The sequence below is a fragment of the Pinus tabuliformis genome, chromosome 4_1 (assembly GCF_031772625.1).
Source record: "Pinus tabuliformis cultivar Carrire ecotype Pingquan chromosome 4_1, CPIR1, whole genome shotgun sequence".
Taxonomy (NCBI): domain Eukaryota; kingdom Viridiplantae; phylum Streptophyta; class Pinopsida; order Pinales; family Pinaceae; genus Pinus; species Pinus tabuliformis.
Window position 1 is genome coordinate 36133786 of NC_142303.1, and position 72089 is coordinate 36205874.

At 38.3% G+C, this 72089-nt stretch overlaps 1 protein-coding gene across 1 annotated transcript; it reads left to right on the top strand.

The window, feature by feature from the left end:
* Positions 1-1521: 1521 nt before the first annotated feature.
* On the top strand, positions 1522-59794 carry LOC149174059 (ankyrin repeat-containing protein ITN1-like). The gene is made up of 4 exons (XM_089419161.1): positions 1522-1766; positions 2162-2563; positions 51831-52243; positions 58857-59794. The coding sequence occupies exons 1-4, from the start codon at positions 1685-1687 to the stop codon at positions 59742-59744; spliced, it is 1785 nt and encodes a 594-aa protein (XP_089275287.1). The 5' UTR covers positions 1522-1684; the 3' UTR covers positions 59745-59794.
* The last annotated feature ends 12295 nt before the right edge of the window (positions 59795-72089 follow it).

A 72089-nucleotide genomic window follows, 5' to 3' on the forward strand; every position in this document is an offset into this window, starting at 1 on the left:
CATCATTCTTCCTACCACTTAAAATAAACTCAATTGACTATTATAATATATAAATATATTATATTAATTAATAACATTAAGATTTTATAAAATGTATATATCTAATTATAAATTAATTAACAAGTAATATTATAATGTGTACTTATGTTTTATATTTTAATATTAGTTAATTAAAATAATATATTAATAATTAATGATGATGATGGTGGTTAACGTTCACTGAGACTAAACTTTGGTCTATCCAACCATTATTTAGTTTGATTTAAGATTTTAGCTATAAATCTTAATATATAGTTATTAAAATTTATTTTAAATATATATTATCAATTAGAAATAATTGAATCTATATTATATTAAATAGTAATTATATATAATCTCTATTATATTAAATAATAATTAATATATAATTACTAAGATTTATTTTAAATATATATTATCAATTAAAAATAATTGAATGTATGTTATATTAAATGCTGTTATAAGAAATGTTTTTTGTTTTATCATTTTTAAAAATTAGTTAATTGAAACACAACAACAAATTAAAGTGTTTTTAGTTTTAAAAATTAACTAATCTATTTTTATAAGGTTATAAAAGTATAAAATCTATAAAATTTAGCAAAAAAATTAACAAAAAAAATTATAAAATTTTAGTAAAAATTTAACAAAAATTCATAAAAACAAGAATTTAATTTACATTGGTGTAAGAAAAAAATAAATTTGATCATAGTGAACCGATAATTTATTAGAATAATTTGGGCAAGACCTAAGATCAAATTTCGTAACTACCACTATAACAAGATCAAATCTCGTAGCCACCACTATAACTACAAAAATATAACCAACCACCCACAAACCAAATATATTAAAAACTCATAATCCAACCTAAAACTGAGAGGTCAAGTATTCTAGACTCTAACCTGGATTCCATTATCAACCTACTTCAATTCTTACTTGACTAAAAATCCAAACCTGCATAGGGTGTATGAATTCTAGCCTCGTCTTTTCATATGTACGTACTGAAATCTATTTTAATGATATACGCATTAAGTATATATATTTCCCCAAAGTTTTTCAATTATATACGCACTGAGTACTTTCCGAGAAGCTTTTTCTTGATGTACGTACTGAACTGTATTTTCCCAGAAGCTGCCTCGGGCGAATAATACATTTCATGGATACGACGCGACGCCCGAGAACCTGTTCAACCTAACAGAATAAAGGCAACATTTCCTGTCTGCCTAATTCGGAAGACGCCCGGAAGTTTCACTGGCCTTGACCAATGTAACCCACTTTTTGACGAAACAGCCCTTCATAGGCCGCCGGCCTTGTACCATTATCCTTTACAGGTTTTCTGTATCAAACATGATAAATAAAATAATCTGACTAGAAAACGATAAGATTTAATATTTTTTATCGACAGAATTCCGACCTAAACAGTTAAAAAATGAGACGATTTTAAGTATTCTGTACCCTCGTAAAGGCTGCGGAGAAGAGTGGGATGTGTCAGATGTCACGACACGGTTAGGCGTTATGGGGAAAAAAGGTATCCCACGAGGCGGGCGGAAAAGAATATGGTCGTCCACATGTATGGTGGGGAATCAAAGAGATTCTTTCTCGGATACATGATATTCCTTTTGCTATCATTGGCATTTACTATCCAGGAGTTTGTGTGGCCTCCAGCAGCATGAGCCCTGAAGATCCGAGCACAGGAACGATTTATCCAGAACACAAATATTCCAGCTTCTCTTCTTCTGCTGCAGCACCAGGTGCAATATCTATGTTTTTCATTTTGTTTTAATCTTAATTTTAAATTACATAAATCATCTAATTCTTGGCCGGAGGGGATCATATGATCTTGGATAGTACTGTTTCAGGTATTTTAGAGTAAAGATTCTACAGAAATGTATGGGAAATTGAATTTGACCTAGGTGCATAAAACTTCCACTGATCTATGACTAAAACTTAAAAAAAAATACAACCCTAAGAAAAAAAAGGGCACGGTATAGATTTTTCCGTACTAAGGAAGCAAGCTTGGGTTTTCTCTTCTTCGAGTAGAGTGATTGTTATTTATGCGTAGTGATTATTATCTGCAGATATTATGACATATCCTTATGGTGTTCTTAGGTTCCACATCAATATTTTACTTCTTTTTGGATGGCAGGGGGAATGGATGCAGGGAAGGATGGCGATCCCAGCCCGCAATCCCCGGGCTGTTCTGTCCGGACCCTGGAACTATCGAATTCTGGGAAACAAATCGGAGAGGGATCGAGGAAACAGTATGTGAAGCAGGTGACGGGCAGGTACAATGATACTGAACTGCACCTCGCTGTCAAGAAGGGGGATTTGGAGCGTGTGAAGGAGATTCTCAGTGGGTTTGATGATCCGCAGAGTCTGGTGAGTGAAGAGAATGATATGGGGGAAACTCCTCTATATGTGGCTGCAGAACAGGGGCACTTGGAGGTGTTGCAGGAGCTTCTGAAATCGGCCCGTCAGGATACAGTGGTCAAGAAAAATCAGTCTGGTCTTGATGCTTTCCATACAGCTGCCAAGCAGGGGCATTTAGGTAAGATTTTAAGGTTTTACTTATGAATCCTCTTCTGGAATCTTCCGCCTTTATTATTTCAGTAATTTAGCTGTTATCTAGTTGGGGCTTATTAAGGGGATCCGTCCCATGTGACGGATACAGCCCTGTGCAGTGTGATTGCTTACTTCATTGATCTACAACTTTTCCGTCCTCCAAATGGGGATGATGATCTCGAGAATGCCCTGGGTCACCTGGACCTCTATGAGTGAATTGTGAATGGATGTACTGTGATGATCGGAAACTCATAAGTGGTGGACTTCCTAAGCCACGATGAGAAGGTGAGTGACTATTAAACACGAAGTTACATCATAAGTGGTGGACTTCCTAAGCCACGATGAGAAGGTGAGTGACTAATAAACACGAAGTTACATTAGAGACATGAGCTAACTTCATCCGTGCAAAATCATATTCAAATTATAGCCTCTGTACTTGCTTAGGTTATTATGACTGAGTAGAACAAGGTAACTGCGGTGAGCATATTGCCTGTGATGATCTGGGGTTCAGGTTTGATAGCATTCCACTGTCAGATGCTGCAGTGTGCTTTAATTGGGATTCAAACTTGTGGCCAATAGCTGATAAATCCTACCCTACACCCATTACAGCAGGCCTCTTTGTAATGATTATTCTAAAAAAATGTACATAATTTTATCACATTATAGCAGCAAAAAGAAATGATACCTATTTGTTAAAATTGGTATCATCTACGAGGTTGACGGTCCATCTACTACCTCTTTGCTTGTAGTGGTTTGGTCACTCGAGGATAATTGTCCAGATTCTTTCATTTCTTCATAGTGGCTTCTAGCCATTGAGTTCAGTCCTTGAGGTTTTACAAAGGGAATACTTCCCGAATGACAGTGCTCTAAAGTAAGATACAAGCATGTGATGGCTTCTTCGTCAATCTGTAGCCTCTGTACCCATAGAAAGATTTTAGAGCATTAGAGTTCAGAAAATAAGGGCTGCGGGTGAGCATATTCTCTAAGATGATCAGGGATTCCTGTTTGGTTTGATAGCAATTGCTAATACTGGGTTCTGCAGTATGTTTGATGATGACCCTGTTGGAGTTCATACTTATAGTACTAGCTGGTAAGTCTTACCCTACACAAATTACAGCAGGCTTCCATTTTATGACTGTTACAAATAGATACACGTAGCATTTTCACATTATAGCAACCATCGCATTTAAAAGAAAGAACACCTATTTGTTGAGATTGTGCTCTATCTCTGAGTTTGAGGCACTTCCTCATGTCCATCTACTGATCTCCCCCACCCCTGTTGTAGTGATTTGATAACTCAAGCATAATTGCCTAGATTCTTCCATTTCATCCTAGTGGCCTCTAGCCATTGCAGTCTCTTTTTTGGGATTTTTACTTAAAGCAAGTGCTTCGTATTTGTTAATTCTTGCCTGTCAAAGAAAGCTGATGTGATATTGTTCTGGAGTCATGTTTGGCTTGAGTTCCAAATGTCTAGTTATCAGGATATTATTAATGAAAGTCAATTTTGTTTTTGGTTCACTATCTATTCTACTTTCTATGTTAGTTGAGATCAAGTTTAGTGAATCTAGAATTTCAAATCCCCCAAGGCCTCATTAACTCCCATTCTTGTCTATGTTTTGATATTGAACTTGCATGTAAACTAGCACTTTCTTTTGGCAATGTTGTTTCCCATCACCATATGTAATAGGTCGGCATTTCCACATTACTATAGCACTTTTTTTTATAACTATAACGGTTATATTAATTATTTAAAACCGGTTGGGCTGAAACCAAAACAACCATCATTACAATATTCAAAATTCCTTTTAGTTGCAGCTCTCCTTTTCCTTACATAGGTGTAGATTTACTCTAGATTACGGGATCGGGTTCCATGTAGGTTCTTCATCATTCTTGCTTAAGGCTCCTTGTGGTAGGAGGCATGCTAGGTTTGCTTTTGCATTTGCTTCCTTATTTGAGCCATGTAGAATATGGAAAAGGAGATAGGAAGAGAAGTCTTGGAGCACGTATCTCCGCCTTTGAAGTGTCTTGTTGAGCGCCAGATTGCTGAAGTGGTCCTCCGAATTTAATATCTTTATCAAAATTTTTGAGTCCCCAAAGACTTGTATTTCCTTAATGCCTTTTTCATGTGCTATCTGACAAGCTTTTAGCAGCCCAAGGATTTCTGCCTGGTTGTTGGTTCTCTGTCCAAGTCCCCAGCTGAAGCTATCTTCACGAATACCCTCCGAGGAGTAGATCACTCCGCCTGCTCCTGCTGTCCTTGGATTGCCTTTGGAGGCACCATCAAAAAAGATTGTTGTTCTACCCTGTTTCCTCCACAAAGCTTGAAAATCTGTGTCCGCTTCTCGTAGTCTCCATACAAGAGTTTTACTAGGGCAAGTGGTGTTGTTTATCCTGTCTCGAAATATATAAGTTCCCATCCATTTTTTTTCTTCTGGGAGAAGCATGTTATCGTTTTTAAGGGGATGATTGGCCACAGTCTCGAGGAGTAATGCTTTTGCTTTTGCTGCCACCTTCAAAGGGGAGTTTGGAATGCTGTTGAAGATCTGGTCATTTCTGGCGAGCCATATTTTCCAGCAGACGTATTTAGGTACTGCTTTCTAGATTCTATTCCATGCTGTCTTTCTTTGGGTCATGTGAGGATAACGCATTCTCCAGGTGCTAAAAAGGTTAGCTACTTTGACTTGCGATGGGGCAGAGACATTGAGGCCTTGAAGGATGCAGTCCCAGACTTCTTGAGCAAAAGAGCAATCCACAAACACATGCTCCATGGTTTCCTGGGCTTTGCAGCAGAGAGAACACCGATGTGGCCCGTGAATACCTCTTTTACTTAGATTGTTGCCAGTTAGCACTTTCCCATGCATTAAAACCCAGGTGAAGAAATTTATTTTGGGGAGACCGAGAGGGTCCCAGGCTTGTTTCCACACAGATGCAGTATGGCTTGAAGCTTGCTGTGGTGAAGAGAGGCAAATCCATGCCTTGTGTTGTAGATTCCAGTCATTCCCCATCCCCATTTGTCTGTCAAACGCATGTGAACCGGTGCCAGTCCCGTTAACGCTTCTTCCAGGAGGGCCTTTTGACTGCGCATTTGATCTGGAACTCGTGAGATTTTCCAATTTCGCCTTTTTCCGGAGTCGTCCCATGTCGAGATATCTGCCAGGGTGAGGAATCCTTGCTGAATGAGCTAGTTCCTGATTTCTTTGATTGCTTCATTTTTGCTCAAAGGCAACTGTCCCATTATGCTGTCTTGCCACAACATCGTGTTTTTTCCATTGCCAGGAATGCAATACAAGTGCTTTTGGAAGAACTCTATCGCACGAAGGCAGAGATACCATATCGACGACCCTTTGATGTTGTTATCTATTTGAATGTTCCTTAACGATGAGCCTTTTAGATATTTTTCTTTATGACCTGACTGACAGGGTGTTTGCTGTTTGAGAAGAGGGTCCAAAGTATTTTTCCTCCAAGAGCTAGATTGGCAAGGCTTGGGTCTCTTATTTGCAGGCCTCCTTCAGAGATGGGGCGTTTAACTGTATCCCAATTCACTAGGTGGAATTTTCTTTGGTTTCCTCTTCCTCCTCTCCACAGAAAATCCCTGATAAGTCTGGAGATCTGTTCTGTGATCTTCTTTGGGGCTAGAAGAAAGGAAGCCTGATAAATAGGCAGGGAGGACAAAACAAATTTTATAAGGATGAGTTTGCCAGTGTTGGTGAGCCATTGACCTCCCCAAGCTATAATCTTGGACTTAATTTTGCTTATTACCTCTTTCCACAATGATAATTTGTTAGGGCCGGGGTTATTGGTAACCCGAGATATTTGATTTTATCCCAAGAACCAAATCCCACAAAGCCTAAGGAGAGGGCTATTCTCTGAATTGCTTGTTGATCCACATTCCACCCATATATTGCACTTTTCCTTTTATTTATAAGAGCTCTTGATATGCTGCAGAATTTTTGAAGAATTCCACTGTAAACTTTGGCTATCTTGATGGAGGCTCTGCCCAAAAGAAGAGTATCATCTGCAAATAGTGCGTGATTGAGAGGCTCTAGCCCTTTCGTCAACTTGACTCCTGGAGCTGTCCCTGCTTTCTTTTCAGCTGTCAGTTTTCTACTTAACGAGTCTGCCATCAGAATGAACAAGAAAGGGGAGAGGGGGCAGCCTTGCCTTATTCCCCTCGAGGCTTGGAAATAGTTTGTTGGTCTGCCATTAACTAAAGGAGCTATCCATGGCTTTTCAGTACAAGCTTTAATCAAATTGACAAAGTTAGAGCTGAAACCAAAGGAAAGGAGGACTTTGTATAGGAAAGAAAGATTTACCCGGTCGAATGCATTTGCCATGTCTAACTTTATGAGCATACCTTGCTCCTGCTGAAGATAACTGGAGTGTATGACTTCTTGCACCTGTATTACATTGTCCAATATGTCTCCCTTTGACAAAGCCGCCTTGGGTGGGAGAAATGAGTCTCCCAAGCAGTGGCTTGATTCTGTTTGCCAACAATTTTTTCAGGGTTTTGTATGATGCATTGCAGAGCGAGATTGGCCTAAACCTGTCAAAAGTGCCCAGATTCACTTCTTTTGGTATTAATGCAAGGAAGGTAGAGTTAGTACTGCCTCCCACTTTGGCTTTTTGATGAAAAGCTTTAATCATCCTCAGAAGATCAATTTTTATTATTTCCCAGCAGATTCTATAAAAATGAATTGAGAAGCTGTCAGGTCCTGGTGCCTTGTCTGGTTCCATGGACCATATTACTTTACAGATTTCTTCCTCGGGGAAAGGTTTCGTAAGACTAATGTTGTCCTCCTTGCTTACCAAAGATGGAATGTGGGAGAGAAATTTAGATGACTTCTTCACTCCCATTCCCATCCTCTTTATACAGATTCTGGAAATGATCTTTTGCTGCCTTTTTTAGCTGTTCTTGACCTTTGGGCACAATCCCATCTGGGCAAGTGATTTCAGAGATATGATTTCGAGATAGCCGGGCTCTATATTGCCTATGGAAGAAAGAGGTATTTTGATCTCCAGCTTTAAGTCATAGGCTACGAGACTTAAGCCTCCAAGTCTCTTCATGGCGGAAAGCGCGAAATGATTTGATTTGGGCAACTTGTTTTTTTTCTAAATCTGAAGCAGAGATCTCCTTACTTTCCAAATCCATCTGCAGATCTGATAAAAATTGAATTGTCTCTTTTCTGTTGCTTGTAGGAGAATTTGAGGGTTCTTTAATCCATTTTTTCAAAGCTCTCTTGGTTATTTTTAGTTTGGACCATGCCTCCAGAACAGTTTCCATGAACCCTTCTTTCCCTAACCAAAGTGGGTTGAATCTAAAGGGGATAGGGCCCAAATTTTCTTCCTCTTCCAGCTATAAGAGAATAGGTTTGTGATCTGAGGCCAACTTTGGGAGAATTTTTGAGGAGATCAATCTTTTTCCTAGCAACAAAGAGCTCTGCGCTAGGAAACGATCTAGGCGAGCAGAGATGTGTTTTTCCCTAGCTCTATTGTTTGTCCAGGTGTAAAGACCTTTCTTCGGTTTGAAGTCAAGAAGATCCCAATGAAGTATTAGCTCCTCTACTAATGGAAGCATTTGGTCCCTGCCACTATTGCCACCTCTCTTTTCTTTTGGATCAATGACGAGGTTGAGATCTCTAGCCACTATTATATTATGAGGGGAGTAAATGTCTAAGAAATCAGACAAGGTCTGCCAACATTCTTTCTTCTCTGTAAGGTGGACTGGAACATAAAGGTTGAAGAGAGAGATGGAGATCTTACTAGAGAGGTGCCGAAGTTTGGTGAATATCCAATGTTGGGTCTCAAAGGAGCTTTCTAGTTGATACTTGTCCTCCGACCACAATGTTGCTAGGCCACCAGAGGAACCTCTTGCACTAATGGCCTTTCCTGCATTTTTTCCCCATTTTAATTTGCTGATCTCAAGAAGGGTTTCCCCTTCAATCTTAGTCTCTTGGAGCATGAGGATCTCAGGAGTTTCTATTTTCAGAATATCTTTGACTGTTTTAGCTTTCGAAGGGTTCCCCAAGCCTTTGCAATTCCAAGAGACTAGTTTCATTATTTAACGGGGTTGGAGTGAGTTGATCCCCCCTTAGAGGGCCTTGTTCTGGTGTTTCTCTCGATAGACATTTCAATGGTGGATTGGTTGCCTTGCATTTTTTGCCTCTCTGCCTCTTCTTCCTTGGCTTCCTTATGAGATTTCCTTCCAATTCTTTTAGAGGGTCTCTTGAATGTCTAGTCTTCCGATGATCCAGAGGTTTCTGGGGTTTTTTCCTTGTCATTTCTGCATATGTAGGTGAGGAGGAGGTTCCTGCTGGGGAGTCAAGTTGGGTTACTTCTATGTTCTTCTTTTCTGCTTCGAGTGAGGGAACTTGGCGTTCAATCTCCTCTATCTTTGTTTCTGGAATTTCGATTGAAGTATTGAGGGTTTCGAATGGGTTTATTGAGGTTGTTGTCTTTGGCTGTTCTCCTCTTTCTTTTGAACCATTCCTGTTAAGGGAGTTCCAGACTCCATCGGTACCTCTTTCCCTTTATTCCTGTTACTCTCCTTGGCTTGGATTGCTTTTTGCACCTGGATCCATTTTTCTCCTTTCGACTTCTCTAGATCTTCCTCCTTTTTTTTGCAGTATCTTGCAAAATGCCCATATTCATGGAAATTTTTGCATTTGAATGGTAGTTGCTCGTAGTCTAACTCTTGGATATAAGACTAGTTTGCTATTGTTAACTTTATGGCTTCAGGTAACCCTATTTCCAAGTCGACTTTGACGCATATTCTTGCACATGAGTACTGATCCCTTCTCTCTGCTCTGTCTATGTATTTTCACAGGGTGTTACCAATCGTTTCTTGTGACTTCGAGTTCCAGCAGTGCAGTGGAAGATGAGGGAGGCGCACCCACACTGGAACTGTTGACAGCACATCTTGTGTCGGATCGAAATCTGGTGACCATGAGTTTAGATACAGACCTTGAGGTCCCATGAAATATGGTCCATTCCTAAAGATGAGATTTCTGTCTTCTACTGAATCAAAACAAAGACAAAAAAGCCCTAACTAACCATAAAACTTTTGATGCCTTCCTTTACTAGTGGTCACTAGTTCCTCTGAACCCACGCCTCGACAGCCTTGGGGGAAGGCCATAGCCCTGTAAATTGACTGATGAGCCCTCTTTCAGCTAAGTTCATAGCAAATCTGCAAGAATCTTCAACGGACAGGGCGACTGTGGGGATGTTGTCAAGTTTCTTTACAAACTTGCGCTGAGTTTCCCTTGCTGGTTGTTTACTACTATTGCCGATCAGCTTCCTGAACGCAAGGATCTTTGGTGGAGGAGGTGAAGGAGGAGGGGCCTCAGGGCCCCCTCCGGGGCCATGGCGATGAAGGGAGTACTCAGATCGCACTAGGGGCTGCTGCGCGTGCGAAGCGGAGGTTTTCCCTCCAAGCTTATCTCAATTTCTGTTTATTTATTATTTTTAAGGAGTGAGGTGCAGTTTTCACTTCAGGTTACCCCAACAATTCAAGGCACTCATTACTTTAACACTTTTAACTTCAGTAATGATTATCTATATTTTTTTCCCAAATGGTCGATTAAAATTTAGTCTATTCAATGAATTCTTATTATGCTGATGAAATCAATCTGCGATTCCATTTCCTTTTTTGTCACTAAACCATGAGGAATTACTGATGTTGCAAGAACAACATTCATTGGTTTTAAATTCCTTCAAGTCGTTTTTGGTAGTCTCACTAATCTATCTTGGACCAACAAGTTGTACAACTGACAACTAGAAGTGATCAACATCAACAACTGTCATTATCTTTGATGATCAGCCATTGGCTTGGAGTCCTAATTTGACTAGAAGACAAACAATCAACGCAATATATGTTAAATAAGGAATTGACATAGTTTATTATTAAAATGTTTTCTTGTATAAATAGATATCAGAACACTAAGTAGTTTAGATGCAAAGGTAGCCAATATTGTTGTAGGGGTTTAGAAGCAGTATGTAGAGGTGGGAGACGCGGGTGCGGGGAGACACACAAGGGGGATGTGTGGGAGTACCCTCAAATTTTAGGGAAATTTAGGGGGGATGGAGGGACGTCGGGGTATATAATTGTTTCTTTTTTCTTTTTTAATATATATATATATTTCAAATTCATATTCAATAATGAAAGCATAAATACAACAATACATACATAATTGAATTAAATAATGAAATACGTTGATCCATACTCATCATCCTTATTAATACATACATGATTCATCCATAGAACACAAGATTCAATAATGAAATACTCTGATCCATATTCATCATTCATTATTCACCATTCTAGAATCTACATTGATTTAAAAATTAAATTCATCATTCATCATTCTAGATTCTAAATTGATTTAAAATTAAAATTCATTATTCATCATTCTAGAATCTAATTAGTACTAAGCAAAATAGAGTCTAGGCAATAATAGATACTGAAATTTGAAGACTGGAATAGTAAATTGATATAACTAAAACTCAAAAACAGTGGAGTGATGAGTCTAAAAGTCACTCTAAAGTACACAGAGGGCTTGGTGCTCTTGACTAAATACTAATTCCATACCCTTGTACATAACAAAATGCAATGGAAACATTTCTATCCATCGAATCCTAAATTCCTGGAAAACTGTAAGTCTGTTGGATTTTGAGTGAGATCTAAAATTCTACTTTCTCCATATGAAATCCAATGAGGTTGGAACCACTGTCAAACATCCTGAGTCCTTTATCTTTCATTTTCATCCTTTTACTTTAAGAATTTAACATTACCATGAATTGCATAGCATTAGTAGGGCAATATGGTCAAATACTAGGTTTCCCCTGTCATAAATCATTGTTTACAAGCAAATTTAAGGGGGGCGTGCATAACCCATTTTGAGGGGGACGCCCAGGCATCCCCCTTTTGGGGAGTTGCGTCCCCCACATTGGGGAAATGTCCCCCCCCCCGTGTCTTGCCACATCTCCCCAAAAGGGGGACGTGGGGAAACGTTTCCCTAGACGTCCCCCCGTCTGGGTGTGTGGGTGCGAGGGGTGCGCGCACCCAACCCTGGGGGAAGTGTCCAGTTGAACACTGGGAAAAACTATCTTACGTGTTAGAAATAGAATAAGAGGAGGAAGAAACATTAATTTATCACTTTCTAAGTTTGATATTGCCTTTTAGAGACCATTGCCCATGGCTAAGGGTATAGAAGCTTTGTACTCTGTAACCCATTATGTATCAATATAAGCTGGTAGTTGCTGTTCTATAAATGTATCTGTTAAGCATGTTTTGTAAACGCTATCTTTTAAGCTTTTTTGGAACTTGAAAGTTGTGGTTGGTGGATAGGTATTGGAATGTATGCACATGGAGTCCCTGTGATCCAAAATGGATTACTATATAATTTCTCATCCCTTTTGGTACTTTCTGGGTGAATAACAATAACCGTGGATTTGTAGGGGCCATTTTTAGCACCAATCCTGAATTCCACTGAACAGGGCCAAAAAAATTGCTTGTATGGGGCCTGAAAATGGACTCATTGGGGTTGAAAATGTTAGATAGTACATAAATAGTCTATTACTGGGTTGCAACACATATGGCAGTTCTGGCCCTTTGATGCTTTGTGTTATGGAAGCATTATACAAATCCAAACTGTATTGAATTCTGTACAGCTTAATGATCTGTAGATGAGGATGCAACAATAAATAGACAATGAGGATGCAATGACATGTCATTGATTTTCAGATTCCAGCATTGAGGACGCATGCATGCATGGGCCAGCTATGATACAATAAGATAAGTTTATCCATAGTCTTCAGTTTACAGATAAGTCACTAAAGTTAGATGAGGTACTGCTTTTATTAGCAGTCTTTTTAAATTCGTTTTTTAATCTGTTAGATAGGGCTCAGATCCTCCTCGGAATGTGTTATCACAAAATCTAGCACCCTCATATTATGTAAGGTTGCAAGCATCAAGGGGCTAGTTTTGTTCAACTTAGGGAGGCTACCCACTGTCACAACTCTTTTCCAACTAAGGGGGGGCTTCCATAAATTAGGACTGCTAATGTATTGAAACGTGCAACTAGGGCCAAATTTCACTTTGGGCAGCTCATTTGAAGAAGATGATTATTGCATTGAATTCCTCTTTCCGAGAGGACCAAAATTGACCTAAGACTCACTGAATTTGGACAAGGAGAAATATGTTTTTGAAGTGAAGCCCACAAGATCATATTTGTCAAGGTCGGCTTGGGGTCTCATTAGACAAATTGACCCTCCTCCATCACATATAAATAGAAGTGACCTTCAACCTCATTTGGCACATTCACAACAACATATCATTCCTTCTCTCTCCTACACTGATTGGTTCGTACAAATCACAGGGCAGCCTATTCTTCTTCACACATGCGAGGGTTTTGGAGGCATCTTTGACTTTTGGTGTTGACTTTTTGCAGCAGGACAGTTTGACTTTGTTTGACTGAGGTTCTCTCCTTGGTTTGACTCACTTTGACCAACAAAAGTTTGATTTTGGAAGGCCGAGTTGTTTGGCACAGAAATCGAGGAAACCTGGGCACTTTGACAAGCATTGACTTCAGGATTGACCGCTCTTTTGACCGCAGAAAATTACAACGGACTTTCTCTCTCTTTTGACTGGACTTTGGAGGACTGTTTTGGGCTGACTTTGACGAGCAAGGAAGGCTGAGTTTGACTAAAGTTGACGAAGCTCAAGAAGGCAAGTTTGACTGTTGCACTGATTGTTGACTGGTTAGGGTAAGTTGACTGCTGTTGACTTTTCAAAATTGCAGTTCATCAAGCTGATCAGATTGGTTTGGGTAATTTGCAAAAGTCAAGTCACTTTGACTTTAACTCTCATCATTGTACTCTATTGGATATTCTCTCTGTAGGAATTTACAGGGTAAGTTCCTCAGAAAGAATACCAAAAGGACACCGCTCACAACCAGATCACAGATCAATACACCAGTATTTTTGACGTGGTTAAAACCCTCAAAGAGGGAAACAGTCCACGGCCTGTCCCAACGTGGGTACTACAGGCAATTTATTAATCAAAGAATGAAAATTTACATAAGCTTCTCTCATGCACGGATTACCCGAACAATGACCCTCCATGCGCTTTAAATAGAACTCATGGACCAATCGGGTGTCAAGCCACGGATCAAGTGTCGGTAATACCGAGGAGAGAGTGAACCGTCGGATCACTACATATCGTGACCGTCGGATTGTAAGTTACAAAATGTACAACGGTAAAGAAACACACTTTACCTAACTCTATACCTAACTCTATACTAGACCAAGTTGAACTTAACTATATCCTATGTGTCGGAATATCCTAACATCCCCCCTTAAGAACAACTTGGGATAGGATTGAAGGATTTACAAATATGACACAATAGGAGAAGGAAGGAGGCACTAGAGCCTATCCCCCTTAGTGACAACTTCCTGAACTCCAAGCATATATCGAAGTTTAGTGAACTTCGCCTCTGTGAGAGCCTTTGTGAAGATGTCTGCAACCTGATCATCTGTTGGACAATATTGCACTTCAAGAACATGGTCATGAATGAGCTTTCTGATGAAGTGCATGTGTAGTTCAATGTGTTTGCTGCGCTGATGCTGGACTGGATCTTTGCATAGCTGAATGGCACTTTGATTATCACACCAAAGTGTGGTTGGATGCTGCTGCTCAAAGCCAAACTCTGATAGGATCTGACGAAGCCACAAGGCTTCCTTACTAGCTTCCACGGCACCACGATACTCTGCTTCTGCTGACGAAAGAGAAATGGCAGCCTGTTTCTTACAAGCCCATGTAATAGGTCCTGAACCAAGAGTGAAGACATAACCGGCAGTAGACTTCCGATCATCAGGGTCACCAGCCCAATCAGAATCAGTGAAACCAACTAACAGAGGAGCTGCTTTGGCACTGTAATGAATCCCAAACTGTACTGTACCTCGAACATAACGAAGTATTCTTTTAGCTGCTTTCCAATGACTTTCACGGGGGTTTTGCATAAAACGAGCAACAAGGCCAACAACAAAGGAAAGATCAGGACGAGTATGGGTTAAATACAAGAGTTTTCCTACAAGTTGACGGTATAAGGTAGCATCAACTTCAGGAGAAGTACAAGAGACTGAAAGTTTGACTCCAGACTGAAAGGGAGAAGGGGCTGGCTTACAGTCTTCCATGTGAAAATGACGAAGAATATCACAAGCATACTTGGACTGGGAAAGGAAAATACCCTCCTTGGATTGCAAGACTTGAAGACCGAGAAAATAGTGTAAGTGTCCTAAGTCTGTCATTTCAAATTTCTTTTTAAGGCTGGACTTCACATGGTTTATAAGGTTGGGATCACTACCAGTAAGAATAAGATCATCAACATAAAGAACAAGGATGATAAGAGAGTTGCCCACTTTCTTGGTGTAGACAGTATTGTCAGAATGACACCTAGAAAAGCCAGATTCTAAAAGAAAGCTATCCATTTTGGCATACCAAGCCCGAGGAGCTTGCTTGAGGCCATAAAGGGATTTCTTAAGTCGACAAACAAGGCTGGAGTCTGTTTGTATGAAGCCAATGGGTTGTTCCATATAGATTTCTTCCTGCAAGTCCCCATGCAAGAAGGCAGATTTAACATCCATCTGATGGACTTCCCATTTTAAAGAGGCAGCAAGGGAAAGAACAAGGCGGATAGAGTTCATTTTGGCAACAGGGGAGAAGGTTTCAGTGTAGTCAATGCCTTCAACCTGTGAAAAGCCCTTAGCAACGAGACGAGCTTTATGTTTATCAACTTTCCCATCTGGTCCATACTTGGTTCTGTAAACCCATTTACATCTAACAAGTTTGCGTCCCTTTGGTAGAGGAACAAGATCCCATGTATCATTTGTCATCAATGAATGATATTCTTCATTCATAGCTGCTTCCCAATGTGGATGGCCTGAAGCTTCTGCAAAAGTGTCAGGATCATGATTTACTGGAGCTTGAGCCAGTAAAGAAGAGGCTCTTTCAAACTGAGAACGTGTACGTCGCTGATCTGTAGGATCACCGGCAAGATCACCTGCTGCATCCCGAGTAGCACGGACCCATCTTGGAAGTTGAGGATCCTGAGAAGGTGGGGGAGGATTATCATCCTCGCTTTCATCATCTGAAGAAGAAATGTTTTCAAAAGTAGAAGAGATAGGAAGAGGTGGCACATCCGCCGGACTAGGCTCGCAGGCCGATTTATTTTCATCAAATTTTACATCTCTTCTAATGATAACATTTTTGGACTTAAATGGAATAAGTCTATAACCTTTTACATCTTCAGAATATCCAACAAAAGTACATTTCTCACTCTTAGGTTCTAAAGCTTTATGCTTTTCATCTGGAATATGGGCCCATGCTTCACTTCCAAACACACGAAAGTGACTTACATCTGGTTTAATGGAACTCCAAGCTTCTTCTGGAGTGATATTCTCTAGAACCTTAGTAGGAGTGCGATTGATTATATAATTTGCACAATTAATTGCTTCGGCCCAAAAACTAAGACTGAGTCCTTTAGATTGCAGCATACAATTAGCCATTTCCTTTAAGGTGCGATTTTTCCTTTCAGCTACACCATTTTGTTGTGGAGTGTATGGAACAGTATGTTGCATTTGAATTCCATTTTCGGTGCAAAAGTTGATGAATGTGTTTTTAACATATTCTCCACCATTATCAGTTCTTAGCTTAAGAATTTGATGTCCAGATTGTTTTTCAACAAAGGCTTTGAAGGCCAAAAATGTGTTAAATACTTCGCTCTTGAGTTTTAAGAAGTATACCCAAGTGCGTCTGGAGAAATCATCAATGAAAGTTAAGAAGTACTTGCAGCCAGAGAATGAAGCAACAGGAAGAGGACCACATAAATCACTGTGCACAAGCTGTAAAGGGGCTGAGGCGTGCCAAGAGGCACGTTTGTCAAAACTGTCCCGATGATGTTTTCCGAGTACACATCCGGAACAAACACCATCTCTGCAAGATACCATAGGAAGACCTGTCACCATATTTTCTTTACATAGATGCTGAAGGGAGCGATAGTTTAAGTGACCAAATCGCTCATGCCAAAGTTTGCTCACTTCATCATTATGAGCAACAAATACTGAGGGAAGATTTGATGACCCAAAGTTGTGAAACTTATACAACCTTGTGGAATCATCAGCAAGACCAGTAGCTAGAATCTGTTTAGGATCTTTTAGATCCTTGATTACAACATCATGAGGTGAAAATTCAACAATTTTACCTTCACCTGAATGAGTTATCTGATAGACAGATAGAAGGTTGCAGGATAAGGTTGGAACACATAATACATCATTAAACTGACCATTGTCTAGATGAACAGTTCCAGTCCCTACAACATTAAGAGATCTATCATCACCAACATATATATTTTTGGTGTTACAATCATTTAAAGAAGAAAACATGGCTTGGTTTTTGGCCATGTGATAAGAGGCTCCAGAATCAATGAGCCACTCATGAGAATGAGAAGAAGAAGAAGATACATTTAATGCATAACCAGACTGAGATGATTGACAACGACATGCAGAAAGTGCCATTCCGGAAGTTGAAGTTGAAGTAGGCTCCACATGGATGTTATGTTTCTTCATTGCGGCTTCCAAGGCTTCCATCTTCTTAAAGCATTTAGATTCTAAGTGGCCATCTCGATTACAAAAGTTACAATGTCTATCAGTCTTCTTCCATTTGTTTTTATTGGTCTTATCATTTTGCTGAAATGATCTTTCATTTTGAGGCTGAGTTGGTTTAGGACCATTCTTTTGAGGATATGACTTCTTAGGATTCTTTGAATTTGGTTGCTGCTGGGCGGCTAACGCTTTCGTGGAAGAGTTTCCAAGATTAAGAAGACCAAGGTGTAAGAGTTTTTCTTGTTCTCTTATTAAGGAATCACAAAAGGAGTCAAAGGAAGGGGCCTTGTAGTCTTTTCCTTGACAAATGAAAGCTTCCCTTGTAGAATGGAAAGTGGAAACAAATACAGAGTAGGCTGGTCCCAACTTAGTAAGGATGGAATAAATAAGGTTACCATCTTCTTTCTTAACTTTAACACCTTCCAAGAGATATCTAAGGGTCTTGAATTTGGACAAGAAATCTTCAATGCAAGAAAAATTATTAGGATCCAAAGTAAGCAACTCATTTTCAAGTTGATGGGCTCTAATTTCATTTTTAATCCCAAAAACTTTAGCGAGTTTTTCTAATGCTTCATGAGGAGTCTCAAGTTCTGCAATGTGGAATCTAAGATCAGGAGAAATAGACATCCCTATCAAACCACGTGCTTGATCTTGTCTATTTTCCCATTTTGCAGCCTTGTCTTCATCTTTTGGTTTCTTCTCTTGGTCTGTGGCTATTCTGAAGAGACCTTTACTTCTAAGTAAATCTTCCATGTAGGCTACCCATTGGAAGTAGTTAGTGCTGTCAAGAATGACTTGGCATGGACTTTCCATTTTAAAAAAAAAAACTGAAGCTGAAGATGCTGAAAGTAAGTGTTCCAATGGATAGATCTCGAAAAAATAGGCGGTTTTAAAAAAAACGGCTCTGAAAAAGGCTTCCGGATGAAGAAGTTATGGCTTTTTGAAAAAAAATTGTTGACGTTGCCGGCAAAGTGCGCGAATGTGCGGGAATGAAAAAATCCGCCCCCACAAAATGGAGACTTGAACCCAAGACCTCTACTCTCTTAAAATAGCTTTGAACCAATTGATCTATACAAAAAATTTGAGAGAGAGAGAGAGAGAGAGAGAGAGAGGGGGGGGTGGGGGCCTTGGTTTGCGTGCTTGCCTTGAGAAATCTTTTTTTCTCTACAAAACACAAAACACAAAACCCAACACTAATATGCAAAGAAAAACGAACCTTGCGGCTCGAAGTTAGCTTTAGCCAAAAAACTAGAAATTTAAAAAAAAAATCTCAAAGTTAGCTTTAGCCGAAAAACTAAATATTTTTCTCAATGTTTCTGATTTTCCGAGATCACACTAAGGTGCAGGGAAAAGAGCATACGCATGAGAAAAATCCTTCGTTTCTGTTTCTGATTTGCCCAGATCGCACAGAGTCGCACGGCAAAGAGCATACACAGAAATGAAAGGTATAGATCCGGTTTAAAAAAGGCTAAATAAACCGAAACCGAAATAAGCAGAGAGAAAATAACAGTAAACTGCAAAAAACACTGTATACCTCCCGATCTGAAAAATGACGCAGCTAGGGCTACCGGAAACCTTTTCGCGTGAAACGAAAGGGGTTCCTCACTGGAACAGATGCTCCGAACGCAACAGAGCAGTCCTCTCGGCCCGAAAGCAGTCAGAAACAGCAGATCTAGGAAACGACAGCCGCATGCAGTTCTACCGGCTTCAGATTTGGATCACCAACGGACGCGGCCCTCAAATAGCTCTGATACCATGTAGGAATTTACAGGGTAAGTTCCTCAAAAAGAATACCAAAAGGACACCGCTCACAACCAGATCACAGATCAATACACCAGTATTTTTGACGTGGTTAAAACCCTCAAAGAGGGAAACAGTCCACGGCCTGTCTCAACGTGGGTACTACAGGCAATTTATTAATCAAAGAATGAAAATTTACATAAGCTTCTCTCATGCACGGATTACCCGAACAATGACCCTCCATGCGCTTTAAATAGAACTCATGGACCAATCGGGTGTCAAGCCACGGATCAAGTGTCGGTAATACCGAGGAGAGAATGAACCGTCGGATCACTACATATCGTGACCGTCGGATTGTAAGTTACAAAATGTACAACGGTAAAGAAACACACTTTACCTAACTCTATACCTAACTCTACACTAGACCAAGTTGAACTTAACTATATCCTATGTGTCGGAATATCCTAACACTCTCTCTAATGAACATTTGATATTTGATAATAAGAAGGATTGATTAAGGGTTTTCCCCATCTAGGGGTTTTTCCCTGGCTTGAGCCAATTTCTTGTGTTCTCTTGTCTTGGCTTGTCTTCTGCACTTTATTGTTCATGTTCGATCTACAGTTACTATCAATGTGAATTAATGGTTAATGTGATTACTATTGGAAATTAAAGTGGAAATTATCATTGGGCTAATAAAAGGACATTGATGTAATTGTTGCGAGCAATAGAACATACCATTGCTATCTAAAATTATCATGGTTTCAGAGCGCAGGCGAGGACAAGACCAAGCAAGAGAGAAAATAATCACTAAGATATTTGTTGGACAAAGATTATTGGACAAGTCTCCATGGTCTCTACATCTTACTTCAAGACTGAGGACAAGCTCAATGATAAATTTGACTATCATGCGTGGAATATGACTTTGGATCTGAGTTTGGAAGAGCATGAAGTATTGGACTATGTGCAAGGAAAAGTGGCAGAGCTTCCTTGAAATGCACTTGCTGTTGCTAAAACGTGTTAGAAAATCAGAAAGGCAAAAATATTTTCTTATGATGATAATTACTTGTGATATTCTTATGTTCTTATTAACTTTTTTATGTTCTTCTTTTATCTTGATTCATCAAGCAATTACCAAAACCATAACACAAAGATCAAAGACACCAGAGGTAGGCACACAACCAGGGCAAAACCCCTATCTAGGGGAAAACCCAGTCAAACCTCTTCCATCAGTAGTTTCACAAGACAAGTCGAGATAATCCAAGACTCTTTGACCTAGACCCAAACTTCCTCCAATCATCAAGTCGGCCTTTCCTTCCCCTTCAGATGATAACCTTCCAACAACAACTTTGACCTAGAACTGTTATTTTGTAGCAACAACTTTGACCTAGAACTTCGATCTTGTAGCAACAAAATTTCAACCTCCCAACAACAGAGCTTCAACCCAACAGCTGAACTTCGACCTGCAGTAGAATCCAGAATTTCGACCCCAGCAGTAGCCCAGTAACTTCACACGTGTGAGATAGAGAGATAGCCCAAAACTTCGATCTTGTCCTTCTCCCTTTTCTGCAACTTCACACTTTTTTGGTTCTTCTTCTTGTGTATCGAACTTGAGTGAGTGATGCTCCAAATGAATCGAACTGCACTTCTATATATAGCCTCTTCTGAGGATCAAATTGCCCTAATGTAGGCCAACTTCATCAGGTAAGGGCTGACTTAGTGTGGAGGTGACAAATGAATTATTTGACTCAATAATAATTCTTTTTACATGATACAAAATCCCAAGAAGGATATAATAAAACGGACAATGACTCTAATGGCTCTAGATAAAACCTAGAAAGCTTCAATGGGGACTTTGACCTAGAAAATGATGACCCAAGCATGAAACCCACGCTCTAATAAGTAATTTTAATAATAATAAAAAATTCTTTTTCTTTATTTTGATAAATACATTTCATTATGACTCAAATATAATTATGAACACTGAACCTAGTTACATTCTTCAACACTCCCTCTTAACTAGGGAGGTATTCATAATTACCTATATATACAAGTACATGGAAGATCTCAAAACACATGGACCATGAAGAGTTTAGGCACACACGATGCCACATACTAGATTCTTGACCAGGGAAATCTATCTGGGTGGGACTAAAATGGACTAAAGCTTTCAACCTCTATAGGTACCATCAGGCTTACTTACTAACCATCAACCCAGGGATCTAATGCAAGGTCAGAGCTCTATGACCAACACCACTCTCCTTACTTCAGGAACTAAACATCAACACACAGGCTGGCTAGATGTCCTCCTAGGCATTTTGTATTACACACAATGCCTCAACACACCCGATTATTCAAATCGGTAACATCAAATCTCTCTTGATCAAACAGATCGATAACATCAAATAAATCAACCATGCAAAACATGCTTCCAAAACTTCTACCTTTTTAAGGAGAAATTTCTCTGTACAGACACAACCCCAATCAGTAACAAACTTTCAAATACACATAAGTAAACACAAACCTTTCAAGGTCTTCAATCATCTTGATGCCACTTATATCAAGTTATTCATATGTAACTAGTCGGAAGCTTTTCTTCTTTAATTTCTTCAGCAACTCTAAGACATCCTCAATATACATTCTCCAATTTCTTCTTCAAGGTATCCATCATGACTATCATAATATGCCCTCCCTCTCAACTGGGGAGATATATTCTTTCTTTTATCAACTATTTTCTATAACAATGGAGAGTCTTTCATGGCTACATTCCTCCTTAGCAAAATCATCTTGATCATCATCATTCATAATACATATAACTTCCTTCATCATGCTTATCAATCAAATTAACTTTATTTACGAATATCTTTCAACATCTTGAAGATTATGTACCTGCACAACTTAAACAACAAGTACAACCAAATACATATATAGAAGCATGTAGTTAATTATATCAGAATCATACATTGACTTTAGACATCAAATTTTTAAACTTAGTTAGGTTCAACAAGAGACACATACTTCTATACTTCAACTTCTTGTTCGGGTTTTGTTACAAACCCTAGATCACATCATTTAAAGTAACTCAATCAAGATATTGGTCTCATTATATCTAGGGCCTCAATATTACTTTCAGAGATATGACAAACTTTACTATGATATATTGCAAACCCTAAAATCCAACTTTGAGACACTATGCTTTAGATATCAATCGACAAAACCAATTATAACACAATCTAAGGTTTCAACAATATGACCAACTTCTACTAGGGTTTGTTGCAAACCCTAGATTCATCATCAAGGCTAAACACTATTATTATATCCTAGAATATCAAACTTCTACTAGGGCTTAGTTACAAACCCTAGAATTTACACACTATGAGCATCAATAATTAGGTTAGCACATATAGATATCTAGGATTTCATAATCATGCATGTTGTATCTCTGAGATGATAATGGTCAGCTATCATGTTAGGGGATCTAAGATAATTGTTTTGGGGGTTTTGTTTTAATTTGGAGGACCAATGTAGGAAACAGATTTAAAACAGTGATGCCTAACCTTTTGAATAATATTAATATCTAAACAGAGGGCTGCTATTAAAATTCACACAGTGATATAGCTTGCATGGTGGTGAGCAGAAATAAAGAGGTGGTATGACTATCACAATTTTCAAATTGACGATTAAATAATCATAAGTAAGAAAACCTTTAAATTATGTTCAGAAGGTTTAACAAAATATGCTTAAGCTTACAACAAATGTTGATGATATTATGATTTAGAGGGAATTAATAAAACAAACAGTTTATATAATTCATTCTCTTTATAGATGATCACTTCAGAAGCTTATAAGAATAATTGAAACACAATTACTCCTACCTGGTTATCTTTGTAAAACATAAGAACATGAAGAAAACACTGTGAAATAAAACTGGAAAAAACTTATAGAAAAACAAAACTGTATGAATCAGAATTCAGAATCCATTTGCTTTTGTATTAATGATTCAGAAAAGTCAAGTACATTCAATGCTTAGAAATGCTTCTTCAAGGGTGCAACCCTTAATAACTCGTGAAAGAGAGTTATTTATACAATTTGAGAACTGAGAAAATATCTTAAACTATTTTACAAAAATAGATAATTACAAAATCAGGAATATAAACTGCTAGCCGATCTGGCACTATTTTGGTGCTAAGCTGTTTGATGACTGTTGCTGAAAAAATTGAAAACTGTTGAACTTGTGATGACTGTTCCTGTAAAAGCTGAATGTTGTTTGATCATCCTCTAGTCAAGTAAATCAGTTAATTCTTCCCAGCGTTTCTTATCTGGGATAGATATCTTTGTTACCCTTCTGTAAACTTCATCCATCTCTGTATACTTAGTGAAAGTGGGTTTTACCGGGAATATGTGCCTAATTTCATCTAAAATGAAGAAGGTGTCCCTGAGTGCATTTAGCACCACTCTTGGTGTTGTTGCACCTCTTATGTTTGAAACTGAAGCTGCATTGGTGCCTACCTCTGTAAGCTTTCGAACATAATCCTCAATAGGCATTAATTTGTCATTAATCACAAGCATAGAGGGCAAACCCTTGCTAGTCAAGGGTTCAATCCTACTGAAAAATCGCTGAACTATTGTATTCACACTGCTGCACTTTTCTTCCAACTGAAGGATGAGGTTCTTCTTGGTGATGATCTTCTTAACTTCCAGTATAGTTGCTGTCCTATCATTTATCCCTAATTCTTCAAGCTCATAACTGTCTTTAGAATTAAGGAACTTGATTATATTAGAAGCAATTTCTGGCTTGTCCTCAAGCTCTTTAGAAATAGTTTCAACAGTTTGCTGAGCTTTCTCCAAGAGGTCTTTTTGATCAAATACTATCTTGATATAGGGCCATATATCATCTTACTGAAAAATCGGTGAACTATTGTATTCACACTGTTGCACTTTTCTTCCAACTAAAGGATGAGGTTCTTCTTGGTGATGATCTTCTTAACTTCCAGTGTAGTTGCTGTCTTGTTATTTATCCCTAATTCTTCAAGCTCATAGCTATCTTTAGATTTAAGGAACTTGATTATATCAAAAGCAATTTTTGGCTTATCCTCAAGCTCTTTAGAAATAGTTTCAACAGTTTGCTGAGCTTTCTCCAAGAGGTCTTTTTGATCAAATACTATCTTGATATAGGGCCAGATATCCTTAATTGCTTTAGTAATTTCTTCCCACAAAATTTCCCTTGCCAAACCCAATTTGTTTCCAAGGTAAGATTCTTTGAGTTCCCTCTGCAATGTTTCAATCTGACCTTTTGCTCTCTGCAACTCAGCTGCATGTGAAGTGTCTGCAACTATTTTCATATGTTGTAACTCCTTGAGTTCATTCTGCAACTTCTTGATTTCTCCTTCTGAATAGTCAGGTTCTGAACAGTTTCAACAAGTTCTTCAACTCTTTCTACTGCACTTGTAGTCGATGTTGTGGCTAAAGTAGAAACCCTGGTTACAGGGATTGTTGCAAGGGGTACTTTATCCATTAGAGTTTGAGCTCTTTTGACAACTTCCTCTTTCTCCTTGACTAGTTTCTCCATCTGCTCTTCCATCTATTTTATTTGCAAATTCTGTTCCATGATGAGCTTCATCATGTCAAACTTTTGAGTTTTAGTTTCTTCAATCTCTTTAGCCATTGGGTCCTCAGAAGCTGGCAATTTGAGCTGTTTCCTTAATGTTGAGAGCTCAACATTTTTCTTCTTAACAAGTTCTTCTGCAGCATTTATGTTGGAGGGATCATATCCCATCTTCAGCACCAGATCTTCTAAAGATTTGATCTTTGTGTCCTTTGCCAATGAGGAGACTTTCTCCAACTTGAGCTGTGACTGTGTGTTTGCTAAGGTAACCTGCAATTTTGACAAACTCATGGCAAGTATGAGTTAAAGTAGAAGAAATCATCTGTCCAGTTTGTTTGTGCATCTCAATTTGATCAATTGGATGCACATCCTTTACATTAAATTCAAAAGAGGTCTGCTTCTGATAATGTGCAGCAGTCCTAGGATGTGGAATTTGGGCTTGTAAGAAAGCCATCTGCATCTTTCCCTTCTCAGAGTCAAAGACTGAAAGAAGTCTAGCCTGAGAGCTGGAGGAATGTTTCCAGAACTGGGTGTAGGTGTTCAATTTCAACTCTTCATTCTTCTTTTTAATCTCACTGAAAACATGAAAGATGTCCTCCTCCTTGTCCTTCTGAATGCTTCCACTGGTCTGAATTACCTGTTGTTCTTGAGAAGTAGTGGAATGAGTTGGGGATTGGGTAGACTGTCCACCAGACTGTGTATAGAGCATAGTCTCTCCAAGTCCATCAAATGTGGTTTTCTGAGACTCATGTGTTGCACCAACAATCACAGAGATCCTAGGTCTCTTCTTTCTATGCACAATCCTAAAGCCCTGGCTTGATGCTTCAGTTGTAGGGGATGATTGTTCTTCCCTTGCTCTTTTAGTTGTCTTTTCCTGTGCAAGTGGAGTTTGCACATTTGAAGTGGAAACTGCCTGCTCTTCAGCTTCTTGGAGGGTGTTCTCTGTCCATTCCAACTGATTTTTGTATTGTTCTATTTCAGGCCTGGCTGTATGGTGATATGCAGTAAACTTGTTTTCCACCCTGAGTTTAGAAATCACTCCCATTGGGTCATAAGACCAAGTGAAACTGAGACCAAACTTCATTTCCTTTAATAACCTGTTCGCCTCTTCTCTTGTTTCTCTAGTGTTGCAGATGAATGGACCAACCTGAGCTTTTAGCTTGAATTGAGATTTCTTCTTTGCTGCCACAAAGTGTAGTTCATCTGCATTTAACCTTTGCCTAATATATTCCAGTGCAAAGATTCTGATGGGGAGGTACTTGGGAAGTTTTTAGGGTGGAAGCTCACAACCATAAACCCTGATTTCTGTGTAGTTTTGGCAAAGATACCAATCTTCTGTTGTGGCTTGGTCGACCAACTGCAATACTCTGACAATCTCATCACTGATTCTTGGTACTGGAGTGCTGCTCATAAGACTGATAGCTGGATGAATAAACAATTCTATGAACTATTTATAGGTAAACTCTTCTTTCTCCTTCATTCCCATTGTAGTCCAAAAGATCACTGATTGTTGGTTGCCTTCCTCATCTAGCTTCTGTAAGGTAAATGGAAATTTGTCTCCCTGAAAATATATGAAAAGGTATACAAGTACTGAAGCATACTTGAATGCTTCTTCAGTGTTAAACTGGACAAATTGCTCATGTATGGCTTCAGCTAGGAATTGGCTGAAATTATAAATAACAGTGGGTTTGGAATCAACAGAAAAGATAGATAAGAAACCTAGGATGGCATCATTAACATATTGATCAGAGTTATAACCAAGCAGATAGGACAAAATAGTGGTGATTTGCTTGGTTCTATCAGGGAACATGGATGAGTCATAAGGAGGGTTTCTTTTAGGCAGAGGACTATCAATAGCTAGGAAAAGTTCAAGAGTCTGGGATCTTTTAGTAAAATCTAGTTTTTGATAGGCTTCTATCAGGATTTCATGGGAAAAAGGATGGGTTGGTGTAGTAGTAGGGGCCTGCAACATCTTTTCAATGGACTTAGCATTGATTAAACAGAGGATTTCTCTTGTGGGTGAAATGATTGCTCTTTGGTTGGGATCATAGGATTCATGGCATTTCCAGACAAAATCGAGTGCTCTGTGTATCCGAGGGAAAATGTAGCGGGGAAGGAGGGAGTCCCACAGTCCTATTTCATCTGTTTGATTAATTAATTGATCTTCCATCCAGCAGTAAATTTCATATAGATCAAATTGAGAAGAAGTCTCAATGATTTTACAATCTCTGTCGACCAGGGGGGTATGATGGAAGTCAACCTGTGGATGTACAAGAGGATTTGGGATTTCTGCAACTTCTTTTCCCTTAGGAGGCATTTTATCAAATGAATTTGCAGACTGAAAATGATAGAAATGGAAAAATCGGTCTGAAACAGAGTGATCATAGTAAAAACAATATGACTAAAAAAGACAAGTGGACCTGGATGTCGGCTTTCTTCTGAACAGGACAAAATAACTGCTTAATTGTCGAACTGTCGTTCAGATGTAAGGAGGCAATCTTGAATGATCAATTTGGTTATATAAATGCACTGTGTAACCGTTTTCATGGAGGAACAAGGCTTTTAATGGAAAATTTGGAGCGGAGCTGTTGAATGAACGGTTAAATCTGCATTAATTATCCAACGAGATTAATTAACGGGTCTTTGGGACATAAATTCGCGGGAGTTATGAATTGAATGAATAATGGATAGGCGACAATTGATTGGATGGAAGAAGTGACGTGGAGCAGACGTGGATGGTGACATGGAGCGGTGGTAAACGGTCACATGTAAACCGCGTTCAGGGGCAACTTGAGGCAGTAAGTCGTATCGGGATTTTAAGTCCCAAAAGACTAAAATGAGGATAAGGTGGTTTAAGGTGGTGGTTTCGAAAACTGCCAACTTTGAACCCCCCCCCCTCCCCCCCCCCCCCCCCGGCCGATAAAGTTCAGACGACAAATGAGGGTTGAGGAGGGATGTGGGCCATAGGATCTCGGGGGAGCATGCGAGATGAAAGGTAAGGTGGAAGGGATTTAACATGTGAGGCGGAAGTGATGGTGGGGTCACGATTTTATGGCAGATGTGACAATTTTGTGTAATGGGGGAATAAATGAATGAAGTTAGGGTGTTTAACAAATAACATTGGTGCTTAAAATTCATAATTAATATAAAATGCAACATCGTATGCACGCATTATCCAATGTTACAACTTAGGATAAAATCCTTTCATGTTGCAATTATTTCTCATATGTTTACCTACCCTTTATACTCCTAACATTTCCATTTATTCATCCGAGTGCATTTAGGCTAGCAACTCAATATTTCCTTTTAATGACTAATCTACCTCTATCCCTTATTTCCTCCATTGGCTCAGATTAAACTGTTGAGCCAATTTTATTTGCTACCTATTGACAAACAATTTAAATCAAATCCAATCATGATTAAACTGTACAATTGGATTAGATGAACTAGTGTGGCATTTAAACAATCTGCACACAATTTTATTTGCAAAACTAAACTATACTAAGAGTAGTGGCATTTGGATTTGCAACACTTTCAGAGTTTATTATTTTTTGCTTTTCTTTCTAACCTAACATTTTATTTTTGCCTCCATTTTTTAGGGCATCTATTATATCATTTTATTTGATATGGACTCATTCATAAAAATATCCCTAACATTTTCTATTTAATATTCTTTTTGTCCATATCCTAACTTAACATTTTTTGAAATATATTTTCATTTTTTGGCTAATTGATACTAACTTACCAAAACCAAAAAATGCTACAACAATGCACAAGCATGTCACAACAACATATATTAGGCAAACCCAAGACCCAAATACCAATATATTAAAGTTAGACATATAACAATTTTGATCACGCTAGGGTTTTGATTAGACAGACAAACATACACCTAGGGTTTCATTATAGGAGTTTAATCTAGATATTATAAGGGTTTTGCTCATAAACCCTAATTTACCAAAAACTCTAAAGATCCGGGATTTCAATACACAACAAACCCTAAAGGACTAGGGCTTCTATAATAGTACCAAAACTCTAAACATCAAAAGAATAATATTTTCTAGATTTCATCAATAACTCTAAGAAGACTAGGGTTTCATAACCAATATTGACACACCCTTAGGTGAGGGTTTTTACAGTGAACCTTTTAGGGTTCCATAATGACGATTTAATGAGGTAGATTTAATCTATTGATTAATCACCCTAACAAGAATCTTTGTGATTCAAAGTCCTAGACATAACGATGTTAGTAATGTAAAGTAGATTTTAAAAAGAATGAATATACCTTTTTCATGAAGAGAACAAAGCTTATGATCTTAAGACAGACCTTTGAGTTGTTTCTTTAACAAACCTTGTAGGACATCAATTATTGAAGAGCTTCCTTTGCAACAAAACTTCTTTCATGCTTCAAGCTTGTTCTTTGAGGTCTCCTTCATAACCCTTGAGTATATCAACAAACTTTCCTAAACAAGGAAAATATGAAAAGAAATGTTATTAACATCTAATACAAACACATCTAGATAAGAGAGGGAAACCAAATATAAAAAGATAATGCAAGGAGTAAGATACTTATCTATGGTAAAATGGTGAGAGCTTCCTGTTAATCCAATCTTGACGGATACCTAACAACTCAAAAATGTTCTTCCAAAGCATGTTATACCTATAAGTACTACAAATGAAAACATAAAGGAAAACAATTCAAAACTTGATGTGTAAGGGATAGAGTCCCTAAGAGTACCTAGCAAATAGGTATTTGACTTCGGATCCTTCCATCTTGTTCTTCTTTGGTGAACCTTCGTTGGCAATGTTTGCTTGATCCCTATCTTTTCTTTTATTCCTTGGATTCTCAGGACAATTACTTCTATAATGACCCATTTTGTGACAGTTGTAACATTCAATCTTGGATAGGTTTATCTTCCTCCTTGGCCTTTTGAACTTCTTGAAGGCTCCTTTATTTCTGTGATGAGCGGAGTAGGCATTTGAGATGTTTTCCTCTTCATTCTCTTTGGTGCTTACTAATGAAATTTTGACTTCTTCTTGACTACATGCATTCCATAATTGTTCGAATGATCCAAATTGGATCCACGAAAATTATCAGAGTTCTATGACTGTATCAAATCATGACAGACTTCAAAAACTTGTGAACAATGAGCTATCAGGAAAGACCTCTGGATAGTGGCAGTTTGTAGCCAGCACAGAACGACGAGGACTTCAGTTAAAGCGCGCTGACCGAGGCCCATGGAAACCACGCAGTGGCGCAAACTGGAAATTGGGAAATCCAGATCAGAAAACAGAGGTCGTTTCTGATCGCGCATCGCTAGGCAAAACCCCTCGAGAAGGAAAAGCCCCCAGTGCATGGTCGCAAGGAAGCCAAGAAATCGTAGGAAAAGCGCTAAAACGACAGGCAGGTCCCACGCTCCAAAAACCGGCGAAATATCAGAGGCGTTTTAGGCGGTAAGCGGGTTTGGCCGAAGACCCAGCGATTCCATACGTTGGATGATGCGTGTCCGACGGATGAGAGAGAAAACCGCTCTCATTGCGGGCTAACATTCGAGCAAGTCAATCGCGCGATAAGAGCGATAACCGTAGGATCTGGAGGCCCCAGATCTAACGGCAGAGATTGCACCTGATGGGAAACCGGATTTGGAGGGGAGAATAAGCTAAGGCATATAAAGATTTGAAGTCCGATTTGACCGCTGACCTGGCGGATGAATCATTTCACAAGGTAACCGAAAAACCGAACCGTTTGAGGAAGAGTTGGCGCTCAGTTCGTGAGGGGACAAGTGGCTACCTCCCTGTTAGACATTACATAGTGGCGATGACGCAGAGGTAGGGAATTCCAAGCGGACAACAGCAGGCGATCCGAAGAGGCGGAAGAGGAAGTGAATAGTCAAGGGATGGACAGAGAACAGAGGACAGTGAAAGGAGACAGTGAAACAGAGAAAACAGAAAGCGAAGTAGAGAACAGAGAGCCGAGCTGACCTGCAAAGCTAAGGCAGCATCGAACGGACAGAACCAGGCTTGAGAGATTCAAGCAGTTCCTGTGAGGATATCTGTCGGGAACTGAGTACCAAATTGGACTCATCCCATTAAGACCAGTCGAGGTCGAGACTTGGTAAGGCAAAGTTTGTGCACTCTAGTGGCTTGGGGAATCCAAGAACCACCCTACTAAGCATCATCTGTTTCAGGAGACTCAATTTGAGCTCCTCATTGTAAAACTCTGCTTAAAGACACAATAAAAGAAGACCACCATTGAAAGCTGGACCAGAGACGTAGCCTTGGAGGATAGTGTGAACTCTTTATTAAATTGTTGTGTTTTGCATTTTGCTTGCTGTGTTTCTCTTACTGTTTTCCAGTGTCTGTGTATTTTGCAATCTTAGCGATCCATTGCCTAAGATAACATAGACACATACCAGCACGAGTTTGTAATACCTTCATTAATTAATTAACTGAGATCACTCACGAGTGATTTTCAAATCAAGTGGTATCAGAGCTATAGGTTGCTAAAGTTAGACAAGCTTGTGTTGGATTTAGCTGTTGAATGTTAACTAGATCAAAGCTCAAATTAAGAGAAGGAGAGTTGGTCGAAACTAACCCTGAGATTAGAAGAGTCTATCCTTAGAAGACAATGTCAGAGGAAGGTTCTGTGGGGCCAATTCGTAGATAGTTTCCTAGCCATAAGGTCCATGGTAGAGGAAATGTATAAGGATTTTAGAAAACATAAAGATGAAGACTCATCAGGCTCTAAACAAGATAAAAGAGAAGAAGAGTCTTTCCTCCATGACCACTCAAAAGGAAAGGGGAAAGAAGAAAGCTTTCTCACACCTCCTAATAGCCCTGAACATAAAAAGAAGACATCTTTGATTAAACTAGATGTTAAATTTGATTTACCAATATATGATGGAGAGTTGAATGCAGAAAAGCTGGACAACTGGATTAGACAAATTGATGTTTATTGCAGAGTATTGATTCAGACAAGAGCAAGGTTCAGCTGGCAAGCCTACGCCTTGGAGGCACTGCCTTGGTTTGGTGGGAAGACAGGACCCAAGCTGACATGAAGAGACATGGTAAGACTATTTCTGTCTGGAATGAATTTGTTTCTGCAATCAAAAAGTAGTTCTATCCATTGGCCTACATGCAGCAAGCCATGATGAGCTGACAAACTCTTCGACAGTTGAAAGGGCAAAGTGTACAAGGATACACCCAAGAATTTAGAAAGAGAGCATTGATTCTAGGAATCTTATTAGACTCACCTGAGACTCTGTTGAAGTACATTGGTGGTCTACACAACTACATGAGGCACACTATCCTCATGTTTAATTCCACTAGTATTGTTGAGGTATCTGTTCAAGCTACACATCTAGAAGCTAGAGGAAAGAATGGAAACCTGGAAGTAGGGGGATCATCCCAACCCACTGCAAGCAAGAATAAGGAGAAAAGAAAACAGAAATGGAAAGCAAGGAAGGCCAATACTGCATAGAAGAGCAAGTCTTCATGCACTCACTGTAAGAAGGATGGGCATGATGATGAGCACTGTTGGATTCTGCATTCGGAGCTGAGACCTAAGAAGTTTGAGGGCAAGAAGAAGAAGACTGCTGCAGCTATTCAGAAAGATTTGGGGTCGGACTCGGGAGATGAAACAACCATTGCAGCCACAGGTATAAAAGGTAAGAATTCTGAAGCATCTACTAGTAATTATGCACAATCTACTATTGATGAAGAAAATGAGAGAAAAAGACATGAGCTTTTCCATATTCGAGTTATTTCCAAAAATCAAAAGATTGATACTTTGTTTGATAGTGGCTCACAAGTAAATTTAATTTATGAAGCAATTGTAAAGAAGTTGGGATTACTGACTACACCTAACAAGAAACCATACCCATTAGGATGGTTAAATGATAAAACACAACTACAAGTGACTAGACAATGCAAACTCAAGTTTTCTTTTGGGTCAGCGTTTGTAGATGAGGTTGAGTTAGACATAATTCCTTTGGATATATGTGGAATTGTTTTAGGAAGTCCTTACTTGTATGACAAAAAAGCTATTTTCTATAGAGCTGAGAACAAGTATCTACTCGTTAAAGATGGAATCGAATACTTTGTAAGAGCTCATAAGCTCAAGAATAATTATACTCTCATAAACTCAGGGCAGATGAAACAAATGATAAATTCATGCAAACAATTTTTACTGATGGTTGTAAAGGAAAAGAAACCTGATAAAACTAATGTATTTGAGGGCTGTGATGCTAAACAACAAGCTGATTTAGAAAAAGTTGTTTTAGAGTATGATATCTTGTTTCAAGAACCTAAAGGTCTGCCACCCAAAAAGGAAATAGTGCATGAAATTAATTTGCAGCAAGATGCTCCATTCCCTAACATTGGAATGTACAGGTTGTCCGCTTTAGAGAATGCTGAAATCAAGAAGCAGGTGCAGGAGTTGCTCGAGAAGGGGTTCATCAGACCTAGCACATCACCATGTGGGTCTCCAATTGTTTTGGTGAGAAAGAAAGATGGCTCGTGGAGAATGTGCATTGATTACCGAGCACTGAATAAGATAACAATAAAAAATCGTTATCCTCTTCCTCACATAGATGATCTTTTAGATCAATTGAAAGAAGCTGTTTATTTTTCCAAGTTAGACTTGCATAGTGGATATCATCAGGTCGGAGTTGCAAAACAAGATGCATGGAAGACTGCTTTCAAAACAAAGCAGGGATTGTATGAGTGGCTGGTAATGCCTTTTGGCTTAACTAATGCTCCGGCTATTTTCATGAGAATAATGAATGATGTTCTAAGACCTTTTCTTGATGATTTTGTTATTATATATCTAGATGACATTCTGATATTTAGCAAAATATGGGAAGAACATTTAAAGCCTGTTAAGCAGACACTAGATGTTTTGAAAAGAGAAAAACTTTATGTTAAACTCTCAAAATATGAATTTGGCAAAACATCTTTGAATTATTTGGGACATATAGTAGGGGGTGGTGAATTGAAGATAGATCCCTCTAAGGTGGCAGTGATTGTAAACTGGCCTAAACCCAAATCTGCTACAGAAGTTGGGATCTTCTTAGGAGCAGCACAATATTGGAGAAAGTTCATTTCTAACTTTTCCTTAATTGCAGCTCCTTTACATGCTTTAACAGGATTGAACAAAGTGTTTTAGTGGGGAGGCAAACAGCAAAAAGCCTTCGACACCTTGAAAGAAAAGATTATTACAACACCAGTACTAGCACTGCCTGATCTTCAAAGACCATTTGAGATCCAAACGGATGCCAGTGACTATGCCATGGGAGCAGTGTTGATACAGCACGATAAACCCATATGTTATCATTCTGAGACTTTTAATTCTGCAGTAGTTAACTATCCTACATATGATAAGGAATTGTATGCATTAGTATAGAGTGTGAAAAAGTGGAAACATTACTTAATGGGCAAAGAGACAGTAATACATACTGATCATCAACCACTTCAATATCTACACTCCCAAACTAAGTTGCAGCAATCAAGACACTATAGATGGATGGGTTTTCTACAACAGTTTCATTTGGTCATCAGATATAAAAAGGGCATACATAATAAAGTTGCAGATATGTTATCTAAACGCATTATAAATGCATCTACTATACTTAAGCATAATTCTGTGTTACATGAGAGCTACATTGAACAATATGCTCAAGATATAGACTTATGCAACTTTAAGTCAAGGCAAACGGGTAGAAGAATTGGATTATCATATTAAGGACCGACTCCTATATCATTGTGGGAAGCTATGCATTCCACAAATTGAAAGAGTAAAGATAATTCGAGAAGCACACACTTCTCTAATATCAGGTCACTTTGGGGTAAGTAAAACAGTTGCACAACTGCAAAGATTTTGTTATTGGCCAAAAATGAACGAGACAGTTTCTAGATATGTAAGAGGGTATACTATGTGTGCTAAAAGAAAACCCAACAATAGAAAACTAGGCTTGTACACTCCATTACCAGTTCCTTCTCGTCCTTGGGAAAGTGTTTCTATGGATTTTGTTGGAGGATTGCCTAAATCTAGGAAAGGTTCAGCAAAATGTGTATTTTGATACCTTGTAATAAACAGATTACAGCTGAACAAATTGCAAAACTGTTCTTTCAACATGTATGGGTTCATTTTGGGTTACCCACTTCCATTGTATCTGATCGAGACACCCGATTTGTGGGAAAGTTTTGGTCGAGTCTTTGGGAACTGATGGACACCAAACTGAAGAAAAGCACAACTGTCCATCCACAAACCGATGGCCAGACAGAAGTAGTCAACAGGACAATGATCCAGTTACTTAGAGGATATTACAACAAGCGTCCTAAGCTTTGGGATGAACATTTGTGTTATGTGCAGCATGCTTACAAGAGAGCCAAACATTCTTCTACACAAAGATCTCCTTTTGAGACCTGTTTTGGTTTTACACCCAGGTCACCCTTGGATTTTGTCTTTGGTAAGGACACAATAGTTGAGGGACACAACGATGTGGACAGGGCAACTAGGTTCATTGAACAAATCCAAGAGATCCACCAGGCAGTACAGGAACAGCTGGAAAAGAGCCAGGCCAAATACAAGGCAAGGCATGACAAGCATCGGATGGAGCATAGTTTCCAAGTTGGTGATCAAGTCTGGCTGTATATCAGCAAGGACAGAATGCAAGGTGAAGGTAAAAAGCTAAAACCTATCAGGTATGGACCCTTCAAGATACTTTAGCAAATTGGTGTGAATGCTTTTCGCCTTGATCTACCAGCTTACACGCACATCTATTCAGTCGTAAATGCGGATAGCTTGAGATTATTTGAACCTTCACTAATTGAGGATCTCGAAGAGCAGAGTCAATTGCCTTCTATTGATGACTTGTTACCTGAATATCTTAATGAATTGCAGGAAGACACAGTTCTGGACAGGAAGGTGAGGACGACGCGTAGGGGAGATGTTGAGTACCTCAGAGTTGGGCTCGAGGGTTCAAAGTCGAGCGGTGCAAAATGGATAGAGATTGGACAAGTGAGACAATGGTATCCTCACTTAGTCGATGCTTGAAAACCAACTTTTGGTGGTCCAAAAGCTTTTCCAGTGGGAAGGTCGTGATCTGAATTGGATCCATGAAAATTATCAGAGTTCTATGACTATATCAAATCATGACAGACTTCAAAAACTTGTGAACAATGAGCTATCAGGAAAGACCTCTGGATAGTGGCAGTTTGTAGCCAGCACGGAATGACAAGGACCTCGGTCAAAGCGCGCTGACCGAGGCCCATGGAGACCGCGCAGTGGCACAAATTGGCAATTGGGAAATCCAGATTAGAAAACAGAGGCCGTTTCTGATTGCGCATCGCTGGGCAAAACCCCTCGAGAAGGAAAAGCCCCGAGCGCATGGTCGCAAGGAAGCCAAGAAATCGTGGGAAAAGTGCTAAAACGACAAGCAGGTCGCACGCTCCAAAAACTGGTGGAATATTAGAGGCGTTTTAGGCGGTAAGCGGGTTTGGCTGAAGACCCAGCGATTCCATACATTGGATGACGCGTGTCCGGCGGATGAGAGAGAAAACCGCTCTCATCGCGGGCTAACGTTCGAGCAAGTCAACCGCGCGATAAGAGCGATAACCGTAGGATCTGGAGGCCCCAGATCTAATGGTGGAGATTGCACCCGATGGGAAACCGGATTTGGAGGGGAGAATAAGCTAAGGCATATAAAGATTTGAAGTCTGATTTGACCACTGACCTGGCAGATGAATCATTTCACAAGGTAACCGAAATACCGAACCGTTTGAGGAAGAGTTGGTGCTCAGTTCGTGAGGGGACAAGTGGCCACCTCCCTGTGAGACGTTACACAGTGGCGATGACGCAGAGGCAGGGAATTCCAAGCAGACAGCAGCAGGCGATCCGAAGAGGTGGAAGAGGAAGCGAACAATCAAGGGATGGACTGGCTTTAAGCCATGAACAGACAGAGAATAGAGGACAGTGAAAGGAGACAGAGAAAACAGAAAGCGAAGCAGAGAACAGAGAGCCGAGTTGACCTGCAGAGCTAAGGCAGCGTCGAATAGACAGAACTAGGCTTGAGAGGTTCAAGCAATCCTTGTGAGGATATCTGTCGAGAACTGAGTACCAAATTGGACTCATCCCATTAAGACCAGTCGAGGTCGAGACTTGGTAAGGAAGAGTCTGTGCACTCTAGTGGCTTGGGGAATCCAAGAACCACCCTACTAAGCATCATCTGTTCCAACTGTTGATCCCTGATGCAAAGGCACTCCAAGATGTTGGTAATCCTAGAAGAGTAGTAATCACGAGCTCCTTTTCAAGTACTATTTCATCTATTCTCTGGAGTTCATCACTCATTCTAGCTATCCTTACAAGGAAGGATGCCACTGTATTAGTGTCGATAATATCGACAATGTTCGAAGATATCGTGATATTTTCGGCAAAACGATATATCACCGAGAAAATATCGCTATATTACTCTTTTGAAAATATCGGCAAAATATCGCGATATTGTTTAAAAATTTTAAAAAATTGATTTTTTATGCTTGCCGATATTTGTCGATATTTTGCTGATATTTTCGCCGATATTGCCGATAAGATGTTTTCTGGACCCTCGCCGATATTTTGCCAATACCGATATTATCAACACTGCCACTGTATGATCTTTTGTTATCTTCATACTTCTTAGTTCATTCTTGAGGCTTGCAATTTGACCAAGGTTCTTGATTGTGAATAATTTGGATAGGGACTCATACATTTCTTGAGCGAAATCTATGTTGGGTATATATGGAATGAGATTGTCCTTTATTCCATCCACTATTAGACTCATGGCCAATATTTCTGTTTCTCTAAACTTTTCTTTCTCTGCTTCACTTGATTCATTTGTAGGCTTCTTTACTTTTCCTTTGATTAGATCCAACACTTTATTCTTCTCGAGGATGAGATTTATCCTCTTTTTCCATGCGCTGTAGTTGGAGGCTCCTTCTAGTTTGTTTTCTCCGTTCAATGAGTTAGACATGGATCTTGAAGATAGTAGGCTTCTCCCCTTATATGATCCCTTTTCTTGATGACCCTTATTCAACTTCTTAAGACTCTTTATTCTCCTTACAGTGGATCTTCAAGCCACCTTTTTCTTTCTTATTTCCCTTAGCTCCGATACCATGCTAGAAAATTAGAAAGGCAAAAAGATTTTCTTATGATGATAATTACTTGTGATATTCTTATGTTCTTATTAACTTTCTTATGTTCTTTTATCTTGATTCATCAAGCAATTACCTAAACCATAACACGAAGACCAAAGACACCAGATATAGGCACATAGCCAGGGCAAAACCCCTATCTAGGGGAAAACCCAGTCGAACCTCTTCCTTCAGTAGTTTCACAAGACAAGACGAAATAATCCAAAACTCTTTGACCTAGACACAAACTTCCTCCAGTCACCAAGTCAACCCTTCCTTCCTCTTCATATGATAACCTTCTAGCAGCAACTTTGACCTAGAACTTCGATCTTGTAGCAACAACTTCGACCTAGAACTTCGATCTTGTAGTAGCAACTTCGACCTAGAACACTGATCTTGTACAAGCAATTTCAATCTTGCAACAACAGAATTTCGACCTCCCAGCAATAGAACTTCGACCCAAGACCAGAACTTCAACCCAACAACAGAACTTCGACCTGCAGTAGAATTCAAAATTTCGACCCCAACAGCAGCTCGGTAACTTCGCACGTGTGAGAGAGAGATAGCCCAAAACTTCGATCTTGTCCTTCTCTGCAATCCTTCTCCCTTTTTTGCAACTTCACACTTTTTTGCTCCTTCTTCCTGTGTATTGAACTTAAGTGAGTGATGCTCCAAATGAATCAAACTGCACTTCTATATGTAGCCTCTTCTGAGGGTCGAAGTGCCCTAATGTAGGATGACTTCATCAGGTAAGGGCCGACTTGGTGTGGAGGTGACAAATGACTTATTTGACTCAATAATAATTCTTTTTACATGATACAAAAGCCCAAGAAGGGTCCAATAGAAAGGACAATGACTCAAATGACTCTAGATAAAACCTAGAAGTCCTCAGTAGAGACTTTGACCTAGAAAATGATGACCCAAGCATGAAACCCATGCTCTATTAAGTCATTTTAATAATAATAAATGTTCCTTTTTCTTTCTTTTGATAAATACATTTCATTATGACTCAAATATAATTATGAAGACCGAACCTAATTACATTCTTCAAGAAAACGAAGTGTAGAAAAGGTGAGGTCAAAGCCAAGAAAATTATAATTGACTCCATTCAAAAGCATTTGGTTGCCTATATTTCTGATCTGGGAACTTCTAAGAAAATGTATGATAAGCTGGTTGGGATGTTCAAAATGAACAATGCAAGTCAAATTCTCTTTCTGAAGAACAAGCTGAAGGATATCAAGATGGATAAAGGGGAGTCTATCCAATCCCACTACATGAGAATAACTCAAATCAAGAATGACCTGATATCTATTGGAGTAGTTATTGCTGATAGGGAGCTCAATCTCATTTCTTTTGGAGGTCTTTCAAGACCATGGGATATATTTGTCATCACCATTATCAACAATGACATGATACTTGGTTTTGATGAGTTATTGGCTAGATGCACTCAAGAGGAAACAAGGATGATGGATAGAAACCAATGGAAATGAACCTACTGCTTTCTCTGCACATGCGAAGAGGAAGAATGATGGTCCAAGGAGACAGGGTCAAGGATCTAATAAGGGATTCAAAGGAAGAGGCAAAGGAAGATGCTACAATTGCAACAGGTTTGACCACTATGCTAGAGAGTGTCCTCACAAAAAAAATCCTCCAAGGGATGACAATAACAACAACAACAACAGTTATTAATGTAATGGTAATCAAAGGAACAACATGTATAACAAGAAAGGAAAGAGGAATGCTCCTGTTGCCAGAGAAGGAAATAATCGACCCTCTAAGAGGACAAGAAATGCCATGTATGATGAAAGTAATGTTGTAGAAAAACAAGCTAAGTTCTATCTTATTTTTGCTCTATCTACTGCCTCTCCTTTGGATACTTTGGATCACTGGTTAATTGATAGTGGAGCCACAAAGCATTTCACTAGATACAAGGAGGCCCTCTTAAATTTAGTTGAGAAGAAAACTAATCTAAAAATTATACTTGGAGATAATGCCACCTACCCCATAAAAGGGATAGGAACTGTCACTCTTCACTTGAATTATGGTCAAACCATACATTTTCAGTAAGTGTTATGGTGCCCAATTTGAAGAAGAATTTGGTGTCTATTTCCGCAATGGAAGACAAAGGCTTGAAGTTAGCATTCATTGATGGAAAGGTATGTATTTGGCATAGAAACCCTAAAGATTCTTTTACGATTGGATTTAGGGTTGATGGTCTTTATCAAGTTGGTCGAATTCCTTTGGGAGCATTATCAAGTGATACTTCTCTTTAATGTGAGCTATGGCACCGAAGATTTGCCCACTTACATTACAAAGCCTTATTTGGGGTAAGGAAGATGGTCACAGGGATGTTCGAGTTTCATATGAACCATGAAGGAGTCTGTCAAGGTTGTGCAGCTAGGAAACATACAAAGGGATCATTCCCTTCTGGTGAAAACAATACAACTGGTATTCTTCAATTAGTCCATTTTGAACTGTCCTGTGCCTTGCCTGTAACCTCTTTAGGAGGATACACATATTATGCAATCTTTGTGGATGACTTCTCACATAAAACATGGATTTTTTTTTTTGAAGAAGGATGAAGTGCTCAAATGGTTTTGTTCTTTCAAAGCATTGGTGGAAAATCAAACAGGGAAGAAGATCAAGGCGTTAAGAATTGACAATGGAACCGAATATGAATCCAATGACTTTTGCAGAGAGGTTGGCATTAAGAGGGAGACAACTGTTCCATACACTCTAGAGCAAAATAGTGTTGCTGAAAAGAAGAATCGAACTATCATGGAAGCCACCCGTGCCATGATCTATGATCAAGGTCTACTGAAATTCTTGTGGGGAGAAGCTGCCAACACTGTTGTATATGTTCAAAATAGGAGCCCTCATCAAGCCTTGGATTTCAAGACACCTGAGGAAGTCTTCACTAGTAAGAAACTTGATGTTTCTCATTTTAGAATCTTTGGTTGTCCTGTGTATTTTCATGTGCCTAAAGAGAAAAGGAATAAGTTGGAAGCTTCTGGGAAGAAAGGTATATTTGTTGGATACAGTGAAAATTCAAAGGCATATAGAATATATGTACTTGGTCAAAGAGATGTAGAAGTAAGTAGAGATGTTACCTTTGATGAAGACTCTGCCCTCGAGAAAGCCAAAGATCTCCCCATCTCAAGGAAGGACGATGATGATGACGCCGAAAAACAAGAAGAACCTCAGATGGATGAGCTTATGCTTGATGTTGATGGCCCTATGGATCCTCTTGATCCATGTCCTGGTGATCCCTCTGCCTCAAGGAAAAGATCACTATGGCTCAAGGATACACTTCAAGATGCTAAAAAGCATGTTGCTCCAAGAGGGACATTTCGGGAAAGTAAGAAGCCTAACAGGTATCAAGGGTACTTGGCTACCATGAGTACTATTATTCAAGCTGAACCTTGCATGTTTGAAGAAGCTGTAAAGCACCAAGTATGAAAAGATGTGATGAGTGAGGAGTATGAGTCAATCATGAAGAATGATGTCTGGGAAGTGGTGCCTAGACCCAAGGACAAGTCTGTGGTCACTTCTAAATGGTTTTACAAGATAAAACGTGGAGTTGATGGAAGTGTTGTAAAGTATAAGGCAAGTTTTGTGGCTTGTGGTTTATCTTAAAAGGAAGGAGTGGACTATGACAAAATATTTGCACCAGTGGCTTGATACACCACTATCTGATCTATAATTTCTCTTGCTGCCAATCAAGGATGGAGCCTACATCAAATGGACGTCAAGACTTCCTTCTTGCATGGCTCACTTAAGGAGGAAGTCTACTTGGAACAACCTCAGGGGTTTGAAGTACAAGATTGAAGGTCTCATGTATGCAGGTTGAAGAAAACCCTCTATGGGTTAAAGCAAGCCTCTAGGGCTTGGTATGAAAGGATTGATAGCTATCTTATGAAGCTGGGATTTAAAAGGAGCTATGTTGATCCAAACCTATACTATAAGGTTGAAAAGGACATGCCGCTTATTTTGGTCCTTTATCTTGATGGTCTTTTTCTGGCTGGTGCAGACCCTCTCATCTATCAATGTAAGAGGGAGTTGACTTCCGAATTTGAGATGAAGGACCTAGGACTGATGCATTACTTCCTAGGCTTGGAGGTTTGGTAAAAACTAGGCGAAATTTTCATTTCTCAAGGGAAATACATTGTGAAGTTGTTAGAAAGATGTGGGATGGTGGAATACAAGTGTGTGTCTACTTCAATGGAACTAAACTTCAATAAGCTATGTGGAAGTGCTGCTGGTTTCGAATTGGCAAATCCTTTTGAATATAATCAACTTGTGGGGGGCCCTGATGTTCTTGGTAAATTCCTGACCGAACATGTGCTTTGTTGTAAATACTTTGATTCCATTGATGGTTGAGCCTCATCACATACATTGGGTTGTTGCAAAGAATCTCTTAAGATATCTCTGTGGAACTATCAACTATGGACTGAGATACACTACTGGGAATTTGAGGCTACATAGATATTCTGACGCTGACTGGGCTGGTAGTGTGGTGGATAGAAAAAACATGTCTAGATGTTGCTTTTCTTTGGGATTTGCTTCAATTTCTTGGATGAGTAGGAAGCATAAATCGATTGCTCTAAGCACTGCCGAGGCCAAATATATTGCAACTAGTATGGCCTGTTGTGAAGCTATTTGGTTGAGGAAGCTCTTCAGTGAGCTATTTGAGCATGTGTTGGATACCATCGTTATCTACTGCGACATTCAAAGTGGGATTCACCTTTCAGAGAATCCCGTGTTCCATGACCATTCTAAGCATATTGATATCAAGTACCACTTTATCTAGGATATGGTACAACGGGGAGCAATAAGGCTCCAACACATCAGGATAGATGAACAGGTTGTAGACATCCTCATGAAGCCCTTGGGGAAGGTCAAGTTCTTAGCCTTCCGAGAGAGACTTGGAGTCGTGGAAGGACCCTCCCATGAGGGTCTCGCTTGAGTTGGACATTGAGCTCTGGGGGCCTGGGGTACTTCTTTGAGCTATGTGCGACCATAGGATGAGTGGTTCACCTTTCCCTATAGGTACACTGTGTACAGGGTGAGTGGTTCACCTTCCCCTGTGATACCCCATGGTGATATATGTGAGCATAGGGTGAGTGGTTCACTTTCCCCTATCGTTGATGATATATGCATAGGATGAGTGGTTCACCTTCTCCTATGGCATATGAGTAGAATGAGTGGTCCACCTTATCCTACAGATGCCCTAGCATAGCATACCTCTTACCCTTGCAGTCTGGGACTCTTGGGAAGTACCTCCCATTTGGCCAATGAGTTCGGAAAAGTGGTCAGAGACCATAGCACTATAGATGGACACATCATATATTGCCGTACTCCTTACATCTAGGATGCATGATGTTCAACAACTTGATCACTCAGGATCAAGTCCGATTGGGGTTCTACCCCTGGTTATGTAGACTGAATTTTGTCAGTGGAGAGTGGTAATGACTTGTGTCTCACTCTCGATCGATCCTTCTTATTATCTCTATCAATCTTTAGCAAAGACAAGTCGAGATGCAGAGATAGTACATGATGATGGATGGATATTGAGAGGGAGTAATAAAATGTGCAACTAGGGCCAAAATTCCACTTTGGGCAGCTAATTTGAAGAAGATGATTATTGGATTGAATTCCTCTTTCTGAGAGGACCAAAATTGACCTAAGGCTCACTGAATTTGGACAAGGAGAAACATGTTTTTGAAGTCAAGCCCACAAGAGCATATTTGGTCAAGGTTGGCTTGGGGTCTCATTAGACAAATTGACCCTCCTCCATCACATATAAATAGAGGTGACCTTCAACCTCTTTTGGCACATTCACAACACATCATTCCTTCCATCTCCTACATTGATTGGTTCTTACGGATCACAGGGAAGCCTATTCTGCTTCACATGTGCGAGGCTTTTGGAAGCAACTTTGACTTTCTGCATTTAATTTCTGCAGCAGGACAGTTTGACTGAGTTTCTCTCCTTGGTTTGACTCACTTTGACCAGCAAAAGTTCGATCTTGGAAGGCCATGTTGTTTGGGACAGAAATCAAGGAAATCTGGGCACTTCAACCAGCGTTGACTTCAGGATTGACTGTTGTTTTGACCGCAGAAAATTACAGCAGACTTTCTCTCTTTTGACCAAGGTTGACTGGACTTTGGAGGACTGTTTTGGGCTGACTCTGACCAGCAAGGAAGGCCAAGTTTGACTAAGGTTGACCGAGCTCAAGAAGGCAAGTTTGACTGCTGACTTGTTAGGGCAAGTTGAGTGCTGTTGACTTTTCAGAATTGCAGTCCATCAAGCTGACCAGATTGGTTTGGGTAATTTGCAATTGTCAAGTCACTTGGACTTTGACTCTCATCATTGTACTCTATTGGATATTCTCTTTTTGCTGAACATTTGATATTTGATAATAAGAAGGATTGATTAAGGGTTTTCCCCATCTTGGGGTTTTTCCTTGGCTTGAGCCAAATTCTTGTGTTCTCTTGTCTTGGCTTGTCTTTTGCATTTTATTGTTCATGTTCTATCTACAGTTACCGTCAATGTGAATTAATGGTTAATGTGATTGCTATTGGAAATTAAAGTGGAAATTATCATTGGGCTAATAAAAAGACATTGAAGTAATTGTTGCAAGCATATAACATACCATTGTTATCTAAAATTAACATAATGCTATAGAGTGGAGGCACAAAATAATTTATTGAAGAGTAAGCCCAAGCAAAATGGATGGTTTTAGTATAAGTGGAATAATGAATGGTGTGAGAAGGAAAGATGAAGGTAGAACCCCAATATCAAATGCCTAAGCACATCTTGGCAAATGGAGTCAAGGAAGCATAGATCAAAGAGGGCGAGTGCATGAAAAATGGAACAATAAGGGCTGCTAGGCATGCCATAGATCATTCCTAGCTTATAGATTTTTATGGCAGAAAAGTACCACAAAAGTCTAAAGGGGCCTTACTGAAACACAGTTATGAGAGTGAGGTTATGTTAAACTAGCAAAGATTAGGTTTATTAGATGAAAGGTTAACAGAACCATGGTAGCAATAAATGGATAAAATTCTCATATTACTCTATTCAAATGACCCAAGTTACCAGGATTCAGATACGGATTTGGGTACGGATACGGATCCGGATCTGGATCCACTTGATTTTTGAAAAGCCAGGATTCGGATACGACAAGGAAACGACAAGTACGATTAATTTAAATATATTTTATTATTAAAACTTTTGATATTAATGTCCAAATTTATTGTGATCACTACCCATCAACAACAATAGAGTTTATACTATTATTATTATTATTATCCAATTTTAAAGTCACAGCCAAGCCAGACACCAAATTGGTGTATGAGACCCCCTTGTTTGTGGGACAAGGGATTTGACTGCTAAGTCTACAAAGGTGTACATACTCTACCCCCCTCTAGTTTTGAACCTATGACCTCATGGGAGTAAACACATGCTCTTAACCATCAAGCCCACTCAAGTTGTATTGTGTCGATGAATTTCATGAAAAAACATACAATACTTCATAATTAAAGTAGCATTAATTATTTTATAAAAATTTAATTATAAACTATAATATATTACAAAACTATTTAAATGATAAATAATAATAATTTAATACACATATTACTTTATATAAATTAAATAATAAGCTTATAATATATAAAAGTTTAATATAAAATATAATCTACAAATTTTAAAACTTGTACATAACAAATTTGATATATTTTAAATAATTTTAATTTATAATATATATGGACAATAAAATAACAATTTTTTTATATTTTGAATAATTGATTTATAATAGATATACACAAGAAAATTACTTTATAAAATTATAACATTTCTAAACTAATATAAATAAAGTATAATATATTTAAAAAGTTTTAATTGAATTAATGTAAATAAAATATAGCATGGCTATAAAAGTATAATTAAATTAATATAAATAAAATATAGCATATTTATTATTAAATTATAATATTATATCATATCTAAAATATAAACACCATGTACCTATACGAGTTATTTTATAACAAGGAATGCCAATAAAATATAACAGATTTATAAAGTTATAATTAAATTAATGTAAATAAAATATAACATATTTATAATTAAATTAATATTATAACATATCCAAAATATAAACACGATGTAACTATACGAGTTCAAATGTGCGAAACTGTATATGCCCCGCGGATAAATAAATAAATAACCCAGTATCGGCTTCATACTACCAAGTCTGTAGATCCCAAAACCAATGATATTAATACCAACCACATCATCTTGGCCATCTCATTCGCTGCACGTGCACGTACTGTCTGAGCTTCCAACTATCTGGGTTAGAGTGCAATGCGTTGTTGACTTCTAGCAAACTGCCAGGTCAAAGCATTACCAAGATATTTTCACTTGTTAAAACACTGTTTTCTAGCGTATCCAAGTGAATCCGGATCCGAATCCATTTATGATCCGGGGATCTGCGAATCCATTTCCCAGGGTGGACGGATCCTGTAACATAGCAAATGACGCATAGTTCATTATATGACAATTTGCAACATGCTACAAAGATTTCATGATACAAATATCAGCATATGAAAAATAAGTGCATAATGAAAGCCTCACATAAAATGATATTATACTCCCAATCCTCCTTCCAAACTCCAATCATATGTTGTACAAATGAAGTTCAAGGGGAGTGCTCAGAAGCCTATCTGCAAAATTCTCAACAACCATTACAATGGTGAGAAAGTCGTTCTTTACAGAGGTAGCCTCTTCTCTCATACAATTAACAAGTATTGCTAATTAACTTCATGATAAGTCAAAGAAATAATATAAACTTGGAGTAGTTAGATCCCTTCTCAATCTATCGTTGACCATATCATAATATGTGGATACAAACCTCTCAAGGAGAACTTGCCCTCATCCCAGAATAGGAAAATATCACATCAAAAGTCTCCTAGAGGGGGTGTACAATTAAAATAAGGCTTGATCACTAGGTCAACATGCAAGAGATCCACATGTGGATACAACCCTCTTAAGGAGAACTTGTCGTTATCCCAAAATAGGAAAATATCATGTCAAAAGTCTCTAAGAGGGTGTACGTTTGATAATTAAGTCAGCATACAAGATGTCCACAAGAATTTGTCCTCCAAGAATGGATACATGCAAAATATAATTAAGTAATATTTAACCTAGGAGGATGTGCTCAAGGGTCCACCTAGGAAAGTTCACAAAGTATGCCCTCCAAGGAGCATGAAAGATAAAACAATGAAATATTCCACCAAGGAGAATATGCCAACTAATCATGAAGCCCTTGGAAAATGTGCCCAAGAGATGAGTGCTCCATAATAAATCCTCAAATATATTCCATATAACCCCAGCTAGTGTGAACACAGAACAACTATTAAATGAAGTAGGGTGCTCAAGCAATTAACCTCCAAGGTAATAAAATGGATTAGTTTAACCTTTAAATGGTCAAATCAACCTTAGCATGTGTGCACAAAGGTTAATGCTCAAATAAAACCATAGTCCAACCTCCCAAATAGTCACCATCTTATTAGATCAACATGAACAAGTGTGCCAAGGAACGAGCACATACACGAGTCTACACTACGGTACCACAGTTCACGGTTCAAGTTTTTGCTTAGTTTTTTCTAGATTGGTTTAGAGACATCACTTTTAGTTCTATTTTATTAGGTATCCCATGCAACTCTTGGGTATTGTCTGGGAGGAAGATTGTTTGAAAGGGGTAGTTTCTGATTTCAAGGTTTGTTATTTTGGGTATTTTTCATGTTCATAAACTTCCTATTTTTAGCAATTGATTACAGTTTTGAATCCCATTTCATGGTATTCCAAAAGGGTATTTCTCAATTTCTGAATCTGATGTGTTCAGAATTTTTCATTTTTTGGAAACTAATCACATTTATGGATACCGTTTTCAGTGAAGACCATGTGTGTGAATTATGGTGTTGATCAGGGAAATTCTATTCTTCAACTTTCCATTTTTAGAAGGTACCATGCATAGATGGGTTTGTATAATGATGGAGAAGAAACCTGGAAATATCAAATGATGTGGAGAAAATGTAAAGTTAGGTCAATAATGGGGCTTTATATTTTCAAAATAGTAGCACCAAGCCATCAGTGTTGTTTGACTCGTCAAGTCTGACCAAGTCATATCTGAAACGAGTACTCAGTTAAGACTTGTTGAGTAGACACGAGATCAGTAAGACTTGCCAGACATGGTTCAGATTTAGATTGCACAAATTTTACTAACTTCCATTTTGAGTTTTTTTTTTCTAGAGTTTTGCTGAGCCCTAGGTCAGTCAAGTCTTTGCTGAGCTATCTTAGGAAAGAACAAAATATTGTTGGGCTTTCCATAAATGGTAAGAGAATAGGTGGTTGAGCTTTTATAGTTTTACCAAGATTTAGGTTGAAAATAGAGCAAGATGATTTCCAACTTGCATAAGTTGTAGAGCTTGAAGGGCTATTATATCTGCATTTAATATACTTTCTTGGGGGCAAATGTTAGGTTCAACATGAAATTTTACTAATTTTGACCCCTAGTCCAAGATGCAAGATGTATATCTAGGGAGGGAATGAGTCCATGGTTTTCATCATTTACTGGAGTAAACTGTAAAAGATCTACTTAATGTTGCTCAAGGGAGTGATGGGTGACAATCTTCCTTGTTGCAAGGAGTATGAACTATGACTGTATGCATCATTTTTTTCTTTTCTTTTTGTTGTCTTTGCTTGCTTCAATAATGCTGGCCTCAATGTTTGACTTTGAATTGGTTAGGCTAAATGTCAATCTATTGAATCGTTTTGTGTTAGGTTGTCCATCTTTCCAGTCTAGGACAAACTCACTTATTGTTTTATATCACTGTACCTTCATCACGGTTTTATACTTATATGTAGGTTTCTTTCTTTGTATTATTTTTGACATTTTCTTGGAGTTGCATTGGCACTCCCACATTGTATTCATACCATAGTTTTTAAAACCGGAACCGGTGACCGGACCGGTCCACCTAATGAACCGGTTTACCGACCGGAACCGGTCTAACCGGGACTGGTTTGGTCTAAACGAACCGGTTTTAAAAAAAACATTAAATAATTAATTTTTAATGAAACAAAACTATTTTTAAGATGTAAAACCATGATTCCAAGCCAATAGAGACAAAATATGCAAAGTTTGCTCATTTATATACCATGTAAAGGTGAATATATCAAAATGGCACCGAGTGCAATACATATCATCGACAAAATAGCAAAATACATAAGAAATGAGGCTCTAAATGGCCTATAAAGTCCAAAAACAATGGTGCAAGCTATGAGGCCATTGGCCTACAGTCCTTCCAATTTCACAAGTTCCTTTTTCACACCCAAATGTCAAAACCCTAGAGCCTTTGCTCATGTGATGAAGTCCATCACTGCTTCCAAATCACTGTAGCAACATTTTGTGCAAATAATGATCTTCATTATTCAGGCCTTAGCATTAGATTTCGGAACCTAAGTGTTCATAGTAGTAAATGCATATGGCATCAATCTTCAATCCAACATGTCCTTTATGTCTTTGAAGTTTGGCCTGCTACAAAAGATTTGACCTTTTCAAGGGAGGACCTTTGATTTCTCAAGTTTCAACTGAAGAAGTACTTGGTCTCATTTCCACTGTGATAGATCATAGAACTCCCTTTACCACAATGTGCTTTCTCCAAAGGCATGCTAGTGAAAGTGGTCCATTTTCTATTTCAAGGGTGAGCATCACAGATACAGTTCTTCAAATACCCATCAGTAATCATATGCAATGCAAGATTCAGTCTTTCAGTATATGAGTAAAGATCTCACATTTCTTATATGTGGCTATGACTTTCTTTGAGCCACAATCCATATTGTACTTCTTGTCATTTCTTCTTGCTTTAGCACTATTTCATTTGGCATGATTGAAGACTGTTCATCGTTGTCCTTAAGGATTTAAGGATACCTTACAGTCCCTGATTAATCTATAATGAGTCTTCAAGTTCAAACTTCAAGATATACTGAGACCAATAGTTCTGATTTTCTGCAGACCTATACCGGTCCACGGACAGTCTACAAGAATGAAAAATCACTGATAGCAAATTCAGTGATTGCTTCATATGTTTTACTTTGCAGACACATACTGTTGATGTAGATCAGGCCTCATATTCATCATAGAACTGTAGAACTGCATGTACATCTTGTAAACCTTGACAGCCTTCTAACTAGTCATCAGTAAACTGTTTCGTTTGAAGAGCATGCCTAAAACCGGCCGGTTTGATACAAACCGGCCGGTTCCGTCCTAAACCGGCCGGTTTTCCACCGGTTAGGGCAAAAACTGGGCGAAGGGGGCCTTCCAACCGGGTTTTTTGGCCGGTCTAGACCGGCGGCCTTGCTAACCGGCCGGTTAGACCGGTAACCGGTTTTGAAAACTATGATTCATACTGGTTGTACTTTTCAGTCCCATTGACTTATTTTTGTGGTCATTGGTCAGACATTAATAAAATTATCTCATCTTATGATTTTTTGGGACTGTAGATAATTTTCTGCAACCTACTCTATTAGGAATGCTATAATGCAGAAATATGAGACTACTTTATTATTCTGTGGCACCTAGGTTGTATGAATTGTTACCACCCTTTCTCCTCATTTTTTTGTGTAACATCACATAAGGTGTATAATTATCCATTTGTAAAATTTAAGGGGCATTGTAACAACATATCTTAAGTTTTGTTTGTTAAATTTCCATGAATCTCTGCAACTACTTAGATAAATAACTGAAAACTGAAACTAGTTAACTTTCACCAAGATACAGAGTTTCTTAACAATTCATATGCAGTGGAATAAAAAAAAACACATCACGCAAATTGACACACTTTTCTTAGGAAACCCAACAGGGAAAACCTGCTTGCTTGATATGGCTATTTATTGATTATCTTGAGCACTAGGATCTATTACAAGGCAATCTGTCTATTTGAGAAAACGTTCTGCTTCTCACACAAATATCAGCTTATACAATTGATCTTGGCTGGCCTATGTCCTGCTTGATCTTGGCCTTCTAGCACACAATTCTTTCTCTGCTGCCTCCTTGACTTGCTTGCAAAACCTGCTCACTTCTGCGCCCTAGAAGCCTCCTCAATTCTTGCGCAAATACTATTTCCTAGTGCACTTAAGCTCCTATTTTATAGGACCACAGCTCCACACAGCCTGCGTACAACCAATCCTCCAAAAGCCTAGTGGACCTGTGCCCCTATTCTTTAGGACACAGTTCCGTCTCTCCACAATCAAGGCTCTCTCACACTAACTCGTGAACTCTGTCCTGTCGCAAGCCTTTGTGCACAAAACAATTGTAATTTACTTGTGCTTTTGTTTTCTCTATAGATTCAATCCATGCTAAATTAGGCTAATTCAAATTTAGAACTTGAGTTGTTGATTGACAAATTAACTGAAAGTGAACTCTTTCTCTCTCCAATCATCACTGAATTCATAAATTGCCCTTCCTTCAATCAAGCACTGAAGTCCGAACTTGTTCTAACTAAATTTGTAACTGCCACCCAATCCTGTAGTTAAATTGTTGAAGACGCCAGTAAACTGGACCTCCAGCACTAGGCATGAACTCTTGATGATTATTCCCGTAAACTGGAAAACTCACCCTAACTGAAGTCTAACATATGAGGGCAATTCGAGGTCTTCACTGGCTAAGGCACAAGCCAAAAGACCTTGCTCGCTACATGTTCAACATGTTTGTATTGAATCGTTGATGTTTAGTCATTTATCCTATGAGTATGTTTATTATCAGACATCACTTTTGTAAGTTCAAGTCTGAATAGAACTGAATGAACCTCACACACCATTTGTCTAATCCCTTAACATGCATATTTTTATAGGTTGTCTGGTAACAGCTTCTGCATTTTCTTCTCTCTATTTTTAGGTGCATGAAGAAGAAGGTTGAATCAAATAGAACTCAATTATTAGTCTTAAATTGAATTGTCATCTGGGGTGAAATAACAAAGGGCAGCATATGCAATTGCTATGTAACAGGCACACATTTTTTCTTTGGCAGGCATTGTGAAGGAGTTACTGAAATATCAGCCGGATCTATATAAAACTAATGATTTCGCATATTGCACCCCTCTTATTTCTGCTGCAACTAAGGGGCATGTTGAGGTGGTTAAAGAACTTTTAGCTACTGATCGCCAATTGATAGATAGTTCCAAAAATAACGGAAAGAATGCTCTTCATCTGGCTGCAAGAGCTGGTTATGTAGATATAGTAAAAGCCTTTCTGGATATGGATCAACAAATGGCCCGAAGAACAGACAAAAAAGGGCAGACAGCTCTACACATGGCTGCAAAAGGGGCATTTTGCTTGGAAGTAGTGAAATTGCTCCTAAAGGTGGATCCAGCAATGGTTATGTTGCCTGATAAGAATGGAAATACAGCTTTGCATGTTGCTACAAGGAAAAAGAGGGCACAGGTAATATTTCTTGATGCATATCATTAATAATCATAATTTCTGGAAGTCTTATGCATATGTTTTTTTCTCCATCTTTATAACTTCTGCAGAAGCGTGGGTTAGAAAAGATCACTTATTAGTTTTTAGCCAGATATCCTCTTAAAGATATGATGAAGAAACAGATATAAAGTGTGAGTTGGAACAGGCTATGTTGTTTTCTGTAAAATTATTGAGGGGATCTTGAATACCATGCTAACTGCCATAGGTTCAATGATAGTTTGAAAGAAGAAAGATTTAATTGAATGAAACATTTCTGATTGTCCAGGAACAGAGTCAATGCCACTAGTTTTATAAATGAAAATGTCTTCATTTGATAACTATACAATACGTAGAAGCCAAGTTGTTGGACAAGGCTGCCTGATGTGTATGATAAATGTTGGTTTTATGACGAATTAACCAAAACAGCATAATAAACACTGAATATGCTGTATATAGAGGGGGATCACAGTTCCCAAGAATAATAATGATGATAAATTACATTGTAACTCCTAAGATATTAGGAGGATAGCTCCCAATAACCCGAGACAATCATATACAACTACGTGTAAATTACTATACTAATTCTCATTCGTTACTCATCTAGGCCCAATTCTAGGCTGAGCTATTATCTACCTATACAAGGGGCCCTTTATCTTGGCTAGATGAATGGTAACATTTCCTCCCTTGTTGGAATGCTTCATCCGTGAAACCTAAGATGAAATTATAAGAGAGTTTCTTCGGCGTAAATCACAAGAAATTTCATTTGTCGACGCGTTTCGAACCAACAAGTGTGGTTCATCGTCAGGCCAAGTTGAATGAGCAGATCAGGCTTTGTATGATAAAATAGATAGAGCAAAAACTCCAACGGATGTATTCCAAGACCAGGTAACGACTATATTGACAACGGCTAGATTTCACTGGATTAGGGGAATAACCAATATTTAATTCAAAAATTGACTTTGGTTAGTTAAATTCTTAAAAGTGAACAGACCCTATTTAACCACTTATATCTATTAAAAATAAATTATAACCTAAATTAATTTACATTAATAGTTAGTTATCAAAGATGTTGTATCTAAAAAGTTAGAGTAATTAATACTTAATTATAAAAATTATTAAATATACAAAAATACATAAATATCTGGATATATAAGTCAAAGGGGCTGTTCCATATACTAATAAATAAAAAATTAATTATAGATTAAATTAATTTTAAATAATAGTTATAAATAGAAGTTTAACAAATATGTAAATAATCGAGTAATAGAGTAATTTAATTATGATATTATAAAAAAATAAATAAATAGTAAGTCAACCAAGTTATTAAATCTAAATATTGGATTAGTTAGTTATAAAAGTTATAAAAATTGGGGTAATACATAAATAGTAAGCTGTAATATTATTTACATTTATAATATTAAAAATAAAAATAAAATAATTAAAAATAAATTAATTTTCATTCAATGGTTATGAATAAAGGTTAGTTCAATATTAGAGTAATTTAAGGGTTAGAAAGAATTTTTTTCAATATTTAAAATTAAAGGTTAAAATAATCAAAGATTAATTTCAATCTTATTTTCTCTAAGTTATTAGTAAAAAAAAAAAGAAAAGGCTACTACAATCCCTCAGACTATAAGAACCTCAAGGAAGGAAGGCCCCAAGAAACAAGAAACCAGGGGAAAAAATCTTAAAAGACAACAGGAAAAACCAAACAAAGGGAAGGGAAGGCAAGAAGACCATGACTAGGAGGAGAGGGCTAGGACCCAGCAACTACTGATCTTCCAACCATCCTCCCTATTGAGATTGTTTGGCATTTTTTCAATCTCAAGCGCTTCCCTAGATTTCCGGTGATGGAAATGGGACACTCTAGCAATCACACTAGCCTCCTCGATGCAGACATGATGATTGGTTTTCTCCACATGCTTTGCTAAAACAGAAGACTTGGCTCTTCTATTCTTAAGGTCAGCTGCGTGCTCACTAATCCTTTGTTTTGTGCACAGGGTTGTGAACAAAGCAAGTTCACAGGTTTTGTGAGAGAGTTAGAGATATTCGCTATGAGAGCGTACCTTGGAGGAGCCAATACGCAGAGCATAGAGAGACTTTCTTGCAACCAGATTGTGCTAGGATTTAGGAGGTTCGTCCTAAATAATAGGGGCCAAACTGTGCCAAGAAGACCATGACTAGGAGGAGAGGGCTAGGACCCAGCAACTACTGATCTTCCAACCATCCTCCCTATTGAGATTGTTTGGCATTTTTTCAATCTCAAGCGCTTCCCTAGATTTCCGGTGATGGAAATGGGACACTCTAGCAATCACACTAGCCTCCTCGATGCAGACATGATGATTGGTTTTCTCCACATGCTTTGCTAAAACAGAAGACTTGGCTCTTCTATTCTTAAGGTCAGCTGCGTGCTCACTAATCCTTTGTTTTGTGCACAGGGTTGTGAACAAAGCAAGTTCACAGGTTTTGTGAGAGAGTTAGAGATATTCGCTATGAGAGCGTACCTTGGAGGAGCCAATACGCAGAGCATAGAGAGACTTTCTTGCAACCAGATTGTGCTAGGATTTAGGAGGTTCGTCCTAAATAATAGGGGCCAAACTGTGCTAGGAAATAGGAGTTCTCCTGCGCAAGGAAAGAGGGCCATGCAGGACGCAAGGAAGTAGGAGCTGGGTCAAGAGTTTGCAAGGTGTTTTCAAACTAGTTTAGCAATGAGAACGAGATGGTTTTCAAAGTGAAACATATTGCCTTGTAAGAGATCTAATTGCTCTAACTCTAATAATAAAGTCTACAACAAAGAAGAGGGTTTTCCTAGTTGGGTTTCCCAAGAAAAAATATTGTGTTAATTGTGTGGCTGTGTTTTTATCTCCGTGTTTTTATTTTGCTGCATATGAATTGTTAAGGAAAATTGTATCTTGGTGAAAGTCAACTAGATTTCAGTCTTTAGTCATTCATTTAAGTAGTTGTAGAGTTTCATGGAAATTTAATACCAATCGATGAGTGAGAAATTGACTTATCAAAAGGGGTAAAATAAATGTTATATCATAAAGAGTAATCATTGATCCTTGAGCTATGTACCGTTAAAAGCATTATCTAAAAGAAGTAAAAGGTACACCAGAGAGGTGGGAAAAGTAGGCTAAAGAAAGGGGTAACTCATGCCTCTGTGATTGCTCCCTCCATTACATCTATACACTCAAAATGTGGACTCTCATTAGCTGGTCCCTTGACCACGGTGTTGAGAAATCAAGGGGGATGTAGATTAAGGTTGATTCCTTTTTACTTGTGAGTTTTTGTTGGCCTTTTATTTACTTTATTATATCTTCTTCATCAAGCAATTACCAAAATATAAAAGACATGAAGATCACAAGAACAAAGAACACAATGTTGATCTTTAATGTACCTTGGACAAGTGGTTTCCCATGGGTTAGTCTCTACCTAGGGAAAAGTGTCCAAAATAATTCTTTTCCTAAGTGTGACTTTATAAAGTGAAAGTGACTTTGTAACTGGTAAAGTCAATGTTAAATTATGAAGTGAAAAGTGACTTTAGACATAAAGTATAATGTGGGTGAGTTGAAAAATAGAAAGTGAGAATTAAATGCATATTTATTCTCATCCCTTGATCTAAATGAATCTGAGCCATTAGATCTTAGGGTTGCCCAAAATTCATTTAGGGAAACAAAGGGGGGAAAGAAAAGAGAGACTGCATTCATTCTTCATGAGCAGATTGGAGAAAGGAGGCTGAGAGCTGGAGAAAAGTTATGAAGGAGAAATTTATTGCAGCAAGCTGAAGGAGTGATTTTGGGCAAAGCTGGGCATGGAAGTCAAGGCATAGAAGACAACAGAAGGTCCAATACGAACAACATTGAATGTTGTGAGTTGCACGCCGTTCGAAAAAAGTTCTTGATTTTTTTTTGAAAAAAAATCTGTACAGTCCATACAGTGGTATCCATACAGTACATATTTTCAGCTTCAAGTGGGCGTAGAAATCGAGGCAAAGTGGGCACGGTTTTCAAAGAGTTTTGGGTTGAAGAGATAAGTTGTATTTTGCTGTTTTGTTTTGTCTGCAAATGTATTTTTCCTGAACTTGAAAGATAAATAAATTTGAAGAGCTCTCTAACAGGTTTTCCCCGGAGAAGATTGAAGGGGTTTTGCCTAGGTCTAAGTTGACCAAAAATCTGTGTATTTTTATGTGTGTCGCTGGTCTGGTTATGTCCATATTTATTTTCAGCATGTGTTGATAGTCCCATGTGTTTTAATCTGAAAATTTCATTTCCAGAATTCTATATGTTGAATTTATGTTTATGGGAAAGGGCATTTAACTAAATGGGAGTGATAAGGTGAAATTAAAATCGGGTTGGGATTGTAGGAAACTTTTTTTTTAGTCATCAAATTTCAACACACAAGATTTAGGCTCCAAGCCAAGGCAAAACCCCTCCAAGGGAAAAATCCAGTAAAATTCTTCCCTTCTTATAGAATCAGAGCAAATATGAGACACCCAAGACCAAAGACCAAGGCCAAGACCTCCTCAAGCACCGAGTCAACCCTCCAATAAAATCTTCCTTAAACAAGTCAAAGTCCACAAAAGAACCACTTGTCAAACTTGCCTAGTTCAAAACTTTGGCCCTGCAACTCAAAATTTTCGACCTTGCAATTCAGATCTGAAATTCGACCTTGCAATTTTCGGACCTGCAGTTTGTACAGTTGCCCCAGAATCTCGCACGTGAGCAGAAATAGTAAAAAATTCAAGATTTTCCTCCTCCTCTTTACTTTCTCTCTCTTTCTCGACCATCACACCTATTTTCTTCTTCTCTTTTCTAAGAGATCAAACTTGTGAGTGAAGTGTGTCCAAATGGGGATGGAATCTCTTCCTTTTATAACCTTTCATGAGGTCAAATTAGCCCTCCTCTTGGCCAACTTCTCCTTGGTAGGGTTGACTTGGTCTTGGTGGTCAAAAATACTTTTCTAGACTGAAAAATATTAATTTTTCTTTGTTACAAATTGTCCAATGGGACTTTCACTCATGACAAAATTTCTTCTTGACTTAAATAAACCCGAGAAGCATGAAGAACATGCTTGTCTAGAAAAATAATAATAATAATAAATTTTCTTTTTCTTTCTTTTGCTTTTGCGAATATACATTGATACAAGTACAAATACAATTATAAAAACCAAACCTAGTTACATTTTCTGACACATGGCACTTGGCCATGAAGTCTTTCCCCTCCATTGCCACCTATTCTCAGTAACCCCTATGGATTGAAGCGCTGACTTTGGAAATGCGACCTTCCCTTAGCAGCCAATAGGGTTGATTACTTACACACCCTTACAAAGGTAGGGAACACTTATGAGACTTGGTCTAGTTAGATATTTGAAGGTGCTCTTAACACATATGCATCTATGATTTTGGTCTCTAATGAACAGTTGCTTTCACTTGAGTGTGATGGTTTTTCTAGGTGGTTTTGAACAGTTGAGGCCTTGAGGGCACCCTATTCTACACCTCCACATGATGCCTATACCATACTGCACTTTCAGAGAGCAAGATTATCTTGCAGATGTAGTGTTGCCATTATTCAACAAAATGTTGGGCATGTAGATGCGCTTGGCAATTGGACACCTCATAACACCTTTGATGCCACAATGCTAAGCTTCTCTTGCCAAGCATTGACGATTTTTGATGATGTACCAGTGGACCAACATACCTCCAAGCTTGCCTTGACACTACTTGATGAGCATGCCTTGATCTAGAGCCTAGATGAGGATGATTATCTCCCAAGATGATTGAGAAGGGCTTGTTGCCCTAGATGGGGCCTCGACGCTGGAGAGAGAGAGTAAACCACGTTGTCTACATGGCACCCACAGAGATGACACAAGGCAACTACAACTGGGTTTTGGACACATGGAGATGCTTTGAGGCTTGATTGGAGGTCCCTTTCTCAAATTGATGGTCGATCAATGATCATGATGCTTGGAGACTCCTTTAGCCGTTTGAATGCACTTTGGGAACATTTTGATCTCTAAAAGGGCATGATGTCATGCTTATGAGGGCTTACGGCTCACATATGTAGGCATATATTGGCATATTTTATTGTTTGAGCTAGTGGGTTGGCTTGTAACCCATTTTACTTTGTGTAAACTTGTTAGGGGCTTATAGTGGATTATTAGAGGTGATAGACCTCATATAAAAAGAGGATCACCTCTTTCATTTATTATCATCACACTTGTGGATTTTGGCCTCTCTAGAAGAGCACAACTTAGCCTATTTGTACTCGCTGCTTGAGATGTGATTTTATGTGGATTTTTGCTATTGGAGACTAGTTTTTGCATTGGAGACATCTTTTGGGGATTGGAATTTTGGGATTGGAAGAAGGCATGCTCTTGGAAATTTCGCAAGTATTTTGCTGCGTATCTTTTATGATTTTACATGTGATAAAATATTGCTAGGGTTTCTATTTGTTCCTTTTCTAAATGGAAATTTTTATTGGATTTTCGTTGCAAATTACTGCATATACAACAAAAGGTTTGAACAATACTTATTTAGTAGATTAACCATTCTATATAATATTTCTCTCTGAGATTTCAATTCTCTTTCTGTGCACAGATTGTGCATGAGTTACTATCATTGCCAGACATCAATGTTAATGCACTGAATAGGTTACACAAGACAGCTTTGGATCTCGCAGAAGAGCTACCAAGCTCAGGAGAGGCATCTGAAATCAAGGAAGCTTTGATTGAGGCTAATGCAGTTAAGGCAAAGGATTTGAATCAACCAAGAGGGGATGAGTTAAAGCAAACAGTGACTGCAATAAGACATGATGTATCCAATCAATTGAAACAGACTCGAAGGACGAATAAAAAGGTGAGTGGTATTGCAAAAGAGTTGAGGAAGCTGCACCGAGAAGGTATCAACAATGCTACAAATTCTGTGACTGTTGTTGCTGTTCTGTTTGCTACTGTTGCTTTTGCTGCAATTTTCACTGTTCCAGGAGGTTTTGTAGGAGATAATAATAATAATCCTTCCCCAGGTGCTCCTACACCTCCTAGTGAAGATAATGGAACTTCTGTTGTAGCCAATCGTCTTCCTTTCAGAATATTTTTCATATTCAATGCAATCGCACTGTTCACATCTCTAGCAGTTGTGGTTGTTCAGATAACACTAGTACCATGGGAAACCAAATCTCAAAGAAGAGTGGTATCATTCATCAATAAGCTAATGTGGTTAGCTTCTGTATGTACGTCTGTAGCATTTCTTGCATCCACATATATAATTGTTGGTCGTCATGGTCGATGGATGGCAATTCTAGTATCAGCAATAGGTGGTGTGATCATGGTTGGTGTGTTGGGAACCATGACATTTTGTGTAGTAAAATTTCGAAGGAGCAGGTCACTGAGGAAAAGAAGATCTTCTATAAGCCGTGGATCAACATCCTCCCATATATATTCGGAATTTTCAGAATCCGAATATGATAATAAGATGTATGCAATCTAAATTTTATCTACTTTCTTAATGCATATGGGAGTCGGTTCTCTTTGCTTTCATGTTCATTTTTTCATTTCCTCCGATCATGGTCTATATGATTATGATGCAATATCTCAGTAAGGCACCATAGTTTGGTTAAGTTGATTGGATAGGATATCCAGGAAATTTTCATGAACATTTTGTTGTATGTTTTATATTGTGTCTCAATGCATATGTTGGAACTTGCAGATTTTTATGCAATATAACATGTGCTTTATCATTGTTTGGGCACGGGAGTCATAATGGGTCCGCCACTTTTATTTAGGTCACCCATTAGCTATGACCACAGTGCAGTGCAACATTAAATTAATAGAATTTGTCCTCGCCTTCTGATGATGGAGACGTAGATGTAAATTATATTGGCATGTGGATGTTAAACTATAGCCTGCATATAAATAGAATGTTCACTGAAGTTTTGTCTGCCATCTAACAACTAAATATCAACCCTTTCTGAGGTTTCTCTTGGCATGAAAAAATGTCAAGGATTGAGCATGCAATGGTTTAAATTTTAAAACAATTGAATTGCATATGCTGTAAGAATGGCCTTTCATTGGATATATATGTCTACTTGTCTGTCTGGAATCATTCTGCTGTCGGTGTTATGATATCTGCTTAGGAGAGCTGTGTGGAAATTATTTAATCAAAAGTTGGAGATTCATTAGATGCTTGAGTCTTTGTTAATGGTCTTATCTTAGTTCTATTAAAAGTATTTTTATGTGTGATGCTTGTGAATGTTTGCGTAAGGAAATGAATTTGCAGGCAGACTAAAGGGTAATTGTGAAGAACATTAATACTGTAGTAGATCTGGGTGGTCCCAACATTTAAAACCAAGTTAGCATGTTTAAAGGGGCAAAAAAATGTTAAAATTTGGTTTAATCTTTGATTGAGTTCCTTTATGTGGATCCTACAAAAATAGCGTTCTAGGAGTTCTGTGTTTTAGTACCTATGTAACTGAAATGTACAAAGTTTAAACTGGGTCCTGTTTCCATACAGTAAAATATATCCAGCAGAAAACAGTTTTTAAAGTACATGGAAAACGTCTAAGGAACCTTTTCCAAACGTTTCCTGTACAGAGAAGTCATGGAAAAGTTTGCAGGCATATTCATTATGTAAATTCCATTTGATATTCCTTTTCTGAAAGTTAGGTGTGGGTGGAACTATGACATATGAACACATCTGTGAAAGCACTAGTACCTGTTTTGTAAGGATGTTTTGAAGCCTGTACCTTTTGTGAAAGTACTCACACATTCCAAGTGACATTAATAGCTAACTCAAAACATACAAGGAAATGCTATCCTTACTGTCTATGTAGAGAGTGACATAGTTCAATTACTAAAATGTCGAAACACATTACGAAAAGCCAGTCTACAATATTAGGAAAAGCCAACCTCACTGTCTCTATAGAGAAAGACACGAGGCAAGATTACGAAATAGAATGGTGGTAGGGAAATTACACTCTATGCATTGGAAGAAAGCTTATATTTGATACATTTGAAGATGCTGAAGTGTCATGTTTATAATGAAATAGTTAAATGCATTGAATTGGACATATTTAATACATTTGAAGATAATGAAGCGTCATATTTATAAATGAAATAGTTAAATGCGTTGAATTGGACATGAAAATGAAATGGAAAGTCGTATCATTAGATCGAATGAAAATAGAGTAGGAAATCATTAGGGGGAGGAAATTAAAGAGTACACCTATTTAATATTTTTGTTATTTTTTGCAATTTTTTTTTGACCTGAGCGATGGGTGGAGTGTCCACTTGAAAAATTGAAAGCCATTCGAAATTTAAAACGGAAACAATTCAAAATTTAAAACTCAATTTACATGTAAAAGACTTTTATTTGCATTTTTAAGGATAATTGCTATAATTCCACACTTTCATGCTTTATAATGCGTTCAAGGGATTTTATAAACTCCATTTATGTGAAAGTACTACAACAGATTGGATCACGCTCTTTGGACTTTGATACCAAGTTTCGTAACATTTTGATTCTGAATGATTATATCTGATACCATTCAGAGAAATAGAGGTTAAACATACACAAAATGGTAAAGGTACGTAAAACAATTAACTTCCATTTTTCAAATGAAACAAATAGAAAGTAAATACATACACAAGATGATAAAGGGTAGAAGAATAACCAACTTCTATTCAACTGAAACTAACAGCAATACAAATACAGCGACAACACAAAAGCTGTACATCCAGCTCACAGAACCTTCAGAATCTTTACAGCTTGCGAGCCTCCTCTTTTAGAATTATATGGACCTATGTTTGCATGCCTCTTTCAGAACTGTATGGCTTAGGTACTCAACAAAATATCGCAGCATCTTTCCAATTCTACATATTTAAATGTCTCATTTTGTTATGCACAGCTAACAATTATTTATGCTTGCAACACAGGGCTTCATGTGTTATTTGTTCCTAGGTGAGCCTAAAAGTTTAGCATTGGATTTGTTGTGGTTGACTATGTGGGGTTGGTGCCATAATCTGCCTTTACTATTTATGACTGTCATTGGTTTTATGACTGCATGGCGGCAATTCTCATATTTAAAATTTTACTTTTCATGGTTCAACATTATATCAATTTATTAACTTGGTAGTCACCAACACATTCAAGGTTAATTTTTGTGAAGATTAATTAAATCAGTGATAATGGAACAAGATACATAACTAACAAGATGCATATCAGCTTAATCATTCTCATTATTAAAATATATACTATACATATTATACATGTCCAAGAGATCTCATGAAACAATCAATGCATATAATCACTTAGCAAACACTCAATTCACTCAACAAGTATTATTTCACTATCAAATTATCTCTATGAGATGAGCAAACCAACAACCTTTCACTTAGCGATATATTAAACCGGGATTTATATGATGCGACTGTGCCAGCGGGGAATACATAACCACTTACGAATTATGGCAAGGAGGGACACACGTACCATCGCTCATGATGGTGGAGAGAGTTTGCAGGTTCGCACGGATGGCATTAATACTCAGATCGGTTGGAGTCATAAACCCAACGCCCCATTGATCATTCCAAGAAGGAAATGGGACTGGGAACCGAGGACGAGAGGACACCCCGTCAGAGTGATGGCGATGGAATCCAATTATGAAAACACAAATGGATTGCGGAGTAATGACGACTTTGAGTTGCAACTAAGCTATAGGAAACCAAGGTGGCCGATTGGCAATGCATTCAGCCTTGCATGCATGCGAAAGAATTGGAGTTGGGGATTAATTGGGACTTGTAGGGCGGGGAAGAGTAGTCAGAGGATTTTGGTGATAGCGGGGGCCGACGAAATGGCGGAGGGTCAAGCTAGGGATGTAGGACGCTGGATGAGGAGTAAGGAAGTCAGTCGAGAGGCGAAGGGCAAGAACCAGGTAGAGGAGACCATCAGGAAGATTATGCTTAACATTTCAGATGACTCAGAGACGGAGTTTGACATACGGGATTACCTTGTGGATGAAGAACCGTGCCGTGGTCAAGAACGTAAAGATAGGCGGGGAAAGGGACAGAGGAATGAGGATGAAGACCGGGAAGAAGAACAGGAGTCTGAGGAAGAGGGGGTGCGACAGGTGGGTGGCCGACGAGGGAGGAGAAGGGGAATGCGCGGGCAGAAGAAGGAAGGTGCCAGCCAGCGGGGCAGAGGGAGTCTCAGCGGGAGAGGAGGCAGAGGGGGCAGGACAACAAGAGTTGAGATTGAGGAAGAAATGGGTAGTGAGGCTAGAGGTAGGAAACGAGGAAAGCGAGATATGAAAAAGAAATTGCAGGAGGCAGAAGAGGCTTATCATCAAAATACTCACCCAAACATTCGAAGAATCATTGAACATTTGGAAGAGGAAGCAATGCAGGAACATTCAGGGTCAGAAATGGAGGATTGGGAGGCATATTTGCCTGATCCAGGACATACCAGAGGAAGGATGACATTATACAAACAATCTTTGCATGTCTATTGGGGCATGAAAAGATTATTAGCTAAAGCACTTGAACAGGTAGCCATGGAGATGGTAGAACTGGCTCAGGGTGTCATGAAGAAGGAGCTGAAAAATCTTCAAGTTACCTTAATGATGCAAGATAGGAAGATGGATGAGATCCTGAAGTTTCTTCAAGCTAGTGGTATGGGTGTTAAGACGGAGAATGAAGCCAATCTGGAGACACGGACTTAGCAGCAAATGGAGTAGTTGCAAACAGGTTTTTTGCTTTCAGTTTACTTTAGATATATTAGTTAGGCATGACTCCAATCATACTTAGTTTCACTGTAGGAAGGGTAGATGGATATATAGTATGGGAAGAAAGACTGATGGGTCTCTATTTTTGGATAACTGGATATATAGCATGCGTAGAAAGACTGATGGTTTTTTATTTTTGGATGGCTGTTAAGAATCTCAGGTGGTCAAGAAACCTGGTTTCCCTTCGGGGCGGGTTGAGACCGGCCCATATGTTTATGTGTATGTTTCCTATTCTACAGTAATAGAAATGCAGAATCTCGCCTTCGCTTACAAAAAAAACAACCTTTCACTTAGCAAACACTCAATTCACTCAACAAGTATTATTTCACTATCAAATTATCTCTATGAGATGAGTAAACCAACAACCTCAACAATTATTCTTCTTTAGACCAAGGATTGCACAAACAATTATTCTTCTAAGCATGGATTGCACAAATGGTAATCAATCCAACATTTATTGCCCATAATGATCATCTAGAAAGATTTCAAGATCATATATAAATTTGCAGAACATGTTATGTGGTAGTGCCCTAGTGAAAATATGTGCAACTTGCATTTCTATATTGTGTTGTGTGGTAGTGCCCTGATGAAAATATGTGCAACTGGCATTTCTATATTGTGATATATAATCCCAAGCACACGTAGGCGAACAACATCATGAACAAAATGATACTATATCATTGTGTGCCTTCTTTTGTGAAAAATTGGATTCTTGGTCTTTTGAATAGTGCTTTGATAATTATAGATCAATTGTGATGGTTGTTCTTGTTGCTTATGCAGATCTTGCAATTTTTTCTCAACCAAATTGTTTCACATGTTACTATAGTTGCAGCTTTGAACTTTTCCAAACAATTTTTGCTGAATCTATGTTGAATGTATACTCTATAGTAGACTTACCTGTGAATGTATAGCCTATAGTAGACTTTCTATCATTCACACGCCTTGACCAATTTTAATCTATGTAAGCAATCATATTACTTTCCATTATATATACACCTTTGCCAATCTTAATTTGTGTAATTAATCAATCTGAAATATTTTATAGTTTTGGATACAATACTTTAACCAATTATACTTGTTACCCACCAAAATGGGTAATCCCATAGGCGAAATTTTTTCTCCTACATTTGATAGCTAGTCAGTCAACCGAACAACCAACAATCCTTACCAACCACCATTTGCTACTGATATGCCATGTGCCTCTGCGACTTGCATCTGACATTAGCATTTGGATGAAGGTGGGTTACAACTCAAAAGGTACTTTGATCATTTTAACATGATGTGCTTATATTTGCTTGTTTTTGGGCATTTAGTATGGATTATGGGGTGCACTGGAAGATCGATAGAAATTGATCGTATCCTTGTTCTCTCACCTCACCATTGATCTTAGTCCAGTAGGACCTCCCTTGATGCCTTTTGGGTTATAAGAGGGACACTACTTGGGAAGCTATGAATGAGATAACACTTTCCATCTTCCCTAGTCATACTTAACCTCTTCCATTTCACATTACAAGCACATATTTCACTTCCATTCTTCAAGTACAACTTGTCATTGGTTATTTGGAATTTAGCACTCACATGTTTGCATACCTTGTGTAGGGCTTGAAAAATTGGTCTTGGGTGATTGATGTAGCTAGAAGAAAACAAAACACATATCATGGCCACAACAAAATAAAAGAAAGAAAAAGCAAAATGCAAAAGATGGTTGGAACAATAATAACTGGTACATGAGCAAATTCCTAGCATGGGCTCTACCTACCTCATATGGCCATCACTCGGTTCTTGAGCACACGATGCTCCATTACATCCAAAGGAACCCTTGCATGTCCCAACCCTGATGAGTTATAAATTGACTCATCTTAAAGGAGTACTAAAACTGCTACATCACACAAAGCAAGCTCTAACCCTTGAGTTATAAGCGGTAATACAAGGAATAATCAAGAAGTAAAAGGCACACAAGAGGGGTGGAAAAATCAAGGCCAAGCTGGTAACTCATACATCCATGAATACTCCCTCCTCACATCTGTACACTCATGATATGGACACCCTTGTCAGCAGGTCCCTTTGACCATGACACCTGGCCATGAAGTCTTATCCCCTCCATTACCACATTATTATTCACCAATACCTACCAATTAAATGATAGACTAAGGAATTGTTACTTCCCCTTAGGGGATGGAAGCACCTAATAGGGTTGACTTTTAGCCACCCCTACCTAGGAAGAAAACACCATTGCGAAATCATGGTCCTAATTTTGGAAAAGGATCCTTGTTTGAAGTATTAGATTTCCTTTAACATTCAAGTTTGGTCCAATTAGATGCATTATTGATCTTTGTCCTAATGAATGGTTGCTTTCATTAGAATCCATGTTGTTCTTGTTAGGCGCTTCAATAACCTAGGCCTTGGGCACCCACTCCACAGGTACCTAGGTTCTTTAGAGGAGTACATTGGCCCAAACAAGTGAAGCATTGAGAGTTTAGAGCCTCCTAGTAGCATTATTAGATGACATGTCCCGGAGCACCTCTAACATTTAGGACGTTGGATGAATTTGACCTAGATTTGAGGATTCTTCAAGATGCCACAACTAGACCCGTCATGTCCTTAGGTTGACCTTGAGATAACTTGATGGGAAACGCCTGATTTAGAGCATAGATGAGGATGGTCTCACAATAAGAGATTAGGTAGGGCTTGTTGCACCAAAGTCCTAATGTTGGAGAAGAGGAGGCCTCATTTAGTGGTTGGAGGCCCATGGAGACCACTTTGTGGCACACCAGTTGGATCTTGGGATCCCATAAGAGGCAATGAGGTGAATTTGAGGGCCAATCCTCAAATCTTGGGTTTCACACCTCATCACTCTTAGACATGGCATGTGGAGCATCTACACTGGATGGCGTTAACATTATGGAAGCCATGGCTCACATATGTGGGCAAGTTAGGGTATATTTTGATAAAGCTAATGGGATGGTTTGTAACCCAAGTACTTTTTAGCATTAAACTTGTTTTAGGGGCTTTACAGGCATACTTATTAGTCATAATCCTCATAGAAATAGAGGATAGATACATTTCATTTCATCATCATCACTTGTGACTTATTTCAACCCTCTTTGAGACTTTTGGCCTTGTGGAGATGTGATTCTATGGTGTATTTTGCTATTTGGAGCTATTTCTTTGGTCTTGGAGATGTCATTTTGGAGAAATAAATGCTTGTTCATGCATTATATCTTGTAAGTGTACCTTGTATTTGATAAACCTTTATTTTTGTGTCTAATGTATGGAATGGTTAATTATATAGGGTTCCTATTATGCTAGTTATTGTTGAAAATCGTTGTATGGAAACTAGATGATAACATTGTATGCATTACTCGGTGAATGTGAATGGCAATCCCATTGGTGAAATTTTAAACTAGCTATCCCAATTTACTTTGCTCTCTCATAACAACGATAGTTAGGGTTTTGAAACCCAAGATTTCATTATTCCCTTTCTCCTTGCCAAGATTTATCATATTTTACACTCCCATAGATTCCATCATCCCAAGGATTGGGCACTGGCCTTGGTCACTTTGTTGATCACCTACAAAATTACACTTAAACTTCACATACTCTCTCTAAAACTGATTTTTGGCCCCTCAAGGACAAGCCGCTAGCTAGGGCTAGGGCACAAATTTCAACTAGGGAACAAGTCATTGGCTTGTAAGAAGATTCAACATTGGAAGGAAGGCTGATTGCTTCAAAATCAACTCCTTTTAGTGGCTAATCCATCCGTTTTTTGGCTAAGATATCTTGCCTTAGGTAGATTTTGCCCAAGAAAAACCCTAGTTTGCCTTAGGCTTCCACTTGGGGATTATTAAAGGATTCTTGTTCCATAAGTTGAATTTATTCATTGTTTGGAAGCCTTTTCTAGGCCTCGTGACTCTAGGCTGATCCTTTTGGTTAGCTATTTCTCAATACCTAGATTATTTGTGCCCTAAATAGGCTACATTGGAGGATGCAAATTACCCTATATTGCTCGCTGAGCCTTGTTCTTAGGAAGAACTATCCTCCATAAGCCTAGCTTGTCACCTTATCTTGTATACTTATCATATCCTTCTAGGTGACCTACTAAAGGGAAGCCTCCCTAGTGGTGAAAGTCCAAAAACGAGTAGGAGGTAGTGGATATGGTGATAGTGGGCCACACCTCAAATTGTTGTCCCTTGGTTTAGTTCTTGTCTTGTGAGTCCCCTCACAAGACATGTTAGATTTTGAGGCAACATCCTTGGTGCCGTTTCTTAGGAGGGTTTGAGTTAATCTCCTCATGATCTAAAGATTAAGCTTCATCCTCTTTGAAGAGAACATTCAAAACAACAAAATAGATTCTCTTCTGGTGACTCCTAAATCCAATCATACTAAATCCTCTGGTAGTTCTCTAGACAACACCATAGCTCCAAGAAATCGGAAGGCTACCAAGAAGACTATTGAAGCATCTACGCCTCCTATTAACCCTATTAGTTTGGTGATTAGAAAACTCTTTGCTGATAACACCACCCCTTTCACCATGTATAGGCCATGGCCCGTAGCTACATTTGGGCCCTTAGATTTGAGAAAACTTCTTGATGCTCCACATCCATTACCTGAGAAGTATTACAAGTGGCTGCCCAAATTCAATAGTACTGATGCCACTACTGTAGAGAAATATATTCATGACTTTTACTGGGCAGTAAGTGCAAAGCTAATAATGGAATATGTAGTCATGATGTTGTTTGCCTTAACCTTTGATGGAAATGCTAGGGATTGGTACCTTAGTTTTCCCCAAGGTAGCATTTCTGATTGGGATACCTTTCACAAGGCATTTGAGAAAATATGGGCTATAGCTTTGGATGGAGGCATCCTTCTTGAGAAGTTCCTTCAAGCCACTAAAACTAAGAAAGAATCTGTGAAGGAATATACTCAAAGGTTTGAAAGCCTTCTTAAAGAGGTCCTTGAGAGATATAAGCCTATTGATGATACCATCCTTGATAGGTATATTAAATCTCTCCATGGAGTGAGGCCATGAGGGAGACCATGCCAACGAACAAAGTGTTCCAAACACACTTGCCCCAACCAATTTGGTAGGGCAAGAAGAGTCCCCTTGGTGCCAACCTTGTGAGGAATATCACTCCCAAGGAGATTGTCCTTACAACAATGCCTTCATTTTGTAAATTTTTGACTTTGGAATTTCAAAACCTTTAGGTTTTACAATATAATTTTTTTCATCCACATAACCATTCAAGAACACTAATTTACCATCCATCCATGACATTATCCACTTGTATTGTGTAGCTAGTGCTACTGACATCTTAATTGTGTTCAACTTTGCTAATGCAACAAAGGTTTTTGTATAATCAAGTCCCCTGTTTGTGCATAACCTTTTACAATTAAATGGCTTTTCTAATTATCAACTATATCATCCAAATTTATACTTATCTTAGACACCCATTTAGTATCAATCACCTTTTTTCCTTTGGGTAAACTTATCAAGGCACATGTATCATTTTCCACCAAGGCATTAATTTTTGTGTCCATAGCCTCCTTTCATTCATTCCTTTTTGAAACTTTTGCAAAATTATGTGGTTCATCATTCTTCATTATTTGTGTTGTAAGAGCAAAATTCACAGTGCAATGTCATGATTTTACATCTCCTCTCAAAGTTGATATCAAACATTTTACTTTGTGAAAGACATTTGACTAGCCACTTAGGCTTCTTCTTGACTTTATATGCCTCAGTGGATTTAGAATTAGACCCATCACCAATTACCATTTCATACTTTTTGCTTCTATGTTATACCCAATGAAATTATTCTACATTTTTAGTGTTTAATTTCCACATTTTTTCTTTAGGAACATGTGCATATGCAATACATCCAAATGTTCTTATGTGTGCAATACTAGGTTTGTACCAAAGTTATTAGAATTAGATCAATTTTGGCAAATTCGATCAATTATGGGACCATACCACTCCATTTGAATCCTCCATACGAGTAAAGGTTAGTTTCATATTGAACCATACAATTAGTAGTGTGAACCACTTAATTAAAAACAAATCCAATAAAATAAAATAAAAGTAAACATTAAATAATTTAGAGCCTCTTTGTTGATGTATTTTGGTTTAAATATGGGTTACATAGAGTGCAATTTGGTTGTATGCACCCTTCCTTGCCTTATACATGAAACCTTTGCATATTAGTGTACATTGCTTTGAATTCACATGAATTAATTTATTTAGTTTCCTTTCCCTTTCAAAATTTGGGCATTTATGTATTTTTTGATCAATTACTTAGGTGGTGTTGTTTTTAATATAGTTCTAGTTTTTAGGGTTGATTGATTCAATGACCAAATTCCATTTTAATAACATTGCTTTGTACCTTGACTATGCTTACTTTGGAGTCAAATTCAAAACTGCTCTTGCAAGATCTTTGTTGAAAGTGTATATTGTTTTATGAATTACTTAAGCCCAAAATTCAATATCAAGCTGCCTTTTTCAACACACTTCAAGCCATTTCAACAATGGTCTTAATCTTCCTTTTTGCAACACCATTTTGTTGAATAGTATTTGAATATGTAAATTCTTCGTCTTGTATCATTCTTCTTACAAAATTTCATAAATTCATTGGATTTATATTTTCTTTCATCCCATTTGAAGGTGAAAATTTTCAAGTTGTTTTGTTTTTCAACCATCTCTTATATATAAACAACAGCTAGGGAAGTTAAGATATGATAGATGTTATCTAACCTCCAAGCTCTATTTGAGAATAACTCTTTATGTTGTGTTCCTAACATGCATATTTCATAAATCTGACCATCAATTTCAAGGTAGTAAAGACCATTCATCATATTAGTTTTCCTCATGAAGACCAAATTCTTGAAATTCAAATATCTCATTCTCATTTTTTTTTTTTTTTTTTCGAAGGAAAACAACAGTAATTTTATTACAACTTTTGGAAAAAGGAACAAATTTAAATTTTGTAGATGCTATCTGCATTCACTAAGAGTAGCCTCTTAGCTTATGTGCTTAAGAAGAAAAACTAAAAAATATAAAAATATAAAAGAAAACATGAGAAGTTAAGTGTTGTAGTAATCACCTAACTTCCTTTTCTTTCCTTTTTTTCATTGGACCTTCTGCCATCCCCTTGAGTGTGGATCAATTGGAATCATTGCCAAGTCACTCACAGATGTCTATGGTCGGGGTTCTTTTTCTGAGTCGGAACTTTCTAAGGCATGAGATCTCTTTATGCCCACCATTCTGTCCTTTTTCTATGACACTTTGTTGTTGTTTTGGTTCATGGATCGCTTCTGATTTTGTACCATTTTGCTTGTGGGTTGCATTTCCAGCATGTACCTGAGTGCTCCCTTCTTGGTTTGATGGGTTCTCTGTGATTTCCCCTTCTTCATCGTCTGTCATGAAGGGTTCAAAAGGCTATCATCCTTTTGTTTTGTGGTCCTGCCGCTTTTTCATTTTTGGGTGTTTTTTTGATTGGGCTCATGTGTCTTGCAAATGTCCTATTTGGTAACATGAGTGGTATATAAATGTTGTTTATTCATAATCCAGAATTTGGGTCCAGGTTTTATGTTTCATCTAAATGTAATCACATAGACCTTTACTTGGGTCTATTTTCACACAAATTCTAGCGAAGGTAAATAACCCTTTCTCCATTCTATAAGAGTTCATCTTTTTAAATGACCCATAAGTGTTTCCAATATCCTCAAGAACCATGTGATGCAAAAAAGGAAGTGGAAGATTAGGTAGCCTCACCCATACTGGCATTGTCAATACCACCAATGTTGTGGCATCAAAATATGGGAACCAACAGGGGATAAAAAACCCCACATTTCCACAAAACGAAGGCCCTTCTTTCAAAACTCTCTCGAAATCTTCTTGGGTATCGAACTGAAAAATGAAAGCCCCTTTTGAGCATAGGTATATGTCACAATTGTTGGTCCAGGTTGTAAAAACCCTTACAAAACATCGGACCTGGGCCAAAACCCATTAAATCTACAAATCATTGCCTTGGATTGAAGAGCAAAGAAAATCTAATTTATCTATG

What these genes read in the sequence shown, in the direction of transcription:
- LOC149174059 (XM_089419161.1), top strand. Translation starts at nt 1,685, where the DNA reads ATGAGCCCTGAAGATCCGAGCACAGGAACGATTTATCCAGAACACAAA. An exon ending in TTCTTCTGCTGCAGCACCAG is followed by an intron (nt 1,767 to 2,161) that starts GTGCAATATCTA and finishes TTTGGATGGCAG; the next exon opens with GGGGAATGGATGCAGGGAAG. An exon ending in CAAGGAAAAAGAGGGCACAG is followed by an intron (nt 52,244 to 58,856) that starts GTAATATTTCTT and finishes TTCTGTGCACAG; the next exon opens with ATTGTGCATGAGTTACTATC.